The sequence below is a fragment of the Bidens hawaiensis genome, unplaced genomic scaffold (genome assembly GCF_021521415.1).
Source record: "Bidens hawaiensis isolate Kalapana, Puna unplaced genomic scaffold, B.hawaiensis_p1.1 tig00009343_1, whole genome shotgun sequence".
Classification (NCBI taxonomy): Eukaryota; Viridiplantae; Streptophyta; class Magnoliopsida; order Asterales; family Asteraceae; genus Bidens; species Bidens hawaiensis.
The window spans coordinates 566,370-638,458 of record NW_027491689.1 but is presented as its reverse complement, the minus strand read 5'-3'; the positions used below and the strand labels follow the sequence as shown (position 1 = coordinate 638,458).

Genomic DNA, 72,089 nt, shown 5'->3' with positions numbered 1-72,089 from the left:
TTATCAACAAGTTGATGGTTTTCATTTCGCAACCAAACAACCTGTGACCAAAGCTCATCTAAATGCTTTTGCTTTCGCATACGCGATCGACGCGCTGATTCTCGATTAGATATCATTCTTCTTTGCTTCCTTTCATTGATAATGTTTAGTTGTTGCTCATCTGCTTCATCAGAAGTCGAGTTGCTTCGAAAACATGGTGCTTGCATGTTAAGTTCTTGGTATTGAGGGTTCATATGAAGATTGTAGAACGGGTTAGACGGATCGTTAAACGGCATGATTGGTGAGTTGTGTAGGTTTATGATCATGTCTGGATTTTGGTTTCCAGGAAGAAGGTTATAGTGAGAATATTGATCAGTAAACTCACTTGCTTGCATGGCTATAATATTATTATTTAAGTAACTTAAGTTTGGCAAGATTTAGGTTTCGTATAGCAAGTACTATAAGGAATGTTTAGGGCAATTTATAGTATTCAAAAAGGTAAAGTGGGTCCGAGAATAAGGGTGGTTGTGGACAAGTAGGGTATTATGCATGTGTGGAAGAAATGTTATTTGTATTATTATTATTTATTATTATTGTATCTATAGGTACGGAAACTGTTATGTGTATATATATATATATATAAATAATTCATTGTTATATTTGATATTTACAAGGCATGTGCCCTTTAATGGTCAACTGGATACATATTGCACATTTGCATAAGGCATTTTCTTTTGGCCAATGCCAAGCATACTATTTTTATGGTGGATAAGATTATGGATCTTGAAATATGCTTTCATCACTTGTAGAGTGGTGGGGATGGAGAAGAGAGTGCAGAATAATTCATTAATAATGGGACTTTTTACACTTTTATTGTGTTATTAAAGATTTAAAGCAACAAATTAAAGAAAAAAAAAGTAACAACTTATCAACCTTAATTAATGGTGTTCTTTGCTAAGATCATCAACAGCGCGTCAGCGCTCGTAAATTGTACATTTGTACCCGTCGACAAAACTCTCTAAAGTCTTCTCTCCTCTCTCTTGCATCTGGGGCGTCACTCTTCTACGTCTGAGTTTGTGGGAGTCGACAAACACCGTTAGAGGTGCTCTAAACCATCTAGCAGTATTAGATAGTTTTGTTGCAAGATATATAGGGATAGTAATATTTTTTGTTTACTCATTCTGAGGAAGGATTTATTAATAACTAGTTAATTATAAATATATAAAACACTTACTCTTTAGTACAATAATCCAGATATTTTGATAAACCATTAAAAGTTAAATTAACGGTGATTTTAAGTTGTCTATTGATCTGTATAGACACATCTTGTTTCGTTTAATACAACTTAGCCTGATTGATTCGTAATCTCACTGATCTTAAAGAAATGGAACGAGAGCAGAATTTTAGAGCAAATGAAAAGATTATTTACTGCGTCATTAGGAATCACGGCTTCGGGTGACACACTTAGGCGCCAACCAGTGGCACATTATATTAAAAATCGGTATTAATTCTTATAGTCATTATTGTTGCATTAAGTTAACCCACGATGACAAATGATTAGTTTTCAAGGCCATTTTGGAAGAGGAAAAAAGGCACAACTTTCATTGTAATTGGTAAGTAAGTGGTCAAGCTAGAGAAAGTCTGATGTGATTGTGATGTGATATTGTCACCTCTAAATGTTTTCAAAACCATGTAAAGTACTGTACGTTTAATCATATATAAGTTATATGTTGATTAAAAGTATTAACATATAGTCATACATAGCATTACCATTGAATATGCTAAAATAGTATTTGCATGCTGTCATATGCTAGAGTAACTAGTTAAAAGTAACAATGATAGGTAATTAACTTAGGGGCTGTTTGTTTACATCTGAATGGTTCAGATGTAAACATCTGATTCATTCAGACTTCAGACTGTTTGGTTTCAAACAGAAAAATATCTGAATGGTTAAAATTAGGTCTGAATCATTCAGACTTATTGTTGTTGCTGAATGTGACAGAGACTCATTCAGATCTGACTCATTCAGATCTGAATGAACCAAATAGCCCCTTAGTGTAGTTAGTTTCTTTTGCTCTTTAACGTCTAAAATTTCGTTTAATGTTGTCACTAGGAACACCCGCCTCATGTCGTTTCTTGTGGTTCCGATACGACTTTGTTCCATCAATGTCTTAAACAACTTCACTTTTCTTAACTTTGGTTCAGCAACTCCAGTGACGAACTTGTAAACTCCTCTAATCGTAGCGAACGTTGTTATTGCTCTAATCAAGGCATATAATAACTCATGTTTTCACTATATTTCCTTTATATGTTGTGCACTATGCTATATGGGGCATTACCTACTTTATTATCTGCATTGATTTTTGTTGGTTTACCTGGAATATTATTAAGGAACTTGTTGTTTCATAAGTTCATATGGCTTCTGGTATTCTGTCTTAACCCTTGAGCATGTTAATCATTCATTGCTATATTTATCCTTTTATGATTTTATCCATCAATCACAAACCATTGGTTACATGAAACAATTTCTTGTTAAATATTGCATTAGCTATCATATCTCGACATCTCGTGTCCTTATGCTCTAAACAGAATGGAGTTGCTCAAAGAATATTTCATCAGAGTATCTTTTAAGATTACTCGACAATAATCGAACCTTGTTATCACATGCCCGTCTTGATCTTTTCATCTTTGTTATCTTCCAAATATCACAACTTACGCATAGTGTCTTAGTACTGTCTCGTAAATCCAATAATCATGCAATTAGTGACAAGAAATCACGAAGTTGCAATAAAAGATCGACACACAGGCTAGAAGTACAAGAACTTTAAACTAAACGATTAAAAGTAGTAAGTATTATGTGATGATATGAAGTTATATTACTTTTGTACTTGGGAATAATCATTAATACTCCATAGTTGAGTATACTAAATGGTTGAAGTTACATTTGGACAGGAAGAGACTGCTATTTCTTTTCTTGTCCTTGATTTGTTCTTGTGATGTTTCATTTCTTTTCGTGTTGATGTACATATGGCATAATATTGGCGTATCGTTTCGCCTGTAAGGATGACAGTCACGAGATTAGAAATATTAGCATAATGCGGAAATTGATTCATAAAGACACAACACATGTGGGGTATGCAAGAATCTATCAAGGAAGAGAATAGATTTTCTTGATTATCATCAAATATTTTTTACACCAATTAGCATGAGTTAATGTTAGTGATTTTAGTGTAATTAAGGATTAATTTGTTGATCAAGTTAATTATAATACGAATTTAAATAAGTCAGGTGCAGGGTGCACACTTCTTTGATCTTATTATAGTTTATAATCCTATTGGTACTTAGGGGAAACACCCCTGGTAGCGGGGTGCTAGAGGCGGCAGCCCCTTGGCTAGTTTTTTGTGACCATATTGTTATATTAAAAAACATATTAGAAATTTAATTTAATTAAATTTCGTATGTTTTATTTGTCACAAATTCCAGGAGCATATAATGTGATTTTGAAATTCAAAATCAGATAACCGTAAAGACAGTTACAACTGCCTAACCCTAATTAAAACTACCCTTGATCATACTATAGACTCCCTTGTTCAGAAAACTCTCTCAATCACCATAGAGATTCTTGCACTCAATCTGAGTTTTATCCAGTCAAAACATTTGAGAACCAACAAATAGTTTTGATCTGAAAGTGTTTCACGACTCTCAGATTTTCCTAAGATATACGATTACAGAAATCCCCAACAATTAACATACAATAAAAAGAATGTGTGGATGGGAAAGAGTATGAAATAAATGATTTGAGAGTTAAAAACAAACCTTACCATCAGATTTTTTGTTGTATTAATTCCATGTATATATAATGCTTGATGTTCCTGTTATACCCTTGATTTCATTGAGCAGGCAAGAGAAAAACAAAGGAGCTTATGGTAAAATAATATTGACAGGATAAAGACAGTGCCCTTAAGTTACGGACGGGCGTCCCACATGGACGGTGTTTGATTTAACACCAACCGATAAAGTAGTAATAGTGGTGAAACATAATATCTGATTCTTTTAGTGCCGGTAGCTCACAATCTATAGCTCTTTGGGTCACTACAAGAGCTATTATCTGGACTATAACGACCATAGAAGTCGTCGTGATAGGAAGCCTACAACGACGACATGTGGTGGGCATAGGCATGACACCATTGGTCGTCCTATACCAACGACATATCGTCTATTGGCCTAGACAGATCAAACAGTCATATCAAACAAAAACTAGCAAGCAAACGAACACAGGATATTTGGGGTGACAACCCTTGACTATTTTCATATAATCAAACGAACTTTCCGAACATACAAAGAAAGAGACTCTTTGACACACGATAAAGATAATCCAGACCCATATTTATAGTTTTACTAAACTTGCTCTCGAAGCCAATTACTTAATTTTTTCTCCAAGACGAAACCTTTCTTAAACCTATTATAATTCAATGCTAAAATAAACATAACAAAACAAACCCATAACTTTAATAATAATTCAAGATTAATCTTCATCATCTGCATAAGGTTAGCGGGATTCCTCAACTCCTTTAGTGTTGGTAGCTTCAACATCGAATCATGAAGTGGTATAACTCACCAAAACGAAAACTCAAAAAATGATTACTAAAGCTCTCGATATGTTATAGAGGATATATAACTCAAAAGCTCCTATTACACATAACTCTCTATTGACTATTGAAAAAACCCTAACCCGTTTCATTCACATATGTCCATATAATGTTTAACCATAACTCGTTTATATAGACTAGCCTTGTTTTAATTAAAATACAATTAGGAAATATATATTGTAATTTTAAAACATAACCAACAATGAATGACTTGTCATATTATCGGTACCTCAAGTTCCACGAGTTGTGACATGGAGTCTGAAATTACCGACATAGCTCACAATCTAGCTAGCCCTTTGGTTAACTAAACACACTTACTGCATGGTATATAACTTAATTAGTGAATTACTTATAATATGTTAAATGTTAATCATTTGTGTTTTAGAGACTTACATAAAGCAACACGTAGAGTGTATATATGTTTTTGATTATGGGATTGCATGAGCACGATATATTATAACCTAATGATGCACATAATCCCTCTAGTGCATGATTATTTTGGTCTAGCTAGCTAGCGCATGGGTGATGAAGTGAGCACCACATTAATAAACTTTTTTCTCTCTAGCCCGACCTGTCAATTCAACTGTAATTTATTGTCCAGTAATAGTCTCAGGTGCTAATATAATGTTATGATTATATTTGGAAGGATATATACTTGGATATTGAATAATGAATATATATCTTGTGGATATCGTCACTTTTAACCCCATTTGTGCACCCCACTGGCCACACGATTTCCATACGACAATCATGTGCAACTCTACTACACCTTTTCTTTTTCTTTTCCTTTCCTCTTCAACTTGTAACCAAATAAAGGACATTTTAATCATACAAAAACTTGTTATTTCCTTCTAATGTTTATGTCTTAATATGAGGTTTTACTTATAATCATTCATTCATTCATTCATGTGTTTCTTTGCGATACCTTAATCAAAGTTATTGTTTAGTATAATATTGTATTATATAGGGAAAAGATCCAATACAATAGTACCTTAACGTACAATAGGTATGTGAATCCTTTTTTTTTTCACGAAATCGATTCATGAAATCACATCTCAACATCTCGTAATCGTCAATATATACTTGGTTCATCGAAAAAAAAAAACAGTTTTGGATCGTTAACTAATCAATTTTTTTTTACTTTTTTCACAAAAACCGTTTTGAGCGTTTTAGGTTTTCGGCTGAGCGTTTTAGTTTTTTGGTTGAGCGTTTTTGAGCGTTTTAGTATGTTTGCCTTTCTTTTTTTGCCTTTGAGCGTCTCACGTACCTATCGTACGTTAAGACATTATTGTACAGTATCTCGACCTTATATTTATATATACATTTCATATGTGGTGATGAGAGAAAGTTGATAGCAGTGATCTTGTTCTCATATGGTAGAAGTATGTAGTCCTCTTTAGATTTAGATGGATCTAACAACATTACTCGGATCAATCTGTGTTGTTAGTTAGCGGAAATCACTAACAACACTCGGATCTTAGTTTATTAATACAAAAGAGAAAAAGATACGTAATACACCAACTATTAGCAAATATAAAGACATACACAATATTCTTAATAATAATATAGAATATTAGTCATAGAAAGGTTTTTTTTCTTTCATATAGCAATGATCTTGTTCTCAATTAGCCAAAGATATGGTTTATGTTGATGTCTCTTCCAAAATGATTAGCATTATGACTATTTAGCCCATGGAAAAAGTTGATTGCATACACTTTGTTTTATGGCTTCCAAAACTTGAAAATCCCACTAGACAAAATAAGTTGTATTACCTCATCCCCTCTCTCTACTTCTCTCCTTCTTAGCAAAAAAAAAAATTAAATAAAAAAAATAAATAAATAAATAAGGAAAGAACGCAATTCTTTCACTTCGGTCTATATTTCTTTTTGTGATTTTAGTGTAATCAAGTCATCTGATTCCAACTAGATTTACTATCACAAGGAAATTAGAATAAACATTGTTACGTGTTAGAAGTTGTAAATTGTATACTTGTATTAAGACTATTTTTTATTTCAAGCAACTTCTGACAGGTGGTTTAAAGGAGTGAAACCTCTAATGACTTGGGGTTTAAAGGGGGCATGACGCCCTTGGCAGGGTTGGAGACCGCGTTCTGATGGGTCTAAGGGTATAGAAACTAGCTTCAATTTGCGTGATTGATATAAGGTTGCATGAAAACTAAGCATCAATAGGAAGACGGTGTTCATAAACTGCTAAAACCTACCGAACCTTCCAAACTGAAGCAGGTCGGTTGTTTGCACGGTTGTATATATATATATGTGTGTGTGTGGATCAGTTCAATGCCAATTTTTAATGATGTGACGGTTTACAATCTGGAACTTGAAACCGCTCATGTATACCGAACCGGCCGTTTAACATGTATTACTTATATATATATATATATATATATATATATATATATATATTATATTCGTTAACTTAATAGCACTTATAATTTTGGGGAAAAAATTTATCTGTAACCGCTAACAAGACAAACCCGAGCCATCAAATAATAAACCGTGAAAACATGCCAGTTCAGCTGACCCAACCAACCCACTAAGTCCGGTATGTCTTCTTACACAATTGTCGTTAGTAATTCGGTCTGAAGTTTTCGCCAAACCAGTCTATCCGGACCCTGAACACCTCTAATTTGGTAATGGTCTCCGGTGGTAGCTATCCATATCAATGGCATATGTTCCTCAATAGAACTAATCATCAATCGTAATCAACATCAGTAACAACTATGATAATCGCTATCTTGGTCCATCAATGATGATTGTGAGCGATCACTGGGAGAAGTTACTATTGATATTAGCTATAAGTATACACCAACAACAACTTGGGCGATCAACGGTAATTGAGTTATTCCTAATGTGCATACTCATCAATAGTAAGTGACGATTCACTATGATGTTACTGAATAACAGCCTACGGGTATAACCGCTAATAAGAGGTGTGTCGTGTAAACTCAACGTGATGGTGATGATTCCCTACCTATAAAAAGTTCATATTTGGTCTTATTGGATACAATATTCACACTGCTTCATATGTTATTACTTATGGGCATCCTTCTTGTTGTCAAACATTTTGAATTATCCGATTAGATTTGGTAGTCACAAAATTTTTAAATTGAAAGTGGATTCTACTGGATATATTTCTAAAGTTATTAAGGTCATTTATAGGAAATATGAAAGCTATATTTTTGGGACATAATTAATTTGTCTCTACATAATCTTGAGCTACTAATGAAATGTTAGGAAATTTCTGTAAACGATTATCTTTGGATATCTGAGAGTCGTGTAAAGTGTAAACACTATCAGATCAAAATTATTTGTGGTTCCTAAATATTTTAACCGGATGAAACTCAGAATCATGAGCAAGAATCAAGTATGGATTTGTGTATGTTATGATGAACCAGAAGAAAATTCGTATGATCAATATAACGTTATATTAGGGTTTTACAGGGACATTTGCAGTTATCATAACTACTTTGCAGTTATCATAAAACTTAAAATACGCTCATGTTATTTTATTAAACGTTGTAAAAAAGTTAACTAATTAATTAAACTTTGTGACAAAATTAATTATTAAACTTTGCAGTTATCTAATACGTTTTTAATAAACAGCTCGACCCCAGTCAGGAGCGCTGCCTCTTGAACCGGCGCTGCCCCTCGGACCCCCGCCAAGGGAGCGTTGCCCCTCTGGAACCCCCTTGACTTAGGGGCTTCGCCCATAAGTACCAATTATAATAAAATCAAATAAGTGTGCACCCCACACCTAGACTTATTTAAATTCATATTACAATTAACTTGATCAACAAGTTAATCCTCAGTTACACTAAAATCACTAACAAGAAATAGCCCTGTGCTAATAGTTATCTAAAATATTATAATGTATACATTTATAGTTAACAGGGGTCATCATTCAAGTCCCGTATCGAGAATCAACACATGAATATTAAACGAATTACTCTCGTTATACTAATCAGAAAATCTTACTCAAAAAACTGATTACAAACCTCAAACCCTAACTTGGTTTGACTATTGATGAACCCTAACTCGGTTGCATCTAGATGAACCCTAACTCGGTTACATCTCGTGTGTGCCTCTTGGATGAACCATAACTCGGTTACATCTCACACAACACCCTACAATGTCTAACCATGACTTGGTTTATATAGAACTAACCTAACCTGTTATCAAAGACATTACCTATTATAATTACAATACAATTAGGAAACATACTATAATTATGAAATATAACCAACTATGACCGACTTGTCATTATTGGCCCCTCAAGTTTACCGACTTGTGACTTGAGTCCGAAATTACTTCCAACAATCATCCATATCTCTTAAGATTGGTTGAAAGAGTATAAGGCGATTATCACAAGCTGAAATTGTATAGTATGATCAATAGACATTTTAAGAATTATAATTTTTTATTATCATTTACTCTTGTAAAGACGCATTGCTTCATATATATGCTTACCAACCGTACTTACAATAAAGTCTTGGTCCACTAAGATCATGGATAAAAAGTTGTTTTGTTTGCTTCAAGCAAATTGTTTTTTCCTTTATCATAAACTAGTTAACCCAAAAATAATACCTTCTGGTACTTTCTCGGATGACCATATTATTTATCATTGTTATTATTAGTGTGGGTCTTTCTTAGATTAGGGTATCTTTGATAGTTGATAAACCGTGTGAAGAGGTAGGTCCCAGCAGAGCTCAGTTGGACCCGCAAGACTCACCTTGAAGAGAGACGTCTGCGCAGAAACCAACTGGATCCGCAGGACCCACCATGCTCAGAGACGTGACGTCCTTACGCGCAGTACGCAAGCTGTTCCCGCAGGAAATGCCTCCCAATGGTGAAGTACTCCGCCTGTTCCCGCAGCTGCGGATACAAGCCATCAGGGAAGGCCACCCGCGCAGCAAGGCTACACGCACAAGGCACTTAGCTCTCAATAATTCAGTTGTCACCTGAAGGAATGAGCAAAGCCGGGAACAATCCCGCACAAAGGCGGGAGGGGGAATACTCCCGCCCAAATAAGCCAGTCCGTACGATACTGGAAGATCTTTTACTGTACCTGACGAGGTATGGGCAAAAGATCTGACCAAAGATACGACAGCTCATTGACAACAGTATGGCGAGCAGCATGCTCTTGTACTGTATGTCACTATTAGCCGCTGCCTACTTACCAACTCCTGTCATACCACGTGCATAGCCGGCAGTTGGTGGAAAAAAAATAGTACACAGCAGGCCTGGTCACTGTCAGCCGCTGCCTACCCACCAACTACCAGCATGGCACGTGCGTAGGCCACAGTTGGTAGAACAGGAATACTATTCAGCCGGCAATACCTTCTTGGAAACCTACCTTCGGCTATAAATACCCCAAACGGTATGATCTTATCATCTTATCATCATATACTATCTCGTATTACATATTATACCTGATATCTGCTCTAGCAATCTCTTAATATACATTTATATTCAAGAGCAATCTGGTCTGATTCTCACGCCGGAGGGTGGTCACAAGGAGGAACCCCCCATTCTCAGTGACGTGCTCACGGTGTCTGTTTTGCAGGTTATCAGAAGAACCATCTTTGCCGGGTCTAACCCCTCGTGGGAAACATCTATTTAACCCTCAGGTTATCCGTAATCTGCCCGGGGTCCGATTAGTGTTTCTTCATTGGCGCCATCCGTGCATAAAAGCTAGAACTTCATTTCTTTTCAATTTTTTCAAACTTCTGGAAAGATGGTTAAAGAAACTCCGGTAACCACAACCCCACCTACTGGGAGGAATACCGGCGACTACACAGTTTTTACGAACACTACCCCGGTTACCCAAGCCGGGGCAAGGCAGTAAATTTTACGAACACTACCCCAGTTACCCAAGCTGGGGCAAGTGCAGTAAACAACCATCCCCTGGGATTCAATAATACCCAGGCGGAAAGACAACAGACGAGACTCCCCCGCCAAACACTTGAACAAGTTAAAGCGTGGGCGGAGGCACGTCAGAAGGAATTCCAAGCTGAGTTGGACGAACGCTTGCGTTCCGTCCAACAGGCTGACGAATTCGGAGAGTACTGGGACAATGATTCGGAGGAATCCGATAGTGACGCAAACCCTCGTCATAGGGCGAAAGGGAAGCGTAAGGAAACGGACTCCCAACCGAGAAGGCATTTTGAAGAAACCTTCAAACCAAAAAACACAGGTGGAAATCCACGTGACTTCTCGAAAACATTTACACCAACTGCTGCAAAGGCGGGAACGTCCAAATTTGCAAGGGACATTGCGGAAGCAATCGTCCCGAAAAGTGCCAAACAGATGTCCAACATTGGCACTTACGATGGTATATCTGATCCAGACGATCATTTGAACAGGTTCATAGCGGGGGCAACCGTCAGTAGTTGGACGGAACCTACGTGGTGTTACATGTTCCAAATGACGCTTGTTGGGGCAGCTAGAGCGTGGTTCGATCGTCTACCGGTCAACCACATCTACGACTGGGCAGACTTCCAGCAGAAGTTTAGCCAACACTTCAGCCAACAAAGAAAGTATACCGAAGAGCAATGGACAATCCTCAAATGCATTCGAGAGGAAGATGAATCTTTGCTAGACTTCATCACTCGCTTCAACTCAAAGAAGCTAAGTCTGGGTAATATCAGCGAAGATCTTGTTCGCGCTGCTTTCATCCAGGGCGCGAACGACCCAGAGCTCATCCGCACCTTAACGGGTAAAGATGGCATGCCATCCACATGGGATGCCATCATGACAGCAGCAAAACGCTTTGCGGAAACGGAGATGCAACTGGGTAGAGATCTCCCCCAGAGCACAAACCTCTACACCCAGAAAACAAGAGAAAACAACGTCCTTACCGCCCGACTAAACAAAAAGCGGAAGCTAGGCATTTGGCAGTCAAGGGTAAACTTTGACACCTCATCCGGCTTGCAACATCGGTTAGGCGGAAGGGATAACGTACAGTCAAACCAGAACTCCAGATGGACGCCACTCACCAAAAGCGTCACCGAGATATTCGCCACTGAGGAGCTCCCATGGCCAAAGGCTCCAATAATCCGACATCGTCACAATGCTGATCGGAGCAAATACTGTGACTTTCACAGGACAAAAGGCCACAACACTGAAGAATGCATAGACGTGAAGGACATGGTCGAAGCATTTGTCAGAGATGGGACGCTCGCGCACCTCGTGGCGCAATGAACGCTGAGCAGGCTGATGCGTGTAGAACCCCAGTTGGGGAAAACACGAATAAAATTGCAGCTTCAATGTTGGAGACTACATACTGCGCAAACAACGAGATCCCGAACCAGGTGCATATCGGCTCGATGGCACTCCCATCCCAACAACATGGAAGGGAGCTCAATTACACAGTTTGCATGTAGATCAATTCCAAATTTGTAAAGAAAAGGCCCAGAGCCACTTCTAATGGAAATGATTCTCCTTAGAACATCAACGCTGATGATTTTACATTTATACTTATGACCTTTCCACATGGATATGCCGGTCTTCACCGCATACATAAGTGTGAAAGTCGTTGCGTGGGGAAGGCGGCAAAACCCGCATAAACCCAAAAAACGGAAACCTTCACGCAGGTCAGTTAAGGGTAAAGTTCAGTCATCCCACTAAATGAAAGTGTCGGTCTATCCGCATGAATCATGATAGAGGAAACTGAACACTAACCTATTAACAACCGCGCGTCGAACGGTTAATTTATTTAACACGGATACGCCGGTTTTCACCGCATAATTACGTGGAAAGTCGTTGCGTGGGGAAGGCGGCAAAACCCGCATAAACCCAAAAAACGGCACAACTTCACATAGGTCAGTTAAGGTTAAAGTTCAGTCATCCCACTAAATGAAAGTGCCGGTCTATCTGCATGAATCATGATAGAGGAAACTGAACACTTACCTATTAACAACCGCGCGTGAACGGTTAACTTATTCAAAATACTTTAGAAAATTTCTAACAGGATGAGGAAAACCTCCACGCAGGTCAGATGTAGGTAAAGTTTAGCCATCCTACTAAGTGCAAGTGACGGTCCTACCCGCACAATCACGAAAGAGGAAGCAAAACTTCAACCTATTATCTACCACGTTCAAAGGTTAACTTATTCTAAACACTTAGAAAATTTCTAAAAAGATGAGGAAAACCTCTACGCAGGTCAGATATAGGTAAAGTTTAGCCATCCTACTAAGTGCAAGTGACGGTCCTACCCGCACAATCACGAAAGAGGAAGCAAAACTTCAACCTATTATCTACCACGTTCAAAGGTTAACTTATTCTAAACACTTGGAAAATTGCTAATTTAAACTAAAGTATGCAAGTCATATAACGTTTATAAAGCAAGGAATCCAGTGAAAATAGCGGTCTTACCCGCACAAAGATTTATATTTCATAATATTCGTTACAAGAATGGCCGGGTAACTACCCGCCTACAAGAATATATATCTATACAAGCTAAACCTATCCTAACAGTGGGAAGGGATCTTCAGGATCAAGCTTCAGGGCCACTTCCACTTGGACCAGCACCATCAGTAGAGCGTGGCGGTTCAAGGAAAGCTTTAAGGATAGCTAGCCCATCATCAGCAGCAGCAGCTTCGTTTACCTTCTCCACCACCGGATGCGGGAAGGCGGCATACTGATTCACTGCTTGGTCGTATACAGCTTCAGTATCCACATCAAATAAAGGGAAGTTGGAAGGCGGGATGCCTTTCTCAACGAACCCTAGACCAAGCAGGAAGCCGGCCTTTTCCCCATCCTCATGAGAAGCGTTGAGGGCTGCGCTCATAGCATCGTCATAAGACGTCTCCGTGAAGACCCGATGCACAACCTACAAAAAAGAAAATACAAGTATCAAAACCTTTTCTATTTACAAAGAAAAGCGTAAAGACATGAAAAGCTTACCTGAGACAACGCTTCCCGAAGAAGCCATTCCTTGGCAACCAGAGCTTCTTGGAGGGCGGCTTGAGCTTCGTTACGGGCGCGTTCGGCTTCACTTTTGTTGAGGTTGGCAAGCAACACTTCTTTAGCCGCAGCCTCTTCGACGCCCTTTAGCTTCCGCTCAGTGTGGTCAAGCACCCCCCTCTGGTCCAAGATCTCTTGGAGCTTTTTGGCGTCTTCCATCGCCAAGGCATCATGAGCCTGCTGGAGAGCCTCTAATTTGGCTTTAAGCTCCTCATTCTCCACGCGTAAAGGCTCAGCAACAGCTTCAGCCTTGGTGGCCCTCTCGGTTGCGTTCCGTGCAGTTTCCTTAGCCAGCCGAAGCTGTTCGTTAACAGCTTGGGCAGCCTTGGAACGGGCCTCGAGACGGGCCTGAACTTCAACCTCGAGAGCCTTGAAGGCCTTCTCCTTTTCCGCAGCCACTGCGGTAAGCCTTACGTTCTCCTCCCGGACAGCCCGCGCCCGAGCTACTTCTTGAATGCGAGCTGCTTTTAACTTGTCGTTTTCACGACAAAGCAGCTCGACGCGCGGCTGCATCCGGGGCAGGAGAACTCGAAGCTCATTGGTTAGCCTACCCTCCTGGTAGCTAGCCATGGCTTCCCCCAACGCACCACTGGGAGCTGCGTGACGAGCCCACTCCACGCACTCCACAGGTGTGCGAAGGGTTGTTCCTCGGCGGATGTTCCATCGTGGAACATACACTTCATTGGAATCCGACACTGCAAAAAACAAAAAGCAGTTAGGAAAAGATGATATAAAAAAAATAAATAAAAAAAAATAAGGCCAAAAGAACCCTACGCACCTGTAGGGTCGATAACAGGCCGATAGTCGCCAAACCCATCACCTGAACCCAAGGGAAATCCATCCAAGAGGTCAGGCAGATGGGAAGGAGGCAGAGGTTGGCGAGAAGCACCAAGCATACCTGAAGGATCGGCTGTAGTTGCCGACGTCGGAGGCATGGAGGCCGCCGCGGTAGTAGAAACCAACGGAGGTGAACTCACCAGAGGTGAACTCACAACCGTGGTCGCCGCTGCGGAATGCGCAGAAAATGTAACCGCCGGCTCAGTGAAAGATGCGGTAAAAATGGCACTGACAGCCGGCGGTGATGTCATCACAGCTGGAACAGTTGGCTCAACGGAGTGAGCAACTGAACCAGCGGAGGCAGGCGCAGCCGCCTGGGTCGTCGCCTCAGGTAGGCTGACCAAGCCTACCGTCATGGGCGGAGAGGTACTCCTCCCCGCTCCACCCTGGAATGCGTCAACATCCACGCCTGCACAAGGAAGATAAGTATTAATGATGGAAAGCTATGAAGTTAAAAATAAGGGTAGTTTGTACTTACGGGTTTTCTTGAGCTTAAAAGTGCGGACAGGCGGGGATGAACCCGATGGAGCCGGCCTCTTCACGCCGCTCGCCGTTGTCATCCTGGGCTCTCCGGAGGTGACAATCGTCGCAGCCTCCGGAGCAGTGGTCTTATCACCACCGGGGTTCCCCGCCACCTCTTCGCTCTCGGTCTCTGAATCAGACCGAGGCACCGGATCGGCAGTGGAGGCCACCTTCGCCTTTCCCTTCCCGCCGCCAGCCTTCTTCTTCCGCACCAACGGAGGACCATCTGCGGATTCCTCATCAGAACACAAGATTAGAGGAATTCCAGCAGAGGTTTCAGCATTGAGGGGTCGAGGGTTGAATAACGCCTTACCTGGCCGCCTGGCGCTCAGGATCTCGTGGCCTGGCGGGTAGACCTCCACGAACCGATCCGCCGTCTGTTCAAGGATGGGCAACTCGTTCTCGTCTAAAGCACAAGTACCCATCCAAGAGGGACTGTCAGCCTCCCGCGGATACAGGAGCGACTGCAAGTCGTTCCCCTCTGAAATAAAAGAAAAACAGTTAGAAGACAAACATATATAAACAAAGTAAACAGAGCATACCGTAAGGAACAGAGTTCAAACCGTATTCGAGGACGATCGGGATCTTTCGCGCATCCGCATCCTTCCACACCCGGCTCATCCCGAGCATCACCATCCCGGACTCCGCAAACCGGTAAACCGGAGATTGGACTCGGGAAATCTTCGAGAACCATTCCGCCTCCTGGTAGTTGGAGGCGTGAAGGCTGGGGAGAGCTTGCCCATTCTTAAATTTCATGGCAAGGGGGATGGCGCGAGCGGAGATAAAAAAGAATTCCCGCTTCCACGAACGAAGACTGCGCTCGGTTGCGCAAATCTTCAAACCCTTGATCCGGGTTATCAGGGTATACCACCCCTGGATGCACCTCCAAGAGTAGAAGGTCATCAGGCGGTCGACGAAGGGCTCAACGCCCAGAATCCGGCACACCCACTCGAAGTGGCGAATCTTCGCGATTGCCATCGGGTGTACCTCGGTCAAGTGTACACCGTGCCTCTCCAGGACACGGTACACAAACTTTGTCAAGGGGAACCTAAGATTCCCATAAACAAAGAATGCAGCATATACCCCGATCTTGCCTCTGGGGGCATCATACACCGTCTGATGGGGTTCAGGAAACTCAGGCTCGAGAGACTCGAGCATGAACTTCCTGACGATGTACTGATACAGATCGACAGGCAGAGCACACTGGCACTCGCCAGCAGTACTCTTGTCATCGGCGTACACCCCAGCCTCCTGGGCTGTAGCCTCAAGATCGTGAGAAGACATCTTGCAGATATGAAAGAAGAAAACGATTTCAAGAGAATGCTCGACTGAAGAGGTGAGTATTCGCCGGAAATCGTTTTGAAGATGAAGAGAAAGGTGAAAGTGTGGATTACAAAGAACCCTCTCCCCCTTTATATACTAATCGCAATTAATGCGATGAATTTAATGCGGAAGAGAGAGAAATCGAAGGTGCAATGAAACTATGACACGTGGCAAAAAGCAAGCTGGCAACAGCTGTTGAAAGGACGCGTGCCATTAATTTCGCGGCCACGCGCCCGAAAAATCGCGCCCACGCGCCTGAAAAAGCGTCTGGAATGACCAGGTACTGTCACGTCACCATAACTTCCTGCACATCCTGACACAGTCAGAAGAAACAGTCGCACGACGTTTCAGCAGTTTGGACTGTTCTTATCCTTTCACCAACTCTTCGAATTTCAAAAAATTTCAAAAAGATTCAAAAGTAAGCGGGAAAATACCCCTTACCTTGGCAACCAAGTAACTGTAAGACAGGTGCGAGTACAGTGTTAAGGCAAAACCCTTCACATACTTAGCACCTGCAAGGAATTGAAGCCAATAATACCTCGGCGACCAAGTAACTATAAGACGGGTGCGGGTACAGTGTTAAGGCAAAACCCTTCACATACTTAGCACCCGCAGGGAATTGACGCCAGGAATACCTTGGAAGTAAAGTAACCGTAAGACGAGTGCGGGTACAGTGTCAAGGCAAAACCCTTCACATACCTAGCGTTACGCAGGGAATTGAAACCAAGAAGGATCTTCTGGGCAATGCTTGCGGAAACGTGAATAACATCCCCGCATAGCGGGAACGTCGAGAACTACATTGTTTGAAGCTCCAGGATGGAATTGGTGGTTTTAACATAATTGATCACTATGTTCAAAACTACCAAAACCTCATGGAGAATCCACACAAGTGGGACTCAACACTCCTGACTTGCGAGGAGGTTACAGACCTACCAGCATCATACCCAAAGATCAAGCAGGAAAGTCGGGAATTTCTTCAAGTGACAAGGACTTCCGCGGGAAGAATCCCCATGGAAAACCTTAAAACTAAACCCTTTTCAAAACCCTTTGCTTAAGTCCAAAAGTTCACCTCACTTTATTAAACATTCATGAGAAGAACATTGGACTGGGGGGACTTGAAGAGGTAGGTCCCAGCAGAGCCCAGTTGGACCCGCAAGACTCACCTTGAAGAGAGACGTCTGCGCAGAAACCAACTGGATCCGCAGGACCCACCATGCTCAGAGACGTGACGTCCTTACGCGCAGTACGCAAGCTGTTCCCGCAGGAAATGCCTCCCAATGGTGAAGTACTCCGCCTGTTCCCGCAGCTGCGGATACAAGCCATCAGGGAAGGCCACCCGCGCAGCAAGGCTACACGCACAAGGCACTTAGCTCTCAATAATTCAGTTGTCACCTGAAGGAATGAGCAAAGCCGGGAACAATCCCGCACAAAGGCGGGAGGGGGAATACTCCCGCCCAAATAAGCCAGTCCGTACGGTACTGGAAGATCTTTTACTGTACCTGACGAGGTATGGGCAAAAGATCTGACCAAAGATACGACAGCTCATTGACAACAGTATGGCGAGCAGCATGCTCTTGTACTGTATGTCACTATTAGCCGCTGCCTACTTACCAACTCCTGTCATACCACGTGCATAGCCGGCAGTTGGTGGAAAAGGAATAGTACACAGTAGGCCTGGTCACTGTCAGCCGCTGCCTACCCACCAACTACCAGCATGGCACGTGCGTAGGCCACAGTTGGTAGAACAGGAATACCATTCAGCCGGCAATACCTTCTTAGAAACCTACCTTCGGCTATAAATACCCCAAACGGTATGATCTTATCATCTTATCATCATATACTATCTCGTATTACATATTATACCTGATATCTGCTCTAGCAATCTCTTAATATACATTTATATTCAAGAGCAATCTAGTCTGATTCTCACGCCGGAGGGTGGTCACAAGGAGGAACCCCCCCCCCCCCTTCTCAGTGACGAGCTCACGGTGTCTGTTTTGCAGGTTATCAGAAGAACCATCTTTGCCGGGTCTGACCCCTCGTGGGAAACATCTATTTAACCCCCAGGTTATCCGTAATCTGCCCGGGGTCCGATTAGTGTTTCTTCACCGTGAAAACTTAATCTAGGAGCTGAAAATTTTATATAAGAAAATCCAAAGATGTAGCTTTTATTTGTACTGATGTGTGCTTGACACATTAGCTCTTAGGTGAAAAATAAAATATCACTTAATATGATCCAATTAAAACCATAAACAAATTACACAATAATTTTTTTTAACAACTAATTTTTTTTTTCACCTTTCACTTATATCTTAAATGAAACTAAAACTTGTAAGGCATACACATTTGCTACTAGACAAGCTAGTGGTTGTAATCGCACTTTTGTTGAAAGATTATATGGAAATTTGGTTATAAATATTAAGCACTCACATTCAAACAAGCCTTTTGTTTTAAAACATGACTTGCTTTCTAAAAGCTAAAGCATCCAAAAGCTGAAAGAAGACCTCATAGTTAAACATGTAAGGGATTCGAGATTTATAAGGATTGGATAATAAAAGTATGTGAAAATACTTTCATAGCGAAATAGTTCATTGTTCTCTCAAACTTTCAATCGGATTAAACTCATATTTCTGATAAGAACAAGCATGTGTGTTTGTGTGAATTTCGTGAACCAGGGTCCTTGAGATATCACCAAAAGACGTCTTATATAGGAGTTGAATAGTTAGCGGTTATAAAATTGTCATATCTACTACAGGTAGTTTTATAACCTCCATAACTACCACTGATAGTTATTTAGCCGCCATAACCATCTTAACAACCCTTGGTAGTAATATAACCGTAATAACTACTATTGGTGGTTATTTAACGGTCGTAATTACTGATAGTGATTATAACCTCCGTAACTATTGTTGTCGCTACCTCATATACCCCCCGTTGTTCCAAGAAATTAGTATAGTTAGATCAAGTGTGCACTCTACACCTCCTAATTTATTTTGTTCAATGTACTCAAATTTCTCATTTCGTTGAAGTGATACCCTAATCACCAACAAAACACGTCTTTTTTCATATGATATAATGCATACGGAAAATCTAGATGATTAATTAACCAGAAGAATTATATACTATTTACCCTTAAGAAAATGAGTTTACTCCTTACAAATTTACAATCATCATGTGTTGACTATCTGCTTACATTGTAGACTCCTTGATAGTTACAATGATTACCCAAATGACAAAACATAGAAGATGAAAACCACCCTTAAATATTAATAGAGTTAAGTGTGTTGTAAAACCTATGTGACAACGACAAGTAATTTTGTCATGTTTGATACCAATTGTAAATGAACATGATGTCTGACTTGTGACATTTACACCATGCTTTCTACCCATGGCAAAGATGGAACAATATCAAGGACTTCAATCTGATTGACTACAATTAAATCAATATAGATATGCACCCTCATCTATCAACACTAGTAATCTTTTATGAGATACTCGCTTTGTCCTGCATAAACCGTATCATTAAGACTACAAATCACGAGTGTACGTCCACTTAATATTTTGTATGGTTAAGGAATCATAGGTGTTTAAGTGGTTAAGCATGTGACAGATAGTACCTAAGGGACGTTATGGTGGTAAGATAGCTCAAATATCAACACTATTTGTCCTTCACAAGTGTTCACTTAATACTTTGCATGGTTAAGGAATCATAGCTAGGTGTTTTAAGTGGTTAAACATATGAGATTGTACTCAAGAGACATCATACATGTAATGGTAAGAGGTCGAGAGTTCAAATCCTGTAACTTGCAGATATGAGAGTAGATTATGAGCTATTAAAAAATATGAAGAGAAAATATTCGAGTGGCGGGTTCACATTCAAGCGAGTGGTCGAACTCGTGATGTTAAAATATTCTCAAGTAGCTAGGGACCTTAAGTTCAGCTCGATCCTATCTCGCTTCATTTTATATGCAATTCATATCATACCACGGATTATTTGGTGATAGTGAAAATGATAAAATTTGTAAGTTAACCGAATTAAACGGACAAATACTAATACTTATATATATATTTGTATATTATTTATTTTTATCCGATAGTAAGTTATGCATATGAATAGTTTTGTTATAACTTTTTTATTTATAAATAACATGTTTGGATGTTGCTTATTTTCTGTTATATATTATAAATTATAAGTTAATTGGTAGTAGAGTGTTTAAACTAAGATATTATTAAACTTATTAATCAAACTTAGCTCGAATCCACGCTCAAAGCCGTGGTTAATTAGTTGTTAACCAAATTAACTAAGCCATTTATAACTGAAATCAATCAATTATGAAAATCTAAAAACCCTAAGTATCGGTTATAGATTTAAATTTTAATTATAATGAATAACAGAATCGAAACTAGTGATCATGCTTACTTATTATGGTGAGGGGAAATAAAAGCCATATCAAGGGTTTAAGAAACTTGGAATAAGGAACTCTCCATACAAAGAAGACTGAATTCAAAAACTAATTGAGACACTTGATAATTAAAAACATTTTAAATTGACTTATTATCTACATCTTTCTAGACTTCCAACTTTTGTTTTTATCTTTTCCTCAACAAATATAGGATTCTATTTGATGTAATCAAAACAACATCACAAGATCAACATGAGAAGGCTCCTGCACCAAATCATGTTTCCTAATAATAATTACACACATCAAATATCAGCTACTGTTTGTGATGAGAAAAGAGAGTGAGTGTCAAGTGGGGTTTATGTGTTTTGGATTCATATGGTATTGAAATAACCCAATACATCATATGGTTCACCACTTGTACACAAATTCACCAATGCATTCATCACTAGCTAGTACTCTACAAGTAATCAAATGTACTTTGCAAACTATTCTTGAAAAATAGAAATCAAAATTGAAAAACAAAAAAGAAGTATATTACTATTGTTGTAAAATTGTCCATTATTTTCAATATTGTATAGGTAGATTTTGGGCTATTTGAATGATTGGGGTTAACTTGTACACCAAATGAGAATTCACAATATATATTGTACAAGCTAGGAGGTGTGGAGTACACACTCGTCCAAGACTGTTGTGACTTCGGTGATGAGGGGCCTATATGCTTCAATACTATGACGGGCTTACAAGGGACGTTGCTTAGTAACAGGCCATGGGCAGTTGCCCTGATAGCGTTAAGGGTTAAGGGCAACGCCCTGGCAAGTACCTAGCCAGCATAAATGGAAAACAAAAAAAAAGTTGCTTAAAAATGATAGCAAAAAAGTTGCTTCTTCCGAAACGCATCATATCAACATGGATGACAAAAGGTAGATTGAAAATGAACTTTGAAAGGTACTGTCATTTTGTAGTAAACACAAAGTCGGAAGTGAAGTTAAAATTTAGTAATGAAAAGGTTGCGTCATCCGCTACTAAAGTACAGTTCTGGTGTTGAATGTAACTGCTTAAAGTCATAGTTGCATTTGAACATTGTGTTGTTTTACCCATCTTTGTGTTGATTCAACACCTATATAAGGGCATTATTTGGTCATGTATGTTCCAACTATTGCTCAATCGTTCTACTTCGTTTAATCGATGAATCTCATACTCATGGTAAGCGAAGGTTTGATTTGTTCAAATGTAGGTCAACTGCATAAGGTGCCGCATCAGTCAGCTCACATGCACATCATGGAATCGCATCAACTACAAAGATGCGGTCTCATCACTGTATCAAGCGCATCTCACATTGTGTGCTCAAGATTGGTGGATTTAAAACCAAGATTATATAGTTTTTATAAGAATTTATTTATGTTAAATACGAAGTACTAAATTGACAGCAATATGTTAATCCTAACAATAAAGTGGTTTTGTACCTCTAATGCTACACATCTCTAGCTAGTTGCTTTGCTATGCAGACAAGATATTCATGTTGGGAACCCAATGGCCTTGAAATAAGTGAAACAAGCCCATTAGCATATATCATGGCCCATAACTACAATGAGCAACTCTAATCCAACTAGGGGTGGAAACGAGCCAAGCTACTCGAGCTCGGATCAATAAAAAGCTCGCATTGAGCCATGCTTTTTTGAGCTCGGGCCTCAAATATAGCGCGTTTAGTTATCGAGCCCGTGATCGAACCTTGCGTATTATTAAAATTTACCTATTTTGGACTTCTATTTATTAAGTTTACACTTCATAGTCGAGCTTGAGCTAAGCTTTGGGTTGTTTTAGGTACTAAACGATCTCGAGCTGAGCTTAAGTGTGTTTAACGTTTTTTTTTCTCAAAATATATAAAAATAGTAAAAAAAATGTATATAAATTAATTAATAGATAATAAACAAGCGGAGCCCGAGCTTGAAAAACAACTCACGAGCTGAGCTTGAGCTTTAGAAAAAGAGCTCGAAACGAGCCAAACTCGAGCCCGAGCCCTTGTAAGTCAAAACAAGTCAACCTCAAACTTGGCTCGTTTACACCCGTAACTCCAACCACTCATGCCCAAACAAACAAAGAACTAGTAAGTACCAGTCAAGCAGCCTATAGGTAGTGTTAGGAGTTATTATATCGGGTTTCGACTAGATCAACTCGAGCCAATCAGTTTTTATAAGTGGGTAAGTTTATACACAACCGATTCAAATAACATTTGGACTTGTTTGATTTAGGTATAGCCAAGTCGGGTTTTGGGCTGCAGTTTATATATCGTTAGGTGTTCGGATGCGCACTTTATACAAGCATATAGGGTATAAGAAATATCCAAATTTACGACATCCGTACTTGGAAACAACTAAAAAGATTGTAGTATGTCGTATGGTTGGTTAATCGGCTATTACTAGTAACTTTAGGAGAAAGTTTAAACAAAATCCCGACTCCCAAATTTCCCAAGCCGATGATTGAACCCAAAACCGTCCTATACGTTAAACTGAAACTCGTTCTACCATATCCGAATCACTAATATCTTAAACACGCCGGTCAGGTTAATCAATTATCATTTAAAATGATCAATAAATGACAGATGCAATATTAATATTAACTGCAAATATCTATCTCCAAATGAAGTTCCATTTATTCATCATTAACACTTTAACATGAGTTCACATTTTACATTTCACAACAGAATTAACATCAAACTATTTACATGTATATTAACATATAACATTAAGATCAAGATTCAAAACCATACCCGACTCGCAACTCGTCATCACCATACCCCACCCGGTTCTTACTCCTCTCATACTCAACATCATCCGTCGGCAACTCAAACCGACAAACCGGGCACGTGTTCCGTATCCTCAACCACGGGACAATACACTCACCGTGATAATAATGCTTACACGGAAGCTCCGTCACTTTCTTCCCAACCAAAACCTCGTCTTTACAAACCGCACACACTTCACCTTTGTCATTCGCATCACACGTCTTTAAATTATCAATAACCGACTTAGCAGCCGGTGGACTCCCTCTCAACGCCCTCACCGTCTCCACAGACTGCCCGATCAACGTATCGAACTCGTTAGTGTACACAAACCCGTCCACCCCATCCGTCGCAGCTTCTAGATCGCGTTCCAGATTATTAACCGCTAATAGAATCTCCCATTCCAACACACCGACACTCGGTTCACCATCCGACGAAAACGATAACTCCTCAATCCGATCAATCACCGAACTCAATCCGTCTCGTTCGTGTTCGTGCTCATCAATATTATTATTATTATTATTATTATTATTATTATTATTATTATTATTATCAATCTGTTGAGTAAATTGAGCTAAATCTTCGGTATCGGATTCCGAATCGATTCGGGTAACTCTTAAACCTGATTCTAAACCCGGGTTTTCGATATTACTCGAACCGAACAAATCGGTGATGAAATCCATCTGATCGTATTCATATTCAATTGCATCATCGTGTCCGTACAAGCAATCAGGGTAAACAGCTGAATCAGCTGAATCGGTATCTGGGTCTGGTTCAGATGAGCAACAAGAGCATGAATTTGAGTTTACCTGATTATTATTATTATTAATATTATTATACGAAGATGATGAATATGGATCCAAGGTGAAGATGTACGGAACGTCTGTATTGTGGATGTTGACGACGTCATCATCTTCTTCTTCATCGGATTTTGGATGTATTGAATTTGTAATATCCGCCATTGATTGAAGGTGCCAAGTTGAAAGAAACCCTAATTTGAATGAGAATGAAGAAAAGGAAATGATAAGAGGAAGACTTGGTGTTATTTTATTATCCTTTGTGAGAAACTCAGGTTAGGTTCGTTATTGTACCGGTATTTGTTGTTATGTTATAACGATTGTGGTTTGACTGACGGGTGAAACTAAACTAAAACGACTTAAGTAAAATTTATATCGAAATGGAGATAAAAAGATATTATATTTGATTGCGTGTGATCGTTATAATGAAGTTGTGTTCGTCTCTCATCGTTGTAAAACCCTGATCTCAGGATCCAACGACTTTTCACAATAAGTGAAGCGCTTGTGGTCGGTGAAGTAGTCTCGTCATTCTAATCACTATTCGTTATATTTTGTAAATCGTAAAGTAAGGTAAACATTCAAGTTTGGTTTAAACTTGATATGGCATCCTCGTCATATATTATTAAACGATAGTTTAGATCACTCGGGGACTACTAGTCAGTCCAATCATCTTCATTTGGCTGGCACATTCTTGAAGAAGCAGTCTCGTCATACTAATCATCATTCATTTTATTTTTGCAAATTGCTGAGAAAGAAAAATTTTAGTCCGATATAGGCCATGTTTGAGGTTTCTTATGTACACCTCACCTCCTTTTGACTTATATAAGGAGTTTTGATTAGTTGCTCTCTTAGGGCAAGTGTAGTAAAAGATTGGGGCTATTTTTTGTTTGAACACCGATCCCCAGGCGATAAGAGAGGGGGGGAGTGTTTTTTGTCGCCGGATTCTTGTTTGATTAATATTATTATTATTATTATATTTTTGTGTGTGTGGTATATGTGTGTGTATTGTTCTACAACACCATTACACCCATAAAATAAAACCCATCATTGACTGATTGGACGTCACATGACACAAAACGCCCCTCCACTACATATGGCCTTACAACTTATCAAAAATCATTTTTCCTTTTTTTAAAACTTTTAACAGTCACATTACCAAAACACATTTTTAAGTTACAAAAGTTAATAAGTTATAACAAAGTAAAAATAAGAAATCCTGGATGCCTCCTTAAACGAGCTTTATTTATTTAAAAAAACCCGGCTCATTACAAACATTTTATTGATCCGAGCTCAAGCACATCACTAAGACCCGTGCTTCTACAACAATTTAACCACCACCACCACCGCCACAGTCTAGTTGCCTGAAAAAACCCCCAAATTATGACGACGGACATGCAACCTCCACCGCCACGTAACCCTAGCTCCACCACTGATCAATCTTCACCGGCAGAAGCTAAGCTTATGCCACCACCACCTCCAATTCAACTTACTCCTCAAAACACACAACCACAGCCACCTACCGACGCTCCAGCCGATTCCGCCGATAATTCGACGTCAATTGAAGATATTATTGTGCCGGAGAGTAAGAAAAACGATTCCGGTAGTCGACAGGCAGTTCCGTACACGATTCCGACGTGGAGTGAGCCTCCGTGTCACGATTATTTTCTCGAAGTGCTGAAAGATGGATCTATTATTGATCAATTGGACGTGTAAGTTATTATTATGTTGAATTAGCTAATTGTTGCCCTAATTGTATTAGCTGCCATGCTAATTTAGGTTGTGAAACTGTAACTTAATGCCGAACCGTGAACCGAAATAATATCAGCTGAAATTAATCGTAACTGAACGAAACAAAACCGAAGGTTAATGTGTCTTCGTTAACTGACTTTAACGGAAACCGAACCTAACTGAACCTTGTTTGTTTATGTTTTTGCAAATTTTATATCTCTGTTTATAGCTTTGAATATTTTAATGTATGCTGTAGTTATCTGTAGCATAGCTCGGAACACCATGACCATGCTTTGAATAGGCATGTTTCAGGTTCGAAACTTCATTGTTGAGCTTGGAACACCATAACCGAACCGTTGACCGAAAAAATATTAGCTGAAGTTAACTGTAACTGAACAAAACCGAAGGTTATGGTTACAGTTAATGTGCCTTCGTTAACTGACATTTAACGGAAATCGAACCTAACTGAATCTTGTTTGTTTATGTTTTTGCAAGTTTTGAATCTATATTCTCATTTAGTTGACTTTATTTTATCTCTCTATTTCCAAATTCGAACATTTAACTGTATGCTGCAAGTCTGAAACTATCTGTAACATAGCTCGGAACCATGACCAAACTTGGAATAGACATATTTTAGGTTCGAAACTTCTTAATTGAGCTTGGAACACCATAACCAAACCAATTTCAAGGTAGGAACCCCATAACATATAGTTGTAGCATACATATAAATGTTTGGTTATGATTAAGCAGTCTTCCATAATCGAACTTAACTGAACTTTGACTCATGTCGCGTCTTTCATGTTCGGTTATGGTTGTATCATACATTTGAATATTAGGTTATGGTTAAGCAGTCATCCTAACCGAACTTAACCTAAACCGAACATTTAAGTTGGAGAATTAACCGAACTTAGCCGTAATTGACCCAAAACCAACCTATAGTTAACCTACCATTTGGTTACGCCTATGGTTAAGCAGTCTTCCATAACCGAGCCAACTTTGCACACCCCTACAATTTGGGGTTAATAGTTTTATTTATGCAACATAGGATACATATTGCTTGCTCTGTGTTTTATTTTGGTAATGTAACTGTTGAATTGTTTATGTTTGTGATCATTCAGGCATGAGAAAGGGGCTTACATGTTTGGGAGAGTGGATCTTTGTGATTTTATCCTTGAGCATCCAACTATTTCTCGGTTTCATGCTGGTAAGCTTCGGTTTCCATTCAGACTGCTTATTTTTTTTGCATGATGTTTCATACTAATTTATAAAAGCATCATGTAAGAAGTTGTTTTGCTTTATAATGATATGAATTGATTCAGATTAGAGTGTATACATACGTGTTCCATACTTATTAAGTTATTAGTTCTGCAATCTGTTGTCATTATACTTTTGTGCCTTTTGATCTTTATTGAGAAATGAATATTATTTTGCTATTGTTTTCCACATTGGGATTTAACTAAGATCACATTTTTTCTCTATGTTAGTTCTCCAGTTCAACAAATCTGGTGGTGCTTTTATATATGATCTTAGTAGCACACATGGTACATTCATAAACAAAAACCAGGTATGCTCTTTCTACTTCGTAAATTAATGTGAAATATGGTTTCTTTAATGGCCCCTTTTTTCAATATTCAGGTGAAGAAGAAGGTGCATGTAGAGCTGCATGTTGGTGATGTCCTTCGATTTGGCCAGTAAGTTTTTACCCTTGTGTGTTAACTTAAAGTTAGTTACATCGTGCCAGTGTGTGTTAGCCTTGTCATTACATCATATTTAAAGTTTGATGCTAAATTCTGATAATAATTCTTTCTTTTGCTTTTTCTTGGGTACAGTTCGACTCGGCTATACATATTTCAAGGACCGTCTGACTTGATGCCTCCAGTAAGTGTTATTAAAAACGTTAACCTTAGCTAATCATATAATATGTTACAAATAAATTACGGTTAGGTTTGGTACAATTCTACGTTTTAGTTCATTTTTTTGTATTTTCGATGACAAAAACCAGTATCATTTTTTTGTTCTTTCGGCCCAATTTTCTAGTCCCATCCATTTCTTGTGTTAGTTTTTTATCAATGGACCAAAATACCTTTTAAAAAACAAAGAAGGTTTTTGTTATCTTTAGATGAATAGTGAGCATTCAAGGCAAGATAATGAATGTTACATAAGTTATATGTAACATATTGAAAGAACAATTTTTGGGCTTTGGATGTTTCAAGATAGTTTTCAAGTTCTAACTCACATAGTTTTTATATTTGGTATTATAGATTTTGGTCTCATTGCGTGCTGGACCTTGAGACTCATTTTTTGGGGGAGAGAACTTGCAAGCCTTCATGGCAGCATTGATAGCAGCGGCTACAAGTGGAGTCTTGGCCTTTATTTTGCTTCCATCACCACCTAGGGAGGCTCTTTCAAATGCTTCTAGGACAACAACGCCAACAATGCACTAAAGTGGTCCATGGGCTTGTCATATTTTTTCAAACTTGGTACATATAAAGTGTACCAAGTTTGGAAAAAAGATAACAAGCTTGTGGTCCACTTTGGTGCATTGCTGGCGCTGCTGTCCTAGAAGCATTTGAAAGAGCCCCCCTAGGTGTTGATGGAAGCAAAATAAAGGCTAAGACTTCCCTTGTAGCCGCTGCTATCAATGCTACCATGAAGGCTGGCAAGTTCCCTCCACCAAACAATGAGTCCCAAGGTCCAGCAAGCAATGAGACCAAAATCTATAACACCATATAAAACTATGTGAGCTAGAACTCGAAAACTATTTTGAAACATCCAAAGCCCAAAAATTGTTCATTTAAGTATATTGAATGCAATTGATTTCTTTGAAAAATTGATATTATATTTACTGTTGGCAAGGAAAAAGACTTGAAGAGTATTAGGAATATGAAGATAGGAGATGAAAGACGTGACATGGAAGCCTCACTTCTAAGAGCAAAAAGGGAAGCATCACTTGCAGATGGTATCTCATGGGGAATGGATGAAGATGCTGTTGAAGAAAACGAGGTTTACTTTGTTTCTGAGTTAAAAGGTTATATAATTTTTGTTTTTGTGTTGGAATCTTAACTGTATTTATCTTAATCGTAGGATGATCTTGATGAAATAACCTGGCAAACATTCAAAGGACAGCTTACAGAAAAGCAAGAAAAAACCCGTGAGAAAGTTTTAAAGAGGCTTGAAAAGGCAAGCCCACTTTTGTAGATTAAACACTTTATTTCAGTCATTTTCAATTATATAGAAATTTCATCATCGTACTCAGTATATCCCACCAATTGCAATGCTATGGTAGGGTCTGAGGAGGGTAAGATGTAGACAGCCTTACCTCTATCCCATAGGGATAGAGAGGCTGCTTCCGGTGAGACCCCCGGCTCAATAGTAGTTTTGAATCAAGCCTTGGACATAAGACACATAACACTCAATCATCGGGACACCGGCTGATTGGTGCATGTGCCCTTGTCTTTCGGCTATCAACGCCACCACATGATGCCTGATTAACCTTCCGCCACTTTTAACGTTATTTTCACGTGATTAGTAAAATAACGTCAAAATTAGTGCAATTTTACTTTTGCCCACCCAAGGGTTCACACATATATACATTATATGTGCGCACCGCAAGCAGGGCGTTCAATTATATAGAAATTTATATTCTTTATTTTTTTTTCCAGATTTCTAATATGAAGAAAGAGATAGATGCTATACGTGCAAAGGACATCTCGCAAGGTGGTTTAACACAAGGGCAACAAACTCAGATTGCGCGTAACGAACAGAGAATGGCCCAGGTACATTTTTTAATCAAATTTACAATTTTGTTGATGCTTTAATGAATTTGATTATTAGGTTGCAGAAGAGCTTGAAAACTTGGAGGAAACTTTAAATGACAGTATTCGTGAAAGTTTAGGTGCACGTGGTGGTAGGGTGCATGGTAAGAAAAAGGGTGCCACCGTAGATGATGAAGATGAATATATGAGGTATTTTGTCGACAATAACTAAATATGTAGTTTCTTACTCAAATCAGTTAATTAAATTAAACTATTTTTCCAGTGATGAAGATGACTTTTATGACCGAACAAAGAAGAAACCTTCTAAACAGAAGGGTGCAGATGGAAAGTCGGTTGAAACAGCTGATTCTCTTATCGAAAAGAAAGACGCGATCAATAAACAAATTGAAGAAAAGCAGAAACTGCTTGTTGAGGAGCAGAACAAAGTGGTCCCCACCAACGATGACGTGGCAGAAACTGGAGACGAACTTGATGCGTTCATGTCTGGACTCTCCTCTCAACTAGGTTTGTATTCTTCTCTTATATATCATATTATCATGGATTCGTTGGGGGTATATAAGTAATTTTTTTCTATTGCAGTGCAAGACAAAACAAAGTCAATCCAGAAGGAATTAGACGAGCTGCATTCAGAACTGGAACGAGTCGTATATTTGCTGAAAATAGCCGATCCTACCGGAGAAGCTTCTAGGAAAAGAGAATCTGTTACTACCGGAGAAGCTTCTGCAAATAGAGAATCTGTTACTACCGGAGAAACTGTTAAACCAGATATTCCGAAAGCGCCAGTTGTGAAGAAGGCGACAGTAGAGAAGGGTAAAAAAGTCCAAAAACAAGCAACTGAAGATGTCACTACTACCACAAAAGCAAGCAAGAAAGAGGAGTCGGTTGAGGTTGTTTTAACAACTGAAACTTCAACCGAACCGAAAGCTGTTGTGTATACTGTTACAAAGCCACAATGGCTCGGGGCAGTTGAAACCAAAGAAACAAAAAAGGATCACGAGACGCCATTAACGGAACCGGAACTGGAACCGGAATCAGATGGGTTTGTAGATTATAAGGACCGAAAAGAGGTTTTGGTGAATAAAGATGATCTTGAAAATGCAGCACCGGGTCTGATTATAAGGAAGAGAAAACAGGTTGAGGAAAAGGATAAGGGTAAACCGGTAATTTCAGAACCGGTTGAGTCGTCAGTTGTAGTAGAAGATGCCGTAGCATTATTGCTGAAGCATACGAGAGGAGTTCAAGCAATCGATGATGAAGAGATAGATAGTGGCGAGGCTGAAAGGGGTAATAACGGAAAGAAAAAGGTGAAAAAGGCGAAGAAGGTTTTGGGACCCGAGAGGCCTTCGTTTTTGGAAAGTGAAACTGATTACGAGGCTTGGGTGCCTCCAAAAGGTAATTATTATTATGGGTTGATGATATTAAAGTTTGGTTATATGTTGTGTGGTTTTGTTTAATTTTGTGATTTTTGTTGACTCAGGTCAATCGGGTGATGGCCGAACATCGTTGAATGATCGTTTGGGATACTAAGCGAAGATGGTCAACCAGTGTGTCATTTGGTAGGACACAGGAAGAATAGACAAATGACACTTAGAGGCTAAACTATAATATGATCTCTTATCATTTATTATGTATTAATTACCTTATATACACTTTTAACCTTTTTTTTGAAAGAAAAAAAAATTACAAACAAGGCTCATGTAGTACACCAATGCCAAAAGATGTTAAACTTAAAAACACACGGTGCTCGTTAAGGGTGACAAAGCTTAGACGAAAATGACATGGTGGTTGGACCCAACAAGTATAAAACTTTTCATAAACCGTGGTGACCAAACTCAGAATTTTTCAAACGAAAATATTACATGTACAAATTATATATGAATTAAATGTATATATGTAAGAAATAGAAGGGTGCCCGCGCGATGCAGCGGGTATTTGAATATAGACTTTGGTAATCACACAACAATTATGGAAGTTCATAGTTCGGTTTGAAACCTTACAACCGTTAAATCGGTCATCGGTTAGGTTAACGATTGGTTTTTTTAACTTTCGGTTTCAATTTTCTACAGTTTAGTTACTATTTTCGATGACAAATAATCGTTACTAACAGTTTGGCTGGCATGTTTAACTTAAACCATCAAAACCGGTCTTAAACACTCATACGTAACATGTTGATTTTTTTTAATTGAAAAAAACTCCAACAATATGATACTCAAATTAAATAGAATAAAATGCTCGTTTTTATGGTGCAGCATTTTCTAAAAAATATTAACGTACGAAAAAGTTATGTCGATTTAAAAATCGCGGGAGGAAGTTGGTTTAAAATTAAAATAATTAGTAATAAATGATTAGAGATGAGAGAGTGAAGTTGTAAGTATTCGTTCATTTAATGAATTGAAATATATTAAGGGTAAAAAATTGTAAATATATTAAACTAGAGGTTTACTCGGCGTGTTGTGCCGGGCAGATCGGTAAAACCCGGTGGTGGTAAAATCTAAGTGTTGTCGGTTCCAAGCGTTGAGGCGGTAAGTCGACGTGAATTCGGTCGGCTTCGGTTACGTGCGCTACCGAAACTAAAACCAAAAATAAAACAAAAAAAAAATTTGAGGTGGACCAATGGGGTGATGTCGGTCGGTAAAACTTTAGCGTTGGTAAAACCCGACTATTGTCTATCCCGGGCGTTGAGTCTACGAAAATTCAACTGGTTTCTGTCACGTACGGTACCGAAACAAAAAAAACAAAAATTAGCATTCGGTTGGTTTTTTTTATGGTACTGAAACTAAAACACACGCGACAACTCCACACAGCCATTTTTCTTATACAACAATAGTTATTCCTGCAGAAACTAAGCTTACGCCACCTCCAATATCAGTTCACTATGGTTCATGTATTAGTTTTTAAGCTTTGATTACAGTATTTTGAATTAGCTAATTGTTGCCCTAATTAATCTATTATTGTAATTTAGGTTCAGAAACTGTTATTTAGTGCCGAACCACCCTTGACCGAAGCTGAAATTAACCGTAACCAACCCAAGGTTATGGTTACGGTTAATGTGTCTTCGTTAACTGAAACTGAACCGAATCTTGTTTGTTTATGTTTTTTCAAATTTTCATCTTTTTTACATCTATATTTTCAACTTCAAACATTTAAAAGTATGCTGCTAACCGAACCTACACACCCTTACAATTTGGGGTTAATACTATGCAACACAGTGCTTTACAATTTGTGATTGTATCCAACTATTTCTCGCTTTCATGTTGGTAAGCTTCGGTTTTCATTCAGACAGGTTATGTTCGGTTTTTTCACCGCCACCACGAGCGACACCGCCGCTCTTTTCATCCACCTTGTCCTTCGCCTCAACCGGTTCCTTTTTATCCGCTTCAACCGGAAGCGGTTCTTTTTTATCGCCCGCGGTTGTTACCGCCTTTTCCCGGGCAGCGTTAACAACACCGCCCCCATTGGGCTCCACTCCACTCTCACCTCCATGTTTGACCCGGGCCACTACTTCAACTTCAACGTCCTTCTCAGCCTTAATGACCACCACGTTAGGTGGTTGTTCTTTTTTATCACGTTTAACCGACTCATAGAAGGCCAAGACCCGCTAGCCAAAATGACGACGTCCCGGGCGGTTTTGAACCAGCCCCTTCCACCGTCTCCGCCACCACCGCCTTCACCACCACCCTCTCCACCACTACCACCGCCTTCACCACCACCACCACCACCTCCCTCTCCACCACCACCACCTTCACCACCACCACCGCCTTCACCACCACCACTCTTCCTTCCTTCTTGTTGTAACCACCTAAATAAAAATAAAGTAGATCTAGGAAAGTCATCGATGTGATTCCTCCGAAGAGGTTTGCTAAAGTCACCGATGAGAATGGCAGGGCCCTCTTTGAGGCATGGCGAGGTAGTCGACGGTTACAAGCCCAACACCCCGCTAGGCCCGAAATTTTTTTTTTTTTCAAAAATAATTATATGTATTTTTATTAAAAAAAAATATATGTATAATCAATATTTGAACACAATTATATAACCACTAGCTTGGTTTAGTGGTAAGTAATCTAACCAAAATGTTGTGGATTCTAATCTTATTTAAGACAATTTTAAGCTTATTTTTATACAAATTTTTTTACACACCTCATATCATAATCAAGTAAGCCAATTTAAAATTAAATTGTTTAAACCCAACAAAATGTTTCTTTTACTTTAAGACCTGAAAATTTTTTTGCCTTTGGCCCAAAAAAATTTTCGGCTTCTCGGAGCCGGCCCGGAGAATGGTGGTGATTGTGGCTGAATAGGCCTATGAAAATACCAGTTTTCATTCCCACAACCTTCACGCCACTCTAATGGAGAGTCAGGTGAAGTGGTGGCATGAAGGCTGTGAGAAAGAAAAGTGGTGGAAATGGAGATGAAAACTGGTATTTCCACGGTCCTAGCCACAATCACCACCATTCTCATCGGTGACTTTGGCAAACCTCTTCGGAGGAATCACATCGATGACTTTACTAGATCTACTTTATCTTTATTTAGGTGGTTACAACAAGAAGGAATGAAGAGTGTGTATATATACACATAATTAGGGTTTGCCACTTAACTGGGCTAGAGGCTATTCACTAAATGGGCCGGCATATATGTGTTAAATTGTAAGGATATCATATACCAATCACTTTCAAATACAATAAAGTTTATATTTAGTTTCTTGGGTTTTTTTATCAAGGATTGCTTCGGTTTTAACCGGACGTTAGAGTTTCTTCTCATCCAACTCCTCGCGAATAAATTATTTCAAATTCAACATTTTTAATTCAATTCATATAGAAAATAATTTGAATTCAGTTTAATAATTAATATACTGAATCATGGATTTCATTTAATCTAGATCAAATATATCATTAATTTGTATATCTTTTTTTTTATCGATAACTAAATCTAAATATATAAAATAACTATTTTTTTCTTTTATTTATCTATTTTAGAATGTTTTATAATGTTAAAACAAATCTTTCTTTTGTTTTACTCTTTATCGTATTGGATTCCCAATGTTAGCAATCCAAGAAAATAAAAGATTTCGCTGGCGAATATTTACTCTTTCCATTTCTATTTCGGTTCTCTTATTAGTTCATAATTTTTCAGAATAGATGAATTGGTCTCTGGCCGGTTCCGCCATTCCGATCAATGAATCATTCGAATTCTTTTTCACTAAAATCTTTTGAATTCACAGGTTCCATCGTTCTCATCGCTTCCTAATTAATGGTTAAGTCTGAATTCTACAACAGAGCTATTAGTTTTTGAGTCAATATTCTTAGCCTTTATTGGCTCGAAGCTCTTTATTTTTTGTTCGCTGAGCATATACATTTAATGATGAATCCGTATTGATGTTTTATTACGCGGATTTTTTTCTGAGATGACTCATAGACCTTACATACTGGAATTCTATATCTCTATTATCAATATTCTTTATTTTTTTTCTTTCTTTCTCTCATCCTTCCATTAATCTATTCCCTTTCTTTTTTATTTCGATTGATAGCTTAGAAATTTTTTTAATAAAAAAGATTTCAGTTGCTATAACAATATGACCAATATATCATATTTTGACTGGTTCTTTGGATCCAGATAATACAAAGTGATGAGTTGGTTATTACTTCTATAGTTGTGGAACTTAAATTTGATTGTTAGAAGTTAAAATTTGGTAAATAGATCATCTGGTACAAATTAACTACGTTTAGATCAAATTTGTTACAGGTAAAAAGGGGTAATCTGAATATTTTTAAAAAAATAAGAATGCAAATAGAGTTATCATCAAAATTGTTACGGGTTTTAAGTTTTGACTTGAAAATGTAAAAACAAGAAAGTTAGAATTTTAAATATGATTGGGTTTCAAATTTATTTTTAAGGACATTTAGGAAATGATCAGAAGATTCGGGATTTTGCATATTGAGTATTTTTCCCATGACTATTAAAATTTAAGAAAATGACAAACACTTCCGGCATATCACATCTAGGTCTATCAATGCTTCTAACTTTTATCAAATTATAAAAATTTGTGTCAGCATTGACTTTTACTTGAATAGGGATCAGAATGTTGCATATGAAACATGTCATACAAAATTATGCTCAAGTGAAGCAAAACACTCACAAAATTAAATGGGTTGTGAATTTTTTTTTGTCAATTGGCAAAGTCGAAAAGCTCTTCAAACTTATCAAAATCTTTTTCATGGTGTAGCTCAAAACTAATATTATACGAGAAGTATTCTCCGAAATTGGTCCATAACAAAATTTCTTGTAATTAAACATATATGATACTGATAATAAACTTTCAATAGATGGAGTGTTATTGGGTATGTTTTTGCACATACATTATTTTTTTTATTCAGTTCATTATTTTTTGAAAAAAATCCTTTTATGATATAAATAATATCAATTTATGTATAATGATACATGCATAAATATAATACATTTTTCTATATACATTATGTATTGTTTTATTTGTAACTTAATTATTTAAATCATCCCGTGTGTCACACGAACTCTAAAGCTAGTTATATATATAACAACCAACCACTTCGTGTCGCGCCCTTATTGGCCACTTGGTGGCACCTTATTGATTTAAGTCATTTTTTTTGTGCTGGCCCGTAACATACGTAACGAAAATTGACCAAAATATATTTTTATCTTTTTATATAAACTAAGTCTACGCAATTTTGTTTTTCTAGTTTGGGTACCGTAACAAATGTGACGGAAACCGACCGAATTCGCGTAGACACACTATGTTTTGTTCTAATTCCAGTACCATAACTAACGTAGCAAAAAACAATCGAATATTAATTTACTTTTTTTCGGTTTTTATTATTTTAGTTCCGGCACGGTAACAAACGTGACCAAATCTGCATAGACTCGCCGCCTTAACGTCCGGGATCAACAACGGTCGGTCTTACCAACGCTCAAGTTTTACCAAACGATGGTAACCCATTGGTCCACCATAATTTTATTTTATTTATTTGGTTTAGTTCCGGTGCAATAACACACATAATCGAAACTGACCGAATTCACATTTAATTACCGTCTCAACACTTAGTATTTAACTGACTGTTTGGTTTATTATTATGATTTCAAATGTTGGCCGCCAAAACAACATTCTCCCACATATACCAACAATGCTCACATCACAAAACCTTAAATCCTGGAAAACAAGCTCATGCTCACATGATCATATCCGGATTCCAACCCACCATCTTTGTAACCAATTGCTTAATCCAAATGTACATTAAATGTTCCCAAATGCAGTATGCCCACCAAGTGTTCGAGAAAATGCCTCAACGAGACACCGTGTCTTACAACTCCATGGTTTTCGGGTACGCTGCGACCGGGCAAATGGGCATTTCCCAGAAAGTGTTTGATTCAATGCCTGAGAGAGATGTAGTTTCTTGGAACTCATTGATTTCAGGGTACTTGCAGAATGGGAGTTATGCGAAGTCGGTTGAGGTTTTTTTGCGGGTTCGAAGAGCGGGTGTCGGGTTGGATGCGACTACGTTCGCTGTCGTTTTGAAGGCGTGCTTGGGGGTAGATGATTATGGGTTAGGAGTTCAGCTTCATGGGCTTCTTGTTCGAACGGGATTGGTTTATGATGTTGTTGCGGGTAGTGCAACCGTAGATATGTATGCAAAATGCAAGAAACTTAAAAAAGCCGTAAACTTTTTCGACGAAATGCCTGTCAAAAACTGGGTGTCGTGGAGCGCGTTGATAGCCGGTTGTGTTCAAAACGACGAGTTTTTATCCGGTTTTAAACTATTCAAGAATATGCAAAAACAAGGTTTAGGAGTTAGTCAATCAACGTACGCGAGTCTTTTTCGGTCATGTGCAGGGTTGAACGCGTTAACCTTTGGTTCTCAGTTACACGGGCATTCGCTAAAGATGAATTTCGGGTCCGATTTAATAGTAGGAACCGCAACTTTGGATATGTATGCGAAATGCGACCGGTTAAGTGAAGCTAAAAAGCTATTTTGCACGTTATCAATTCGTAATCTGCAGTCGTACAACGCGATTATAATAGGCTGCGCGCGTGTCGGTCATGGGTTTGAAGCTTTGCAGCTGTTTCGTAACCTTTTGAGCACCAATCTTGGTTTTGACGAGATTAGTTTATCGGGCGCGTTTAGTGCGTGTGCGGTGGTTAAATCGTTCGACTTTGGAGTGGGGTTACACGGGTTGACGGTCAAGAGTATGTTGATGTCAAACGTGTGTGTCGGAAACGCGATACTTGATATGTATGGAAAATGTGGAGCTTTGGGTGATGCTCGACGCGTATTTGACGAAATGCCGATAAGAGACGCGGTTTCTTGGAATGCAATTATCGCTGCGTATGAGCAAAACGGTAATGTAGATGAAACACTAGAACTTCTAGTTCTAATGCTAAGTTCGGGTCTAGAACCCGATGAGTTCACTTTTGGTAGCGTGTTGAAAGCGTGTGCGGGTTTGAAATCTTTAAACTATGGGATGGAGATTCATGGTAGGATTATAAAATCTGGGTCGGGTTTTGAAGCTTTCGTTGGAAGCGCGCTGGTAGATATGTATTGCAAGTGTTCGAATATTGGCGATGCGAAAAAGCTTCATGAAAGGTTAAATGATCAAACGATGGTGTCGTGGAACGCGATCATTTCGGGGTTTTCGGATCACGAACAAAGTGAAGAAGCTCAAAAGTTTTTTCATAATATGTTAACCTCCGGGTGTTTAACTAAACCTGATAATTTCACGTTTGCAACGGTTCTCGACACGTGTGCGAATCTCGCAACCTTAAGTTTAGGAAGACAGATACACGGTCAAATTATTAAACAAGAAATGCAAACTGATGTGTTTATTTGCAGCACTTTAGTTGACATGTATTCGAAATGCGGTAATATGCACGATGCACGATTAATGTTTGATAAATCGAATGATAAAGATTTCGTCACATGGAACGCGATGATTTGTGGATATGCGAACCACGGGCTTGGAACCGAGGCCGTGAGTATATTCGAGTCCATGAAATTACACAATGTGAAACCGAACCATGCGACTTTCGTGTCGGTTTTAAGAGCGTGTGCGCATATAGGACACGTGGAACTCGGGTTACAATACTTTAACTCAATGTCCAGTGAATACAAACTAAGCCCGCAACTAGAACATTACTCGTGCATGGTGGATATATTAGGTCGGTCGGGTCAAGTTAACAAGGCGTTAAAGTTTATTAATGACATGCCGATTGAGCCCGATGATGTTATATGGAGAACATTACTTGGTATATGCAAGTTACAAAAAAATGTAGAGGTGGCTGAGACGGCTGCGAGTCGGCTTATACAGTGGGACCCGCAGGATTCGAGCGTGTATGTGCTTTTAGCGAATATTTATGCTGATGCTGGCATGTGGGAAAACATGTCGAAGATTAGGAGGACAATGAGATATGTTGGGTTGAAGAAAGAACCCGGTTGTAGTTGGATTGAGGTGCAGTCTGAGGTGCATATGTTTGTGATCGCGGATAAAGCGCATCCGAGATGCAATGAGATTTATGACATGTTGGATGAGTTAGTAAGTGAGATGATATGGTCTGGGACTGTGGATTATGCTGATAATATATTTGATTACAAAGTTGAAGTTATTTGTTAACATTAATCTGTGTACAAAAGCAGCCTGCAACATTTTTGTGTAATCCAGAAAATAAAGTCATGTATGTGTTTTACTTTAGTTGAAAACTATAGAAACGAATATGTCTATAGATATGTCTGGATAATACCGATGCTGATACCTACGTTGTTCTGTTGGTATTGGTTTGGTTCTTCACATAGTTATTAATAGCGCTAGGCGCACTCAAGGCGCATAGGTCTCTCCTAGGGCCTAGGCGCAAAGCGCAAAAAAAGCGAGGGCATGATAAAAAAAACGCACTTAAATGAAAAAGTTTAAAAGTATGTTATGTATTAGAAAAATAATACTCTTATTCGATTATAAAAAGCAAAAGCTATTATGTAATACGTGTAAAAATTAAACAATAAGTTAAATTTTAAAAATATAGAGATTAAAAAGCTAAAAAGATTCATTAAAACTTCAAACATCATTTTAATAGTCCAATTATAAATGGTTTTAAAATAAAAAATTATTTGATATAACCTGTCATTTATAAAAAAGAAACATGTGGTTACTGTAGCAAGCTAGCAACAGAGCTGCAAAAAGTACACAACTACAATATACTTACTTTAAATATAAAACAAAATAAACTTGTATGATGATAAACGAGGATGATGTATGATGATAACAAATTTTAACAGTCGAATGCCTATAAAGACTAAACTTATCAACTAGGATCCGGTTCCTATGTATAGTGTCCAGTATAAAGAAAAAACATATTGTGAAATCCTATCGCTAGAGAATGTTTGAAAAATAAATAGAATGTTATAAATATATAATATTGTGGTTATCAATACCTAATATAGATTAGGCTTTTTCACCAAATTATCTTCTCTTATATATACATCTCATTGTACCCTATTGTAAGATACATCTTATTAATGAAATCTCTCCCTTCCTCCTTGCATGTCTATCTCTTATTGTTTAGCTATTAGGCTTGTTTTACAACATGTTATCAGCACGAGGTGCTTTTGAAGTTTGATTGCATTATCATAAGGTAAGTTAACTTTTCGTATACTTTATAATCTCCAACATGATTCATATCGTAACTCATATAATTTTGGGTTGTGTTATATTTTTTTTTATTCTTCTCTTATAATATCTTTCAAAGCAAACATAGTGTAATCGATACAATATTGGTTGCGACGTAGACTTGTTTTACTCCCAAATCTTCAAAAAGTAGTCACTGTTATGATTCACGTATTGTTGGGTTAAATCCATATTTATAGTTTTGATTCCACAAATCAAACTTGCGGTGGGAAACCTTGTGGTTAAATATTGGACTTTTAATAATCTAATTTAAACCACAAATCTTCTATGCTATTAAGACAATAATTTAGATTTTATGTTATTTTTTTTAGGCTTAATTTATTTTTATATTTCATAGAAACATCTAAACGATTTACAATGAAGTGGCAGGTAAGCGGGCAACAAGCTGCGCCGCAACCCCCTTTTGGATAGCAAACCCAATCCGACTAAAAACAAAGTTTTGATTCTTATGGGCTGATACGTTACTATACACAACTTTCTGAACCCTATTCAAAAGGTCCACGGCATCCGGAGCTAAGAAATCAAAAGTGTCAAAGGCGAAGGGGATAAACACGTGTTGATTCTCCAAACAAGCTCTCTCGTGTTTAGCAACCTTGCCCGATGCCGCCTTCAATGCCTGGCCTGCTACAAATCCAGTGTCCCTAATCTCAACAAGAGGGGACACTCATGTGAGGTTGACACAAGCGTGTTTTCCCCCTACCCACCCTAAACAAGTATATCGGTCGGTCGTAATGTAGATCTTCCTTCTTGAGGATCCGTAAGAAAGTTTACGGGGGCTTCCTTTTTAGCCGAAATTCCGGCTCGTTTAAGAACATCGCATAGAACATCCCTCACCAAATCATGCATGTACTTAAACCCAGGCAACTCTTTGCAGTGAACCACATGCTCGCCAAAAGAATCCAAACAAACCTTACGGCAAACCGGGCACGACTCATCTACCGGAAACAAAGGGATCATTAACCGATACTTCAGGATGGCCCGGTACTCCAAAGCCGACATATGTTGGCCCAATCCTTCAATAGGGAGAACACTTAAGAAATCTTGAGCCCGAGGAGCCCGAAGACACTCAAACACCGTTTTCTGACGAGGGGATAAATTAAACTTCATTTCCAAACTCTTGATGATTCCACTATAAAGGGCACTCGCCAAAGCATGTTGGGCTTTAGGGGGGCGGTGTCTTTATTAGAGAAACCGCTAATGTCAAAATCGGGAAGTGAAATGTGCAACCGATCTATCGCACTCCCATAATCGGAGTCAAACCCTTCAATACCACAACCTCGAAGAATGTGGTCTTGTAATTCCCAAGATTGCGCCCTCGAGGCCACAAACGCATAAGTAGAAACGTCTGAAGCTGAACATAAACCCAAACCTCCAAAACGAGTCGGAAGTGATGCCAACCTCCATTGAAAATCTCCAAAGAAGGGACCACCACAAACAAAGAAAAGGAACCAGGTTATTTCAATGTTTTTTTTAACCCACCGACTGGCATGACTATCGAGTTTTTAGCCGTAATAATTTGAGGATTTAGTTTTGGAGTTTTTGAAACAAAAATTTTACTTTATTCTTTCGGTAAAGGAATGACTATTTGTAATATCCATCAAAAACATTGTAACTAAACTATTTTATGTAAGTTTACAAATTTAAAAAAGATCTTACAGTTTATATTTGAATTATGTGCCTGCCTATTATTTCGTTGTGCGGGCAAAGAACGGCTTTAAAAATTTAATATACTTAATAAAATAGTAATAGTTCTATAATTATTGTCTACGGGTTCATCATGTGCAGTAAAAAAAAAATTCTTTGTTTATAGTAATAAATTATTTGGTTATAGGATCAATTTGTATGCTTTGTGCTATATATAATTGATAAAGACATATATGAATTTTACTATGTTTATACTAGGATAAATTTTAAAAAATCTTTAGGATTTGATTTTATATTTTCTTTTATCAGTAATAATTATACGATTATTGAAAGAGGAATCAAGTCATAAAATATAATTTGACTATTAATCCAAATTATAACGTAAATTTTTAGAGTTGATTTGCACAGAATATCTAAATGAATATTTCTATTGTTATACAATATACACCATACTTTTAATGTGTAAGTAAATTATTTTTTTATAATTTTATGTGGCAACTTAAACAAAACATCTTTTGAGTACTAGTGGAAAACTGGAAACTATAACAACGTTAATTGTCGTTTAGATTTGAGTGGAAACTATAGCAATTTTGTTTATATTTGAAGTTGGTGTCAAAATTTATATATCTATATTTGTATATAAGATATATTTGTGATTGATGATACCCTAATATGTTGATACATAAGTTATATATATTTTCCCGTAAGTAATGATAACATTTTATTTCGTTAACTTTTAGCATAATGTTATAACGTCATGTATTGTATAATTTTACCGTATGATATATATATATATATATATATATATATATATATATATATATATATATATTATGCTATTATTTATAATAGAACAAATAAACCAAATGTATGGTTCATTATCACTGTCATGAAAGAGTATAAATATGTTCAAATATGAGCCTTGAAGTGTCATATTCCCTAAATCTCATAATTGAAGGTTATATAATATTAGCATGATAAATCTTACATGACTCATTCATGTATTACTTCTCAATATTTGTTATATGAAGAGAATATTAGTTATGAGGAAAAACTGGACAAGACCATTTTCATTTGTAAAACCTAAAATATGTTCACGAAGTAGCATATCATTAAAGTGTATGAAATGTGTCATGACCGAGAAAGTTATGAATAAACCATGGAAACTGTTTGGTTTTATACCATTCCTGAAGTGAATTTGACAACGTATAGATCATTGCAATCATGGACATAATTGAGAAAATTGTGGTTTGGTTTTATACCATTCCTGAAGTGAATTTGACAACGTATTGATCATTGCAATCATGGACATAATTGAGAAAATTGTAATGGTGATTATATTAATAATGAGATCAATCATCAAATTATAATGATGCCCATGCTAATAATGAGATCGACCACCACATGTGGCAAAGAGATTGATCATATATGAGACAAAAATATGGAAATCAAAATGTGAAATCATAAGATCGCTTGAAACGATAATGCAATGTTCTCTCATATTTATAGTTTTGTATTAAAGAAGTATAATACATATACGATCATAAACATGAAGTTTATGGATCATGATTATTTAATGGCATGACCGGTTAGACCACACCAAGTCAATGATGATGTGAAATTTATTGAGAAACCAAAAGATTCTTTATAATAATTATACATGTAATATTGCTCTCAAGGGAAATCATTTATTTACCAACCGAAAGAGGGTGTGAATCCCTAGATGTTATGGAATTGAGAAAATGATACACATATCCTAACATGATACCATTTAGTGTTTTGAAAATCGATGCATCGTCTAAATGGTTATCAAGATCACAACTTCATGTTTGCATTATCTATGGCTTAGCTAATAAGATAGCAAGCATATTATTCCAACTTGGTATACTTACATTTGGTTATAATAATGAATTTGATTCTCAAGTTAATAATGATCATTGGAATAAGTGTTGAACTTTATAACTTAAAGACAATTACTCAGCGTCTGTAATTGGTTGCAAAGGCAATTATCACGAGAGCAAATGATCATGTTTGTATATGAGTACATATGATTTTACATGTCTTTAAACCAATTCACATCAAGCCAACAAGTTATGATACTTCCTCCCCATTGCAATTGGTTTTTTGTCAGTAACCATTTATTTCTCATCTAATATTTCGTATGCGTTATATATTGAAATTAATCCACCACAAGACACAAAGATGAGATCACAAGGAAGTTGGGAATTTATGTCGGTATTAAATATCGTATATGATTAAATACTTAGAGCCATTAATGAGATATTTGTTTGTGGCTCATTGGTCTTCACTTTAGTGAATCAATGTTCCCAACATCAGGGGGAGATATAAAGCAGTTGGAAAACGAAATTAATTAAAATGAATTAGGATTGATCCTCAAACTAAATTATATGAACTAAAAGTTCAAAGGATGATTCATTTGAAAAGATTATTGAATCAATTACCAGACAAGTTCACTGACATAAATTGAGTGACTAATTAAGTCAAATAAATCAACTGCTTATGCTCCGATTAACATTAGTGTCCAAGAAGGACGATCACATATTAATGATGAGTCTATGGCACGTATAACACGTGGTAGACCATTCGATTCTAAAGTTAAATTTTTCCTCGCAAATTGGAGCAAGTAATCAAAGTGGTCAAGTCGAGGTACGGTAAAGGGTCTCTTCAAGAGATATTAGAAGAACCTCAGGTACCTGAAAATAAAGAGCTATTAATAAATTGATTGTATCATGTCAACAAGATATATGGAATCGAAATAAAATCGACGTCGTTATAATTTTGTATATAATATAGCGCTTGAATTGATGAGGATCAAGATTTAAGATCTGCCTGTGAATGAAAACATATAAACTATTGGCCAAAATTGAAAGACGCGAGTAAGACATAGTTAAATTCTCAATTATGACGGAAAGTTTCGGACCAGCAGTCCATACCACTGAATATATGTGTTGATAGAAACGGGTCTTTTATGTGAATCGTGTAAAATTATCAAATCAAGTTATATAAGGAAAAATTGATGGCACAAGAATTTTTGCGAAGACCTATGATTAATTATGAGGAGACACATTCTCCAATAGTGGAAGTAATGAATTTCCGATAACTAAACAGTCTGGTAATATAAAGAGAGAATTGATACGTGTCCAATATTATTCAGTTGATATTGAGTGTTTACAAGAAAAACTATGAAGGATTTGAATTATCAAATCATGTAAAGTAAGTTCGCGAGAACATAATGATTGTTGTGTATAGAGTCATATGAATACTTTACGAGTATTGAATATGTTGAAACATAAATGGAACTCCTGAAGAGTTTCCTAAGGTAACTGAATACTTGAAAAATTAATTGATTATGTGCAACAATAAGCATACACATAGAAGAGAATGTACGTGATGAGTACAATATCTCAATAAACAAATACAATATGGATTTTTGATATTTGATATAAAATGATGTGTCAATGAGCAAGTTTATGCAACAAAAATTCTGAAAAAGTGAACGCGTATGCATAATTTGTCAAGTTGAAAAGAAGTCCATGATGGATTGGTGAATGCATGGATTTATGCTTATTACGTATGAACTAAATTATTCGGATTGAGCTTGGCACAAATCAAGAGATATTTTGATAAAGAGGGAGATAAGTTGAATATAGTTAGTCATACTTTTATCAAAATTTCACTCTTAAAAGGTCATTACAATCACAGTTTACAATGATGTACATATCACCAAGAGAAACTTATGAGTTTTAAAGAGAAAATTCTTTTTGAAAAACCTTGACATAGTGTGATTATTGTTTGACTTATAGTTCGAGTAGATGTGTAATTATATGCTTATAAATCCATCAAAGTGCATCTAGAAAATGTTGAGATATTTTACTATGGACAAGTTTAATCATATTTAGCATGTTAAATGATGTCTAACAATGACTCTATATCATTGTCTATCTGAATATGAATATTATTGGTTCAGAAATACCATAATTAAATGCATATGTGCATTATGTCGTACTCTTAGCTATATATTATTATTATTTTCTTTATTTATATTTATCGGCATGTGTATAGCTAGGAGACATCATAATGGGTTAAAATATATATTGCCAGGTATGAAAGATATTTACTTATATTTTACTAACCCATCAAAACAAGTTTGGCTAGTATTGTCGATGCAGAAAAACACAACAGGGTTATCAATACAGTGGTATATGTTTACCAGATGAAGCAATAGAAGTTTCAAGTGAAGATAATACAACATTATTCAACTTGAGGATTCAAATGTCAAGGGACGAAGACACAAATGATTTACTGCAAAAGTTTTGGGCAACTTTCACAGAAGATCGATATTTACCATTTTAACGGATATATAAATCAGGGGGAGACAATACGCGCTGCACTCTTTTTCCCTTAGCTATGGTTTTTGTCCCAGTGGGTTTTCCGAGCAAGGTTTTTAATGAGGCGACATCTCCAAGCGTATTATGTTGATAACCAAGGGGGAGTGTTATAAATATATAATATTGTGGTTATCAATACCTAATATAGATTAAGCTTTTTCTCCAAGTTATCTTCTCTTATATATACATCTCATTGTACCCTATTGTAAGATACATCTTATTAATGAAATCTCTCCCTTCCTCCTTGCATGTCCATCTCTTATTGTTTAGCTAGTAGGCTTGTTTTACAACATAGAAACTTTTATCGTATAAAAGGTGCTAACTTTTTTCTAGCAATTTTCTTTTACCAAAATGCATGCAAGTTGATATTCAAAAGAGGGTTGCGACGCAGTTTGTTGTCCGTTTGTCTGCCAATTTATTGTAATCGTTTTATAATAATTATTATTATAATGTAACAATTAAAATAGTTGATATTTTAAAGATAAATGTAAATATTTAATTTTTGTGTTTTAATATTAGTCGTTATAAAACTTACTTGCACATGTAAAAGTTATGAGATGGGTACCATATGAACACAAACTTTGTTTCACCTACAACTCCACAAAATAAGTATTTCTCTTCTTTTACTTGACCATTATTTTAACAAACTAAATCTATCCTAGCAGCGGGAAGGGATCTTCAGGATCAGGCTTCAGGGCCACTTCCACTTGGACCAGCACCGTCAGTAGAGCGTGGCAGTTCAAGGAAAGCCTTAAGGATAGCTAGCCCATCATCAGCAGCAGCAACTTCATTCACCTTCTCCACTACCGGATGCGGGAAGGCGGCGTACTGATTCACTGCTTGGTCGTAAACAGCTTCAGTATCAACATTGTACAAAGGGAAGTTGGAAGGCGGGACGCCTTTCTCAACGAACCCTAGACCAAGCAGGAAGCCGACCCTTTCCCCATCCTCGTGAGAAGCGTTGAGGGCTGCGCTCATAGCATCGTCATACGACGTCTCAGCAAAGACTCGATGCACAACCTACAAAAGAAAATATACAAGTGTCAAAACCTTTTCTATTTACAAAGAAAAGCGTAAAGACAAGAAAAGCTTACCTGAGACAACGCTTCTCGAAGAAGCCATTCCTTGGCAACCAGAGCTTCTTGGAGGGCAGCTTGAGCTTCGTTACGGGCGCGTTCGGCTTCACTCTTGTTGAGGTTGGCAAGCAACACTTCTTTAGCCGCAGCCTCTTCGACGCCCTTTAGCTTCCGCTCAGTATGGTCAAGCACCCCCCTCTGGTCTAAGATCTCCTGGAGCTTTTTTGCGTCTTCCATCGCCAAGGCATCATGAGCCTGCTGGAGAGCCTCTAATTTGGCTTTAAGCTCTTCATTCTCCACGCGTAGAGGCTCAGCAACAGCTTCAGCCTTGGTGGCCCTCTCGGTTGCGTTCCTCGCAGTTTCCTTAGCCAGCCGAAGCTGTTCATTAACAGCTTGGGCAGCCTTGGAACGGGCCTCGAGTCGAGCCTGAACTTCAACCTCGAGGGCCTTGAAGGCCTTCTCCTTTTCCACAGCAGCTGCGGAAAGCCTTTGGTTCTCCTACCGGACAGCCCGCGCCTGAGCCACTTCTTTAAGGCGAGCTGCTTTTAACTTGTCGTTTTCACGACAAAGCAGCTCGACGCGCGGCTGCATCCGGGCCAGGAGAACCCGAAGCTCATTGGTTAGCCTACCCTCCTGGTAGCTAGCCATGGCTTCCCCCAACGCACCACTGGGAGCAGCGTGACGAGCCCATTCCACGCACTCCACAGGGGTGCGAAGGGTTGTTCCTCGGCGAATGTTCCATCGTGGAACATACACTTCATTGGAATCCGACACTGCAAAAAACACAAAGCAGTTAGGAAAAGATGATAAAGAAAAAATATATATAAAATAGGCCAAAAGAACCCTACGCACCTGTAGGGTCAATAACAGGCCGATAGCCGCCGAACCCATCACCTGAACCCAACGGAAATCCATCCAAGAGGTCAGGCAGATGGGAAGGTGGCAGAGATTGGCGAGAAGCCCCATGCGTACCTGATGGGTCGGCCGTCGTTGCCGATGGCGGGGGCATGGTAGCAGCCGTCGCGGTCGCCGCCGCGGTCGCCGCCACGGTCGCCGCAGCAATAGTAACCGCCGGCTCGGTGAAGGATGCTGTAAAAATAGCACTCACAGCCGGCGGTGACGTCATCTCAGCTGGAACAGTCGGCTCAAAGGAGTGAGCAACTGAACCAGCGGAAGCAGGCGCAGGCGCCTGGGTCGACGCCTCAGGTAGGCTGACCAAGCCTACCGTCATTGGCGGAGAGGTACTCCTCTGCGCTCCACCCTGGAATGCGTCAACATCCACGCCTGCGTAAAGAAGAAAAGTGTTAATGATATTAAGCTATGAAGTAAAAAGACGAAGTTTGTACTTACGGGTTTTCTTGAGCCTAAAGGTACGGAGAGGCGGGGACGAACCCGATGGAGCCGGCCTCTTTGCGCCGGTCACCGTCGTCTTCTTTGGCTCTCCGGAGGTGACAGTCGCAACCTCCGGAGCGGTGGTCTTATCACCACCGGGATTCCCCGCCACCTCTTCGCTCTCGGTCTCCGAATCAGACCGAGGCGCTGGATCGGCAGTGGAGGCCTTCTCCTTCCCCTTCCCGCCGGCAGCCTTCTTCTTCCGCACCAACGGAGGACCATCTGCGGATTCCTCATCAGAGCATACGATTAAAGGAATTCCAGTAGAGGTTTCAACATTGAGGGGTCGAGGGTCGAATAGCGCCTTACCTGGCCGACGGGCGCTAAGGATCTCATGGCCTAGCGGATAGACCTCCACGAACCGATCCGCCGTTTGTTCTAGGATGGGCAACTCGTTCTCATCTAGAGCGCGAGTACCCATCCGTGCGGGACCGTCAGCCTCCCGCGGGTTCAGGAGCGACTGCAAGTCGTTCCCCTCTGAAATAAACAGGAAAGAAGTTAGAAGAAATTCAAAATCAACAAAAGGAAACAAAGCATACCGTAAGGAACAGAGTTCGAACCGTATTCGAGGACGATCGGAATCTTGCGCGCATCAGCCTCCTTCCACACCCGGCTCATCCCCAGCATCACCATCCCGGACTCCGCAAACCGGTAAACCGGAGATTGGACCCGGGAAATCTTCGAAAACCATTCCGCCTCCTCGTAGTTGGAGGCGTGAAGGCTAGGAAGGGCTTGCCCGTTCTTGAATTTCATGGCAAGGGGGATGGCGCGAGCGGAGATAAAGAAGAACTCCCGCTTCCACGCGCGAAGACTGCGCTCGGTTGCGCAAATCTTCAAACCCTTTATCCGGGTTATCAACGTGTACCACCCCTGGATGCACCTCCAAGTGTAGAAGGTCATCAGGCGGTCAACATAGGGCTCAATGCCCAAAATCCGGCACACCCACTCGAAGTGGCGAATCTTGGCGATCGCCATGGGGTGCAACTCGGTCAAATGAACACCGTGCCTCTCAAGGACACGGTAAACAAACTTTGTCAATGGGAACCTAAGATTCCCATAAACAAAGAATGCAGCATAAACCCCGACCTTGCCTCTGGGGGCATCGTACACCGTCTGGTGGGGTTCAGGAAACTCAGGCTCGAGAGACTCGAGCATGAACTTCCTGACGACGTACCGATACAGGTCGCCAGGCAGAGCACACTGGCACTCGCCAGCAGTACTCTTGTCATCAGCCGTAGATTCGAGATCACGAGACATCTTGTAAAGGAAGAAGAAAACGATTTCGGGAGAATGCTTGCCTGAAAAGGTTAGTATTCGCCGGAAATCGCAAAGAAGATGAAGAGAAGAGTGAAAGTGTGGATTACAAAGAACCCTCTCCCCCTTTATATACTAATCGCAATTAATGCGATGAAATTAATGCGGAAGAAAGAGAAAACGAAGGTGCAATGAAACTATGACACGTGGCAAAAAGCAAGCTGGCAACAGCTGTTGACAGGACGCATAGCATTAATTTCGCGGCCACGCGCCCGAAAAATCGCGCCCACGCGCCTGAAAAAGCTTCTTGAATGACCAGGTACTGTCACGTCACCATAACTTCCTGCACGTCCTGACACAGTCAGAAGAAACCGTCGCACGACGTTTCAGAGGTTTGGACTGTTCTTATCCTTTCACCAACTCTTCGAATTTCAAAATTCAAAATTCAAAAAGATTCAAAAGTAAGCGGGAAAATACCCCTTACCTTGGCAACCAAGTAACCGTAAGACGGATGCGGGTACAGTGTTAAGGCAAAACCCTTCACATACCTAGCACCCGCAGGGAATTGAAGCCAAGAATAACTTGGCAACCAAGTAACCGTAAGACGGATGCGGGTACAGTGTTAAGGCAAAACCCTTCACATACCTAGCACCCGCAGGGAATTGAAGCCAAGAATAACTTGGCAACCAAGTAACCGTAAGACGGATGCGGGTATAGTGTCAAGGCAAAACCCTTCACATACTTAGCACCCGCAGGGAATTGACGCCAGGAATACCTTGGAAGTAAAGTAACCGTAAGACGAGTGCGGGTACAGTGTCAAGGCAAAACCCTTCACATACTTAGCACTCTGCAGGGAATTCAAACCAAGAAGGATCTTCTGGGCCATGCTTGCGGAAACGGGAATAACATCCCCGCACGACGGGAACGTCGAGAACTATATTGTTTGAAACTCCAAGATGGAATTGGTGGTTTTAGCATAATTGATCACTATGTTGAAAAACTACCAAGACCCCATGGAGAATCCACACAAGTGGGACTCAACGCTCCTGACGTGCGAGGAGGTTACAAACCTACCCGCTTCACACCCAAAGATCAAGCAGAAAAGTCGGGAATTTCTGCGTGACATCAGGAAAACCGCGGGATGAATCACCACGGAAAACCGAAAAACTAAACCCTTTTCAAAACCCCTTGCTAAGTCCAAAAGTTCACCTCACTTATTAATAATTCATGAGAAGAACATTGGACTGGGGGGACTTGAAGAGGTAGGTCCCAGCAGAGCCCAGTTGGACCCGCAAGACTCACCTTGAACAGGGACGTCTGCGCAATGACCAACTGCTCCAGCAGGACCCACCATGCTCAAAGAACCTTACGCGCAGTACGCCAGCTGTACCCGCAGGGAAAGCCTCCCAATGGTGAAGTACCCCGCCTGTTCCCGCAGCTGCGGATACAAGCCATCAGGGAAGGCTACCCGCACTAACAGCAAGGCTACACGCACAAGGCATTAGCCACTTCAGTAGTCACATGAAGGAATGGGCAAGGTGGGAATACTCCCGCCTAAATGAGCCAGTCCGTATGCTTCTGGAAGGTCTTTCGTACTATACCTACTAAGGTATGGGCGGAACAGACAATTTGACCAGAGCAGCCCATGAACCAATCACAGGGTGACAGCTCACCGACAACAATACGAGGAGGAGCACCCTCTAGTACTGTTTGTCACTATTAGCCGCTGCCTACTCACCAACCCTTACGATGGGACGTGCGCAGCCTACAGTTGGTGGAACAGTGCGTAGCCGGCAGTAAAGGAACAGTATACAGCCGACCTTTACTGTTGGCCGTAGCCTATCCACCAACCAGCATGGCCTGTGCGTAGTCCACTGTTGGTGGAACAGGAATACTATTCAGCCGGCTGTACCTTCTAGGAAACCTACCTTCGGCTATAAATACTCCAACACCTTGGAATGGTAAGGACATCATCTGATATCTCAATCTTATCTAGCAATCTCTTAATATACACTTATATTCAGAGCAATCTAGTCTGATTCTCACGCCGGAGGGTGGTCACAAGGAGGAACCCCCCCCCCTTCTCAGTGACGAGCTTACGGTGTCTGTTTTGCAGGTCTCCAGAAGAACAACATTCTCTGCTGGACCTCATCCTCGTGGGAAACATTACTTAACCCCCAGATTATCTATAATCTGTCTGTGGGTTCACTTAGTGTTTCTTCAGCACCGTATGTCTCTATAAGGCATCCGTATGCAGCTTCTATATCAGCATACGTGTTGTGCTCAGTTGGCTATAAAATAAACATAATAAAAAACGATTAGGCTAATTAAATCGTCACGCATATTATATGTGTTTCAAGAGTTTTACCTTGCCAGAAGACCGCCCGTACCCGGTGTAGTCATACCTGGCAACAACCAAAACATTAAACATATTGCATGAAGATAACACACCAACCATAAGGGTTCACCTACTCAATAAGTACAGTTTAACTAACTTGCTCACCTACTCAAACAAGTTATATATCATTTCAGTTTACAATATTAAAATTAAAAAATGACATGAAAGATTCTTAAAACAGTTAAACTAGAGCATCAGGTGTTCTTCATCGAATCGGTTTACAGATTATTCAAATTTTAATAAATTAATTCAAATTCGAGTTGATTTGAATAAACTGAATTTTGAGGGGGAAAAAATAGCAATAACTATAAACAAAAAAAATAATAAATTAATAAATATATGTATTTTTTATAAAATGAAAACATTTAATTTAGATATTGAGAAAAATCATTTCAAAAATCACAAAATTTAATTTGATACATGTCACCAGACTTAATATTGATTTTTATAAAATAAAAATAAGAAAGTTCAAAAATCACAAAAATGAATTTAATTAAAAAGCCTAATTAGGAACTTGGTTACCGATTGGTGCCGGGTACCGTACCGGTACCAAAGTTTTGAGTTTCGGAATCGATACCGGTACCGGTATTTCCCGATTTTTTTATTTCAATACCATACTAGTACCAAAAAATTGCGATTTTCGGGTACGGGACCGGTCGGTACTAATCTCATCCCTATGCTAATCCAATTCCAAAACTATAGGTGCATAAACCGGTTTAAAACTCAAAACTTGTTTGGGTTGAAACCAGTTCAATTTTTACAACAAAAGTCAAAACCGGTTTATGGTCGGTTCCAATTCGGGTTAAAACCGGTTTCTTGACCAGCTTACGATCGGTTTCGGTTCGAGTTTTGTCCAGTTTCGGTTCGGTTAACCGGTTTCGGTGGAGAGTATCACAAACCAATTCCGAACCTACGGTTTCAATCAGTTCCAAATTCATTTCTACATAATCAGTTTTAAACCGGCTCTTTTGCCCACTTCTACCAATCCAATTCTAAAACTATCATAAATCTCGACTTCTTTTTTTGTGTTTAAGCAACCGCACTCTCTAATTTGGAGAGCCCCACTGGCCCCACTCTTATAGTAATATGTTGTCTTAACCGGGCCCACTTGCCACAAGAGCAGAACTCTATGGCGTAACACATGATGGGACGAAAACCCGAGTGTGCTTGAGATCCGAACGAAATGTTTCATTACCTATCATAAATCTATATGTGGAAAGCCCCAATCTAATCTTCAAAATCATAATCAAAATCATAAATAAAATTAAAAGAAATAAATAAATACAACAGTAATTAAACAAACTAGCAAAACTAACTAACTAACTAACCCCAACAAGTTGACTCTGAGATGAAGACTGAGTTCACAGTGTCGAAGCATGAAATGAATCTGACCCGATCCATGACGATGTTCCCACGGATTTTCGAGATGAAACGAACCACGACTTGATCTTCTTCTTCGATTGCCTGAGACCTGCAATGGCTTTTCGGGGGTGTGGAGGTGACTGCTAAGAAATCTTCAGGATCTCTTGTTTACAGACACAAAAATAGGGTGGTGGCTCTTATTGAGCATGACCCCCTAACAAGGAGGTGGAGACCTCCTTATATAGAGAGCCTCATGGCCACCATCATGGTACCCTAATGGGCCTAGCCCAGTTAGGGTTACCTCCACAACCCCCTCAGCCCAATAACATTGTATTAGTTCATATAATAAAATAAGCCAAACATAATAAATTTAGGGTTGTAAAACCGGGTTTAGTACCATACCCCTACAAGCCCCCCAAGTCCAGTGTTGCTCCTAGGCGTGCAAGCGTTTAGGTGGAGCGCTGGACTTTATAAGGTGTGTTAGGACATGAGGCGGTTTTTTCCCTTTTCTTCGGCCTTGTCTTTATGGTCTTTGAGTTTTGGGAGGTTTTCTCCATGATGGTGAGGTGTTGTGATCTTTATGATAATGATGGTGCACTGGCATGAATAAGATATAGCACGAATCATAACAATAGTGGCGCGAGGCCTGATAGAGCGCGCATCTCGATAATGATGCTTAATAGTTTGCGCGCGAGGTAGCTTACGAGCTATAAGAATAATGAAGCTTGCGCGCGAGGCGACTTACGAGCTATAAAAATAATGAAGCTTGTGCGCGAGGCGACTTACGAGCTATAAAATAATGAAGCTTGCGCGTGAGGCGACTTACGAGCTATAAAATAATGAAGCTTGCGCGCGAGGGGACTTACGAGCTATAAAATAATGAAGCTTGCGCGCAATGTCGACTTACGATAGTGGCGCGAGGCCTGATAGAAGATAGAGCGCGCATCTCGATAATGATGCTTAATAGTTTGCGCACGGGGTAGCTTATGAGTTATAAGAATAATGGAGCCTGCGCGCGAGGCGACTTACCAGCTATAAAAATAATGAAGATTGCGCACGTTGCGGCTTATGAGCTATAATATGACGATAATGACTGGCCCACAAGGGCCTCTTCTACGCAGGATGACTATCCCAGCTTGTTTTCAAAATAATAATGGAGGCGCAATCGGCCAGATAATAATAATGTCATATGTGCTTGTGCGACTCGTAGCCGAACCTGCAAAAACATATCAAATTAGCGCGTGGCCGTTTGGGATATTGTTAGGCTCCCGCCCTAAGATTCGGATGTCTTCCATCGCGATAATGTAGTGGTGGTATACCACGATAGTCCCCTGGTTCATTGCTGCTAAAATAAAGTTGTCCTTATCCTGATTTGGGATTAGACTATTCTCATTTGTTGTGTCGCTTACGCATAGGTTTTGGCTTTGTGTCATGCGCAGATGTTTCATGCGCTTGCGCATAGGCTTTGGCTTTGTGTCATGCGCCATGCGCAGATGTTGCATGCGCGTGCGCGTAGACTTTGTGTCATGCGCCACGCGCAGATGTTGCATGCGCGTGCGCGTAGACTTTGTGTCATGCGCAGATGTTTCATGCGCTTGCGCATAGGCTTTGGCTTTGTGTCATGCGCCATGCGCAGATGTTGCATGCGCGTGCGCGTAGACTTTGTGTCATGCGCCACGCGCAGATGTTGTGTGCGCTGATGTGATATGCGACTGCGCTCAAGCATCATGGCGGTGCGCATGTAGAATGGCGGAATGGTTGACCCGCGGTGGCGCGCATATGACGTGGCCTGTGTTAATAGGTTTAATTATGACGGCGTGTTGAGCGGAGCGGAGCCGCGTTCGGTCTTGTATTCGGCGCGAAGCCGTATGGGTTTATGAGGATTCCCAACCTTTAAGTTTGGCGCATGGCCTTATGGGCTTATGAGGATTCCCAACCTTTAAGTTTGGCGCGTGGCCTTATGGGTTTATGAGGATTCCCAACCTTTAAGTTTGGCGCATGGCCTTATGGGTTTATGAGGATTCCCAGCCTTTTAAGTTTGGCGCGTGGCCTTATGGGTTTATGAGGATTCCCAACCTTTAAGTTTGGCACTTGGCCTTATGGGTTTATGAGGATTCCCAACCTTTAAGTTTGGCGCGTGGCCTTATGGGTTTATGAGGATTCCCAACCTTTAAGTTTGGCGCGTGGCCTTATGGGTTTATGAGGATTCCCAACCTTTAAGTTTGGCGCTTGGCCTTACGGGTTTATGAGGATTCCCAACCTTTTAAGTTTGGCGCTTGGCCTTACGGGTTTATGAGGATTCCCAACCTTTAAGCTTGGCGCGTGGCCTTATGTGCGCATGCACGGCGACGGAGTGGTGACTCGCGAGCGCGCGTGCATGGCGGAGAGTTGCGCACACGCATGGTAGAGGGTTGCGCGCACCTGCATGGCGTTGGAGACTTTTACGTAAAACCAAAAGCATTGAGTCGTCTTTCGAACTCACATGGTGGTTCCCGCGGTGGTTTCCACGGGCGCTCACGCATGTCGGCGGAATGGTGACCCGCTGGCGAGCATGCGTGGTAGCAGTCTCCTGCGCAAAACCCACATGGTGGAGGTCTTTTGCGCGAAACCCACATGGTGGTTCCCGCGGTGGCACATGCATGGCTGCGGAGTGAGAATCCGCGAGCGCGCATGCATGGCGGCGGAAGTCTGGTAATTTTTGGATCTACAATTTGAGAGTTAGATCTGTAATTTTAAACCTAAAATCCAGGTCTGTAATCTAGATCTAGATCTGTAAATCAGATCTAGATAGATCTGAAGCTCGTAGCGGAGAGAATTTAAAACCATCACAGATCCGGAGGCTTGATCATCCGAATCAGGTAGTTTCTTTTTTGCACAGATCTGGAAGCCTCTTTTAGATCTATGGATCTTTTTGAGCTTTAATAGAACAAGCCTTGAAGCCTTTTTCTGTAAACTTCCAGATCTGGGTTTTTCCTGGGAGAGATCTGACAGCCGAGACGAAAATCGAAGGGTAGTTCGTTGCCGTCCCACGGATGGCGCCAATGTCGAAGCATGAAATGAATCTGACCTGATCCATGACGATGTTCCCACGGATTTTCGAGATGAAACGAACCACGACTTGATCTTCTTCTTCGATTGCCTGAGACCTGCAATGGCTTTTCGGGGGTGTGGAGGTGACTGCTAAGAAATCTTCAGGATCTCTTGTTTACAGACACAAAAATAGGGTGGTGGCTCTTATTGAGCATGACCCCCTAACAAGGAGGTGGAGACCTCCTTATATAAAGAGCCTCATGGCCACCATCATGGTACCCTAATGGGCCTAGCCCAGTTAGGGTTACCTCCACAACCCCCTCAGCCCAATAACATTGTATTAGTCCATATAATAAAATAAGCCAAACATAATAAATTTAGGGTTGTAAAACCGGGTTTAGTACCATACCCCTACACACAGAACAACTCATACATCTGTCCAATATCAGCCGCGTTGCCGTGCGAATACAACACAGTCAACGACGCGGCGGGATTCTTAACATACACCGCCACGATCTCCGTCCCTCGCTTCGTCTTCAGCTTCAACACGTCCACGTTTCCTCTCTCGGGAACGTCAGTCATGGTTAACCTGCCACCACTACTGGATTCTTTCACTGTTAGTCTGTATGATGGCGGAAAGAATGCGAACTTAAATGCAAATGTTATTACTTATTAATTACTATCATCAAGTCAGATTTTGAAAATGAGACGCAGTAAAAAGAAAGAAAGAGGGATTTCCGGCGTGGAATAAGAGAGAAAACACGTGGAAAGTAAAAGTGTAACGGAAAAAATGGTGTAATCATATGAGGTGAAGGAAGGTACAGGGAGAGAATTATTATTATTATTATTATTATTATTATTATTATTATTATTATTATTATTATTATATGTGGTTAGATGTCTAGCTTAAGGAGATTAAGGGTGTCCATGAAATCTAAATCAAAAAAGTTTGAACTGGAAAAAAAAACCGATTTGGTTTTATGTTACTATAAAAATTAAATTAACGGTTCGGGTTTTGTCTTGTATATAATAAAAACCGAAATGACTGAACCGAACTGAATTCCTAATTTTTTGTTTATTTATATTTTATATTAAGTAATTTGTAAGAATTTAATAAATATGTAATTAAATATTTTGGTCAAATATATAATATTCTATTCTTTTACAATTAACATAATTATTTATACCAAAAGTCATTATTTTTTGCCAACTTTTTTTCGTCATAAAATTTTCAAGCTCAAATGGCAAAAACCGAAATCGAACTGACACCATAAAGAAAACCAAAAAACCGAAACCGAACGGTTTCAAAAACTTCAAAAACCGAAGTTTTGGTTTTCGATTTGGTTTTAGCTGCACTCTAGCTAGAGTAACGGTACCGATAATGAATTTGGTACCGTCGATACTCAATCGATACAAAGTTTTGAGTTTTTGGTATCGGTAATTATCGTATTTTGCATGAAATATCGATACTGATATCTAATATTTTCAATTTTCGGGATCATGATTTTTGAGATCGGTACCAGTACCGTCCCGAGCCCATCCCTAAACTCGAGCTTGGCTTGTAAGTTGTTTTTTTAAACTTTAATTCGGCTCGTTTATTGTATATATTAATAAATAACTTTTATGGGTTTTTTATTATTTATATATATATATATATATATATTATGAGAAAAATCTAAAATGTGCCTAAGCTATGTTGAGCACGTGTAGTGCTTTAAACGAGCCATAGCTCGATTTTTATCTTCTTGTGTAGTGTGAAATTAATACATATAAGTAAAAACGACTAAAAGATGTAAAGCTTTAAAATATGTAAGGCTCGAGCCCAAGCTCGATAACTAAGCGAGCTTTATTTGAGGCCCAGGCTTGGATCGTGCTTGAAAAGGCTTGGCTCGCTTCAAACCCTTTATTGATCTAAATTAAAGTAGCTTGCAAGTAGCTCGACTCGTTTGCACCACTATGTATTGTAATCAGCCATATTAAATAAGACGTAACCACTTGGTAAAGTCTGATTATAATAAAAACGGTAGTATATATAATCATTTTTAAAACTTGGACCATAAAGAAAATAAGAAACGGTGGTTGTCATGAAGTGAAGTTTAATTATGAGAATGAAATCTACTATTCATTTGAGACATGAATAGTGATTAAAAATCTTTTTTTTAATTGCCAAAAAGTGTGGGTGGATATGGATATGTATGTTTTAGATGTAGCCATGTAGGGTAAATATGAAGAAACATAAACATTTGGGGGTGGTCCGGGTGGATACATATGTTCTTGACACTTTGTTAAATTATTATATCTTCTAATAAATTCAAACTTAGGTTCTGATTGGTAGTCTTTTAATAGTCATTAAAAGTTCTTAACTATTAAGAGATAACTACTTAATGACCATTAAAAGGCTACAAAATAGCCCATCACTATTTAATAATCATGATGACGTGTTATTTGTACATAGTTCAACACACTAAAAAGTGTTTTTTTAATTTAGTTATAACAATACTATATTAAACTAAATATAAAAATTTCATGTTTTTGGTAATGTTAATGAAATAAGAACTTATGGGAAAAAAAGGCAATAACCAGTGATTAATCACTCTTTTACCGCTCCTTGTCAAAACCAACATATGTGGAGTCCGAGTCTTCACATGACACTCCATTCATATAATCATATTGACCATTGATTATATAGCATCAACAATTTTGTATCAAGCTAATTGACATAATAGTTAAAAACATCGTTTTTTTATAAAAACCATGAAAGTTTCTTCTTTCAAAAGGCATACATAGTTCATCAAAATCAAACACGCACCTCTTAGCATAAGTGGATCAAGAAGATGATTTCGGAGAACTTGCTCGCGGTGGTAAATATCTGTTGGTGTTTTCACTTGATCTTGAACAATATATACAAGATTCACACAAGGCTATTAACTCTTCAACACTTGCTAGATTTCACCAAAAATACACACTAGTGTAATATTGTATATATTGCTTTTAATTAGTTGAATTAATGCAAATAAAACAAATAGGTGGAAGGGAGATCATTCTTGGTGGTTGACTCTACAGTAAATTATAGCTACCAAATTGCTAGGGTGTGTAGGGGCCAAGGCCTTCATTACTAGTTTAATATTTGGGATAAAGTTGGCATAAATAGGCCTATCAATGAATCGAACGAAAATGAACATTAACGTTTAATTAGACAAATATTTGTGTTCATGTTCGTTTATTTAAAAAAAAAAGTTTGTGTTCATTAACAGTTTATAAACATAAACGAACATAGAATTAACATAATTGAACAAAGATAATGAACATAAATGAAATATATGAACAAGCGTAAATGAACACAAACAAACATAAATGAACACACTTAAATTAACATAGTCAAACAATATAAAACATTAAGTAGATGATTCATCCAAAAATGAATATAGATGGACATACAAAAACGAACATAAATGAATGAACGTTCACGCACATAAATGAACGATTCATGAATAAATTAACAAACATAAACGAACTTTTTGTTGATTGGTTTACAGATAGCTTACTGAATGTTTAGTTCATTTAGAGGTATAGGTGTAGAGAGAACATAAATAAGGGGAAAGTAACTTATTCAATAATGTAACCATTTAAAGAATAACTTATATTGAAAAGAAATAAAATTTAGTAACTAAAATGTCAATAAATCATATGTGGGGTAATAAAGGACCAAGTATTTACTAGTATATCTAACAAGTAACAACATCACAAGTCAATGTACATTTAATATGAAAAAGAGTCTTTTCGTTTGTTTTTCTATGCCGTATTTAACATTCATTTAAAAAGATGATAATTAGTTATTTATAGGGCTCTATTTAAAACAAAGTTAATGTAATTAAATAAAATGGTAAAATATCATTGTCTAAAAGTAAAAGCATAACTGAAAATTATTAAATATATTTGACTACATTAAAAATCTATTTATTCTTAAATATTAAACATATTAAGAATAAAAATCTATTTATTCTTAAAAAAAAAAATTAAGAGTGTAAACATAAATTCATCACTTGTGGCCTAGGGATATGAGGCATGAGTGTTCCAATTGATACCTAAGTTCTATTTGTGTCAGTTTTGGTAGATTATGTCAATAAAGGTTTGAGCTAGGCCTTGTGCAAGGCTGTCAGTTAGAATCTTGAGCCCACCCGGGTTTTCACCCTACTTACACCAGAGAGTTCAGCTCTTGTGGCAGCACAACGGCTGTCAAGTGACAGCCGACAATATGGTTTCTCGGGGGAACGCCCAAGCCAAAATCTAAAGCTAACGTACACCCGGTTAAGACAACATAGTCTGCCAGAGTGAGATAACAAAGCTCTTCATATTTAGAGGGTGCAGTAGTCTAAATATAAGAAAATTGATTTTTTTATTAAAGTGTAAAGTGTAAACATGAAATCATGAATGTGGGTGTTGTTTGACTGTCTATCGTCTAGTGGCTGGAATTAGTGTGTGTTATGTTGGTATGTCGGATAGGTATAGACAAACACCTTTGTCTTTTATTCAACGCCTTCTTTTAACCACACTATTATTAATTATTTGATGTTTGCAAATGATTCATTTTTAGATTACATTACCTTTTTGATCTATGTTATTTGAACAAAATAACACTTCTAGTTCATCAAGTTTTTCCTTTTCCAGTTTTGGCACATTGCCTACATAACCAACCGGGCTGAAATCGTAGTTGGGTTCGGTATTTGGAGATTTCTTTGGAAATGAACGAGATGTGGGTGATCGGTAGCACACGTGGAGGAGTCTGGCAGGCGGGTGGTTTCAGCCTTTCGGGTCCCTAACATAGTCCATATATATATTGTTAATTTTTTTTCATCAATGCATGAATATATGAATATAAAAAATAGACGATGTTAGTGTTTTGAACCAGAATGACAAAATGGAATCTATGACGACTAATAATAATAACAATAACAGTAATAATACACGCACCAATAAGTCATGAACCCATACAAGTTACATTGATCATTCAATCTAGATCAATAACAATAACGTGTGCATTGGAATGAAAAAGCTGACGTGACCGCTAGATAGCTGAATTGATAGAGGCTTGAGCTATTGTGAAGGATTTGCACCTCCCCGATCGAGTAATCCGTCATAGTATTAAAGCCATATAAGACTTAAGGTCAACAGATGCATTATTACCAATAGTAATTTTACAGACAGAAATTAAGTTCTTGATTATTTGAGAGGTATATAAAACATGGTTGAAGAAATGTGAGATCAAAACATGGTCGATGATCTAGAATCGAAGGTTGATGGCGCTACGTATTGAGCGTGTGGCTCTGATACCATGTCCAGGTTTGAATAGTTTGATAATATCCACATTCCAATAGATTTACAATGGTGTAGGATATAAATACAATGTGTTGTTTCTATAAATAAGCTAAACTAATTTTATAATAATATACATAATATAAATCTTGCAAGTAAACTTTATAATTTTAATGAAATATATAATACAAGTCTTGTAAATATATATTTCCACAACATACTAACATTTTGATTAACTTGAGGATTGTAGTAAAGGAGCATTATGGTCTGATGATCCAGATTCATTCACAAAGTCTAAACTATTATCCATCTCATCCTTTAACTTGTTTTTCTCTTTAGCTTGCCCCCACATCACAGCATAAAATCCTGTAGCAATTATCACTGCTCCAATGGCACTGATTATATGAATACAAATTTCAAGAATAAGTTAAAAGTAAGCTTAAATGGAATGAGACGCGTATGAAGAAGACACTAATCTTGAATTAAGGAGATAATTATCAACACGTACGTGTTATAGATAATTATTGGTGAATTATTTATTAAGTCTTTTATATTTAAATTAAGAATAATTGTTAGTTTGAATTAATAAGTCTTATGTAGTTGGTTTATTTGGTTACTAAAATAGAGCTCGAGTGATTAGAATGAGTTTAGTACAAATGAGACGAACGATTTTGCTCAATCTCGTGTTTGTGTGCTCGATCAAGGGTCTGATTTCCAACATATGAAGCATATATGGAGATCCATTGGTTGTTAGGATGCCCAAATATTATTAAGATAATTTACATGTGTGAACGTTTAGTACAAATGAGACGAACAAGTTTGTTTAATCTCGTGTTTGTGTGTTCGATCAAGGGCATGATTTCCAACTTATGAAGCATATCCGGAGATCCACTGGTTGTTGGATGCCCGGATATGATTAAGAATATTTACATTTGTGAACATCCATATACCCCTCGGTTTTTATTTTCATGACAAAAAATTAACCATTTACCTTCCTAAATGAAGTGAATCACCAAGAAATGTGACACCCAAAATGACTCCAATAACTATAGAGAGTGGCATAAACATGGCCACAAAAACCGGACCTTTCTTCTCCAAGCACCAAGTAAGAGCACTAACGCGAAACAAGAGCGAATAAACAGCCTTCAAACAAAACATGTCAATCTACAACACTAAATCATGAAAAGAAAATGAGTTTAATTTAGTGCACTTATGACTTACCCCTACAATAATAGCGATCATCCTGATTCCGGGTAGCACTAGCCATGCACTTGGATTTGGTTCTAGGAAAGGAGATAGAGCGATACATTGTATCGTTCCAAAGAGGCAGTAGAAAAAGACGATGGTGAACTGATCTGGGAACTCTTTAGTTGTCGCGGACTAGACACATAAATCAAAAATTAAAAAGCTAAAAGCTAGTCTAGGGGTTAGTGTAATATCGGGATGAGATGTTACCTGCAAAATGTTCCATATGCAACCAAATATATTAGCCAGAAAAATGATAAGACCTCCAGATATCCAGTTAGATGGTTGTGACGAAAGAAGCAGATCGGATGAATCAAGAGTCACGAAAATTTCAGGACCTTGATAAAACGTGAACACCATCGCTCCAGATATTGCTATTACGGTACCTGTTATTTTTGCAATAGTGCTTGGACTTGTGATGTCAATTTTCTCCATCCTGAAACACGTCATTAAAGGGTGTTCATCAGATCGAATACCGGGTTTTAGTTTGGATTTAAAAATCCCAAAACACTACCCCAAATCCAAGCTGAATTAGGAATATTCCTATCCAATTTGAATCTATCCGAAACCGAATAACAATTTTTTTCTAAATTTGGTATCCTAACATTTTACTAGTTTAGATACACAATAAATATACAAAACCGGAAAATTAAACGTAGTATTGAGCACAAATTTAAATTTCAAACTTGAAGCAGTAGTTTATATAAAGAGACAAAGCCGGAAAACACGAATAAAAACAAGTTATTTAATTGGATTAAAAAGATATCCGAACAATCTGAATATTTTTATGTTCCATATCAGAATCCAAATTAGTTATTTGGATATTCAGATCGTTCCAATCTGAAAATCCAAATAATAATTCGAATCACTTTATTTTGGTTTCGATTTTAGTTTTTTTTTCTTTTCCTGATTTCGATTTTCCTGAACACCCTAATTAGAGGTAATACATGAAAATTGTGAATCGGAAGTAGTTCATGTCAAGTTTTGGCGGTCAAAGCATACAAGTTGACACTATTGATTTATGAAGCACTAGTAATTACCTGAAAATGATAGCAAGCATGAACGTTATTGCAGGATTCAAGTTTGAGATGGCACTTGACAAGGTCGGAGAGCTGTAGTTAATACCTACATACACGAGTACCTGGTAAAGGCAAAGCCTGCAAACAATAAATAGACGTAAAGTTTGTTAAATTAGAAGTAGAAATGTTTTAAGAGCACTAGACATTTGTGAAAGTGTCATATTGAGTGAGTTTGGATGTAACACCAAAAAAACAATATTTGTAATATATTTGGTATTCACTTGTGATTCATTGGTAAATAAAATACCATTGCAATATATATTAAAAAATAAGGATACGCCATTGATTATAAGCGTGTGCTTAAAGTTTGAACTAGTTATAACGGCATGCCTAAATTGTTCATTTACGAGAATGTGTCTTAACCGGTTACAATAATGGCACGCTAAAACATTACAACGGGTCATAAAAATGTGATATGAAGCTAGTCCAAGAGTTAACCGACTCCCAAATCAGCTAAACAGAAAAAACTAGGTATAGGCAATAGTTACTTTTTAGTACTCATCTTGGGCACCTGAAATCTCAAAGACGAAAGGCAATCTGTTAAGGGTAATACTCTATGGAACAAGGAAATCAAATGCTTACCCTAAGAGGCCAAGGATGAAGAATCGGACTAGACTATGGAAAGTGAGCCGAGGACGACTAGTGTTTCTGTACAAGTTCAAAGTGTTAATGTTACCTATAACCGGTTTATATCATGCTCTTCGGATAACAAAAGAAACAAACATATATAATATAACATAAACATGTGTATATGAAGGATGAAAAACGGAAGAAGAATCAATGTTTCAAGAGCGTTATGGTACTGTAGAGGTAGGGTAGGAAACCCACCATTTGGCTATGTAACTAGTTACATACGCCAAGCGGAACAATACGCGCCAGCATGCTACTAACGCAAGGCGTAGTGCATGGCGTCAAGAATAGAAGTCCAAAAATAACTTTCCCTGACACCTGGGGAATAGTAATAAAAGATCCCACAAGCATGGGACAAATAGATGGTGTTGGTACATGATGTCAGTAGTTCAGTGTCTAGTGTCTGTAATCGAGTCGTTTGGATTTGAGTTTGTATGTAAGCAAAGTTGCTAACAAGTTCGCTGATATGGGCGAACTTGTTAGACAAGCGAAGTTAGGGACAACTTCGCCTGAACATGCCAGGCGAAGTTGTCGTGATATATATGTCCTAGGTTACGGCTTAGAGATAGAAAATTCAACGAGTTAGTCATTCAGAGAACGAGTTAGAGAGAGTCTGTATTTGGTGATCTTTGTATCACGTGTTTACGGTTGCAATATAACGTGTTTGTGTTTATTGTAACGTGTTTAATCGTTTTGTCTTCTACGCTCGTAACGTCTTACGTAGGGATTCCGCACCTACGTAGAACGCGATATCTCGTGTAGATCCGGCTGGGAACCTACAATTGGTATCAGAGCTTTTGCTCGATTGTGTGGTTCGGGATTATCACGCGGGTGTAGAAATCGTTCCGTTTGACTATTCGCGGGACGAGTTTTCTGAGTTTTTGTGTTATACTCACCTCCTACAATCATAAACAACCCATAACACCTTCACAAACCTCGTAAAGTCCAGAAATCAAACCTGCATATTCATCGTGTTCATCAGGCGAAGTTACCGTCACTGTTCGTAGGGTTTCAGCGAAGATATAAGGTTAAGCGAAGTTATCCACAACTTCGCCTACCTTCTCAAGTTCGCTTATCTCAAGCGAAGTTACCCACAACTTCGCCTACTTCACAAGTTCGCTTACCTTAAGCAAAGTTATACACAACTTCGCCGAATCAGGCGAATTTAAAAAGGAAGCGAAGTTCAGAATCAGCGAAGTTCAGACTTAAGCGAAGTTATCCACAACTTCGCCTACAATACTGTTAAAAATAAAATTTTTATTTTTCGGGTGTCTGTGTGTTTCGTGAAAGATGTCTTCAATCAACATTACGGAACTAGTTAAGATGGAAGTGGAAGCGGGTTCGGCTACAAAGGCACCAAAGATGCTTAAGAAAACCGATTATGTAGCGTGGAAAGATCGTTTTGAACAATATATCAAGTACCAAGATGCTAAGATGTGGGTATGCATACAAGATGGTTACATTCCACCTACTACTGAGTATGAGGGTCGTGATCAGATAAAGAAATACAAAGAGATGGAAGAAGAAGAGAAGAAAATGTATGAGGCCGAAAGCAAAGCTCATGCAGCAATTACGATGGCTCTTCCACAAGAGATTCTGCACACTTTCAAAAAGTACAAAACTGCCAGAGAGCTTTGGGAAGCGCTTGAAAACCGTTTTGAGGGTAATGTGGGAATCCGTGCTTCAAAGATTAAACTACTTAAAACCCAGTTCTCGGTCTTCAAGTATCTGAAGAATGAATCACTTGATGATATCATCACTAGATATTATCATCTGATGACAGAACTCAGCAATTATTCGATTACTTACAAAGAAGATGAGATTGTTGAAAAGCTTCTTGATGCTCTCCCACCGAAATAGGAGATGTACACCGTGTTGATGAGAGAAGACAAAGACTTTGCCGACTATGATTTGGAAACGGCAGTAAACAAGCTACGAACTTTTGAACTAAACATGGTTCGAAAAGAGACACCTACTGATCAGGTTCAAGATCCAGGAATGTATGGTGCCAAGGTTAATACAAGTTCAAGTTCGAAGTCTGATTCGTCTGCTTACTAATCAAAGGGAGAGTCGGGCGCTAACTCAACACATGAAGGTCATGTATCTCTCAACATGAATGGAGATGTATGCTTTGTAGCTGGAGGATCAAATGCTTCTAACCCTCAAGCAACCAAGAGTAGTTTTTCCCCAGGTGTTTCGAACAACAGCTACTCAAGGATGCCCATGAGTGTTAAATCTGCTTTACAGCAGTTTGCTCTCTATGCATCCTTCATTGCTTCGTATGAAAATTACATTCAGGGTAAGATTGTTGATCCTGCGACTTTAGATGAAGATTATGATCAGATCGATGCTGATGATCTGGAAGAGATGGATATGCAGTGGCAGATGGCGATGATTGTGAGAAGGGTTAAGAGGTTTATGAAGAAGACAGGAAGGAAGTTTGTTGGTGAGAGACCGGGTTTTGACAAGTCAAAGGTGCGCTGTTACAACTGTCAGCAGAATGGCCACTTTGCGAAGGAGTGCACGAATGAGAGAGTTGAACGTAGTCAGAACAGGTCGACACACCAGAATGAGGGTGGTAATGATAATAGGGCCATGATTTCCAGACAGAATGGGGAATATAACTGGAATCTGCACGTTGAAGAAGTGTTCGAACAGGCAAATGTGGCGAATATCGAAACTGCAGGTACTGAGGAAGTGACTGGCAAAAGTGAAGCTTACATGGCAGAGGCTCAAAATGAAGCTTGTATGGCAGATGTGAAAGATCAGCTCACCGAGGTAAGTACTAAACTCCCTTGCACTAAGTGTGAAAATCTGTCTGAACAATTGACAACTATAACTGATCAGTATGTTAGTTTGGATGCTCAATTTAAAACCTTAAAAGAAGAACATCATTTGTCACACCCTCAAAATCCACTAACGGAGTTTTACCGTCAGAGGGTGTGAACTGGCAGGATCGAAATCATTAGTTATAATCAAACCAAAGAAAAACGTTTAAATGTAAATAAGTGCGGAAGCGTAAAACCTTAATTCAAAAATTGCGTCACGCAGGACGACTTAAAACCAAATGTAACTGTTAAAATTAAGTTTGCAGAATAAAGATGTTTTCAATTAATGCATGCTCCTAAACCGCGCGCCCGCCTCGGCTACCTGAGAATAACATACTAAAAGTGTCAACACAAGGTTGGTGAGTTCACAAGTTAAATAAGACAAATCGTTTAGCGTTTTGCGTAACCTCGTTACGGCGTTTCAGTGTTGCGTAACCTCGTTACGACGTTTAAGTGTTGCATTACCAGATAGTGTTATGTCAAATTATATATCGATAGGTAGCTAATCTATACAACAAGTATCGCTAAGTGGTTCGCGACCGAAGCTGACTGTTTATCAAGTGCCCGTCACCAGGTCAATCCAGACCATGGTAAGTGTTAGCCAAAATTACACCCACTCAACCTCCAGTTGAGCTTAACGTCGGGTGGGGTTTGTCAAACCTAGTAGTACTACTCAACAGTGACTCGCTATTCCAAATATTAACCGGTCCGATGTGTGGGACTTCAAATGTTACGTTTGCCGCTTAGCCTTTACAAGTGATATATAATTTATAACAAAATCTTAAATATGCGTTTATCTCAGAAAATATGTTTATCGGAGTATGTTATCTCCCCCAAGTGAAAAACGTTTGAAAACAGTTCAAAGAGCGGGGTAAGTGAAACTCACTGTTTGCGAAGAATATCCCGATCTAGATCACCAAGTGATGTGCGTCGTAGAAACTCTCTAGCGTTCTAAATAACAAAGAGATTTTCTAAGTATTGGTACGTTTAACGAGTCTCTAGACTCGGCACATAATACCTATGCATGTAACAGATTTCGTGTTTCGTTTGTGAATCGTGTGTGACTTAAACAAGTACAATTGTGATACGATACATGAGTGAGCAATTACTTTCGTGTCACGTACTAATAACATACTTTACTAGCAATTATCCCCGTAAGGGCATTTTGGTCAACAAACAAAATTAACTAACCATTATTCCCCATAAGGGCAATTTGGTCAATTCATGGAAATCAATTAGCAACTATTCCCCGCAAGGGTATTTTGGTCAAAACATAACAAATATACAAAAACTATCATATTTCATGCATTTTTACACAACTCAGCAGTTAGTTTCATTATGACAGAATTTCTACTTGAAAGATTGTACTATTTCACCAATCATAACGTCTCAATTAATTCACCAAAAATCACCACAGAAGCATACATATCTTAGGTTTCCAGAACATATTTTATCTTATTTTTATTCCACATATTTTTCTTATAATGACCAAAACATTACAGCAAACTCATATCAGTCAGATTCATGCGCAACAGAATGTTATTTGCAATTCCCGTTAAACGAAAAATCCAATAAATGCAAGACCACTTGGGTTTGGTTCCTAACTCAATGAGTCAACTTCCAGAAGTGGAACCAACCCAATTGGCCTCGTGGTTCATGAGATATAACATTTACAACTTAACCTAACAGCAGGTCTAACAGCTCAGCTTTGCACCACGTTTTTGTAAAATAATAAAAGTAAACTTCTACTTGTCCAAAAATTACAAACTTATACTTTATAGAAACTAGACTCAACCTAGTTTACTGCAGTACCCACAATCTCAACCAATTTTCACGTTTACACTTCGTTACAGTCACTTAAACATCGTATACACATTCTGTCCAGAATCTGTTCACATCAAAACTCAACAATTTAACTATCTATGGACCATAAATCAATCATATAACATGCTAGACACTACAACCACTATCCATGCATATCAATTACACCATACATACAAGATTAGGGTTTGTGTTTTAACTCAAATCAAAGACAACAATCAATCAAGCAACAACATCAATACTAGTTATCAATCATCATGAATTCAACAACCATCATGTTAACTCATACATACATATAAAAATCGGCTGCCTAGGGTTTTCAATTAACCCATTAAACATCAAAATCAAACAACAAGAAGGTAAAGGATGATCAAATATACCTTCCTAGCACCTAGTTCTTCAATCAAAGGCTTGAGTTGATGGTGTATATGTGTGTGAAAGTGGACGGCAGCCAAGAGGATGAGGCTTAAGGTTTCCGATCGGGATTTGGGTGGAAGAAAGAATAATAAGTTAGGGTTTGTAGTTAAGGTTATATTTATAGACATACTAGTTACACTCTAGTCCCTAAACTTCCAAATGTTACATCTCTAGCCTAAATAGTTGGTTCCTGTTTCTTGTTTAACATTCCACATAACAATCAAGTAACACACATATATCTAACACATAATTAACACATAATTATTGTTTTGACGTTTGTCGTTTGTTTATCAATCGTTTGCGTCAACTCGTTTGCGTTTCGGTGCAAATCCCGAAAGACTACACATGTAGTAAGTGTTAAGCGTCATTTAAACCCTAGTTTAAATGTAATGAAGTGTGCGTTATAGATTTAACGATCTTAAAGTTTGAATTGACGGAGTTGAGTTAACGGGGTTAACCTGAAATTGACGATTGTCACATCATTCCCAAGTTAAAGAATTTTCGTCCCGAAAATTTGAGTCAAGTCGTGATGAGTGTCTGAAAAAAGTAAGAAAAATTTTCAGTTTGTCATATCATCCCCTAGTAGGAAGAAATTTCGTCCCGAAATTTAATTCATACCTCTGGTGATGTTTGACGGTTTGCCGGGTTTCGCGGTTTTCGGTGTTTGGTTAGCCCTTCAAAAAGGTGAGGATACTTTTTCATCATGTGATCCTCGCGTTCCCATGTGAACTCCGGTCCACGTCTCGAGTTCCAACGAACCTTAACGATTGGAATTTTGCTGTGTTTGAGCGTTTTGGTTTCCCAATCCAAAACCTCGACTGGTTCCTCAATGAACCGTAACTGTTTATCAACTTGTAGTTCCTCCAAAGGGACTACTTGGGTTTCATCAGACAGGCATTTCTTCAAATTTGATACGTGGAATACATCGTGTACGCCACTGAGTTCTGTTGGTAGGTCCAGTCGGTACGCCACCGGACCAATGCGCTCAGTTATCCGGTACGGACCAACATACTGTGGGTTGAGTTTGTTTCGCTTCCCAAAGCGAACCACACCTTTCCAAGGTGAGACTTTGAGTAACACCCGATCGTTCACTTGAAATTCGAGAGGTTTTCGGCGCTTGTCGGCGTAACTCTTTTGGCGATCTCGTGCTGCTGCCATGCGATTTCGGATTTGAACAATCTTTTCCGAGGTTTCGAGTACCAGTTCCGGACCAGTGATTTGGCTATCACCCACCTCTGCCCAGCAGAGTGGTGATCGGCACTTCCGTCCGTACAGCGCTTCAAACGGCGCTGCCTTAATACTTGTGTGGTAGCTGTTATTGTACGAAAACTCTACCAAGGGTAAGTGGGGTTCCCAACTTTTTCCGAAATCTAAAACGCATGCACGCAACATATCCTCCAGGGTCTGAATAGTCCGTTCACTTTGCCCATCCGTCTGAGGATGGTATGCTGTACTCATATCGAGACGGGTGCCCAGTGCGCTTTGCAGCGACTTCCAAAAGTGTGAGGTAAAACGAGAATCTCGATCGGAAATGATCGAGACAGGCACTCCGTGTCTCGACACTACTTCCTTCATGTAAACACGAGTCAGTCTTTCCATTTTGTCCGTTTCCTTAATTGCTAGGAAGTGTGCCGATTTAGTCAACCGGTCAACGATCACCCAGATGGTATCGCATCCCGTCGGTGTCTTAGGCAAACCCGTAATAAAATCCATTGA

The 72,089-nt window shown here is 38.8% G+C and overlaps 3 protein-coding genes, 1 long non-coding RNA gene and 2 pseudogenes across 4 annotated transcripts; 2 read left to right on the top strand and 4 right to left on the bottom strand.

Moving 5' to 3' along the window:
- Nucleotides 1-555, bottom strand: part of LOC143532055 (basic leucine zipper 43 pseudogene) — a 900-nt pseudogene extending 345 nt beyond the window's left edge.
- Nucleotides 556-22,973: 22,418 nt separating this feature from the next.
- On the bottom strand, nt 22,974-24,438 carry LOC143532054 (uncharacterized). Its single transcript, XM_077027205.1, has one exon. The coding sequence runs from the start codon at nt 24,436-24,438 to the stop codon at nt 23,446-23,448; it is 993 nt and encodes a 330-aa protein (XP_076883320.1). The 3' UTR covers nt 22,974-23,445.
- Nucleotides 24,439-25,651: 1,213 nt separating this feature from the next.
- On the top strand, nt 25,652-31,327 carry LOC143532088 (uncharacterized). The gene is made up of 12 exons (XM_077027239.1): nt 25,652-25,982; nt 27,120-27,205; nt 27,486-27,565; nt 27,637-27,692; nt 27,831-27,879; nt 28,858-29,004; nt 29,086-29,181; nt 29,664-29,777; nt 29,836-29,966; nt 30,040-30,281; nt 30,357-31,169; nt 31,255-31,327. The coding sequence occupies exons 1-12, from the start codon at nt 25,654-25,656 to the stop codon at nt 31,302-31,304; spliced, it is 2,193 nt and encodes a 730-aa protein (XP_076883354.1). The 5' UTR covers nt 25,652-25,653; the 3' UTR covers nt 31,305-31,327.
- Nucleotides 31,328-36,984: 5,657 nt separating this feature from the next.
- LOC143532053 (pentatricopeptide repeat-containing protein At3g02330, mitochondrial pseudogene) lies at nt 36,985-39,541 on the top strand (annotated as a pseudogene).
- Nucleotides 39,542-52,466: 12,925 nt separating this feature from the next.
- LOC143532052 (uncharacterized) lies at nt 52,467-57,671 on the bottom strand. The gene is made up of 4 exons (XR_013135112.1): nt 57,450-57,671; nt 53,977-54,003; nt 52,619-52,655; nt 52,467-52,541 (listed from the first exon to the last, which is right to left on the bottom strand). It is a non-coding gene; the product is annotated as an uncharacterized LOC143532052 (long non-coding RNA).
- Nucleotides 57,672-62,585: 4,914 nt separating this feature from the next.
- On the bottom strand, nt 62,586-64,960 carry LOC143532101 (WAT1-related protein At3g28050-like). Its single transcript, XM_077027246.1, has 5 exons — nt 64,956-64,960; nt 64,639-64,755; nt 63,740-64,034; nt 63,345-63,517; nt 62,586-62,748 (listed from the first exon to the last, which is right to left on the bottom strand). Exons 1-5 carry the CDS (start codon nt 64,958-64,960, stop codon nt 62,586-62,588), a joined length of 753 nt encoding a protein of 250 aa, XP_076883361.1.
- Nucleotides 64,961-72,089: the final 7,129 nt, after the last annotated feature.

Bases quoted from the DNA above. Each gene is read 5' to 3' on its own strand.
- LOC143532054 (XM_077027205.1), bottom strand. From the start codon at position 24,438: ATGGCGGATATTACAAATTCAATACATCCAAAATCCGATGAAGAAGAA.
- LOC143532088 (XM_077027239.1), top strand. From the start codon at position 25,654: ATGACGACGGACATGCAACCTCCACCGCCACGTAACCCTAGCTCCACC. The intron at 27,693-27,830 runs GTAAGTTTTTAC...TCTTGGGTACAG, and splicing joins GATGTCCTTCGATTTGGCCA to TTCGACTCGGCTATACATAT. The intron at 29,778-29,835 runs GTACATTTTTTA...TTTGATTATTAG, and splicing joins ACGAACAGAGAATGGCCCAG to GTTGCAGAAGAGCTTGAAAA.
- LOC143532101 (XM_077027246.1), bottom strand. The intron at 64,035-64,638 runs GTAATTACTAGT...GACGTGTTTCAG, and splicing joins ATGCTTGCTATCATTTTCAG to GATGGAGAAAATTGACATCA. The intron at 63,518-63,739 runs GTCTAGTCCGCG...TTAGTGTTGTAG, and splicing joins TTTTAATTTTTGATTTATGT to ATTGACATGTTTTGTTTGAA.